Source organism: Mobula birostris, chromosome 2 (genome assembly GCF_030028105.1).
Source record: "Mobula birostris isolate sMobBir1 chromosome 2, sMobBir1.hap1, whole genome shotgun sequence".
Taxonomy (NCBI): Eukaryota; Metazoa; Chordata; class Chondrichthyes; order Myliobatiformes; family Myliobatidae; genus Mobula; species Mobula birostris.
Genome location: NC_092371.1, coordinates 2,793,473 through 2,863,224, shown reverse-complemented (window position 1 = coordinate 2,863,224; position 69,752 = coordinate 2,793,473). Strand labels below are relative to the sequence as shown.

The 69,752-nt window shown below is 45.8% G+C and overlaps 1 protein-coding gene and 3 non-coding genes across 4 annotated transcripts; 2 read left to right on the top strand and 2 right to left on the bottom strand.

Moving 5' to 3' along the window:
• Positions 1-11,027: 11,027 nt before the first annotated feature.
• trnav-cac (transfer RNA valine (anticodon CAC)) lies at positions 11,028-11,100 on the bottom strand. The gene has a single exon. It is a non-coding gene; the product is annotated as a tRNA-Val (tRNA).
• Positions 11,101-27,747: 16,647 nt separating this feature from the next.
• On the top strand, positions 27,748-34,099 carry LOC140207452 (tigger transposable element-derived protein 1-like). The gene is made up of 2 exons (XM_072275976.1): positions 27,748-27,857; positions 30,589-34,099. Exon 2 carries the CDS (start codon positions 30,727-30,729, stop codon positions 32,419-32,421), a length of 1,695 nt encoding a protein of 564 aa, XP_072132077.1. The 5' UTR covers positions 27,748-27,857; positions 30,589-30,726; the 3' UTR covers positions 32,422-34,099.
• Positions 34,100-56,912: 22,813 nt separating this feature from the next.
• Positions 56,913-56,985, top strand: trnav-cac (transfer RNA valine (anticodon CAC)). The gene has a single exon. It is a non-coding gene; the product is annotated as a tRNA-Val (tRNA).
• An 8,261-nt stretch (positions 56,986-65,246) lies between these two features.
• On the bottom strand, positions 65,247-65,318 carry trnah-gug (transfer RNA histidin (anticodon GUG)). The gene has a single exon. It is a non-coding gene; the product is annotated as a tRNA-His (tRNA).
• Between the last annotated feature and the right edge of the window lie 4,434 nt (positions 65,319-69,752).

Genomic DNA, 69,752 nt, shown 5'->3' with positions numbered 1-69,752 from the left:
AATCCCGACGGGATTCAAATACCGTGTCTCCACGATGACTGGCAGCAGGTTACATGCCAAATAAGGACTGGAGAAATTCATCATCCATAGAAAAGCTTTTCCTCTTCTTCTCCTCCCAGGCGCTGCCGGCGCAGAACTGGGTCTCATCCCTACCGACGACTCCACATTCATCTTCAAAGTTGCTGCCTGACCATCTGAGTTCGTCCAACATTCTGTATGTGTTTTCCAGAGCCCCGTTTGGAGATCGCTTTCACTTTACTGACACAGAGACGGGTCTCACATGATTTCTGGTCATATTTTCATATTCGCTAGATTCACCGAGTGGAATTTAAAGTAGCCTTCCTCCCACTCCTTGCTGCCTGGTCAGTGCTTTATTCGGCAACACATATAAAACGCTGGAGGAATCAGCAAGTCAGTCAGCATCTCTGCAGGAGAATAAACGGTCAACCTTTCGGGACGAGACGCCTCATTAGTACTTACACTGATACTCTGGGCTCTACAGAGCAGGGTGGATGCTATTAGTATTTCGCTAAGTCGGCTTGCTGATCTTCAGCTGCCGGCCTATTGAGCTTAAACTGACTCTCAACCAGCGCTGAGAACATACGGTAAGCTTGCCGCTGCTCTGATCCGCTCTCTTATTGCCCCGTCTGTCATGGTCCCGTCTGGCAATTCCCCATCTTGCTATTACCTCCTTAATTCGGCCTTAATCCCCTCGTCTGATTTCCAATCATTCCCAGTTCCACTAATTACAGCACACCTGGTTCCTATTAGCGAACATGGGATAAATCTCGGGCAGCACAACCATGCTTTGCCAGTTTGTTGGTCGACTCTAGTATCAGTAAACCTCGTTTCCTGATTCCTTAGGACTGTCAGTTCTCAGCTCCGCATCATTTCCTGGATACTCTACGTAAACTTTGTCCCCGTGTAAAGATTCTCCTGGATACCGGTTCCCCGTTCGCGGCGGTGCTAACGCCTCACGACTCTGCCTCCGCGCCTGTGTCCTGCACTTGGGTTCGTCCTCAGCCTCGTCCTTGCAACACCGTCAGCACCAACGCAATGTAAGTTTTGAAAACGTTCAACAGGATGTGGTTCGGATAAGGGATTTTCGTCCGAAAGGATGACTGCTTTTTCCTCAGATGCAGCCTGATCTGCGTCTTGCTCACCTGACCAAACGCCTGTTGTGAAAACTGGAGAACAACGTTCTCTCTAATTTGTTTTTACAGACCAACCACCTCTCTGAACTGGATTTTTAAAAATATGGATTATATTCATTAACATGTAAATATTTCACAATTATATGAACGTAATTTCAATACTATATTATCATATAAAAGAAAATTCTAGCTGCACTACCACAAAGTCTATCTGCGCGAGAGAATCTCAGTTACTGCGCAGACGCGCACCCACGCAGTTTTGAGTAATGGTTTTCAACTTTTTTATATGCCTTGTATTTCTTTGGCACCCTGGTGAAGCCCATGGACCCCTCCTCAGTATAACCATAAGACCATGCGAACATGAGACATAGGAACAGAATTGGGCCATTTGGCCCATTGAGTGTGCTTAGCCATTTCATCATGGCTGATCCATTTTCCGCACAGCCCCAATCTCCGCCTCCCCTCGTATCCCTTCATGCCCTGACCAATCAGGAATATGAACCTTTGTATTAAATGTACATAAAGACTTGACATCCACAACTACTTGTAGCAACGAATTCCGCATATTCACCACTCACTCGCTAAAGAAATACCTCCTCACCTCCGTTCTAAAAGGACACGCCTCTATAATTTGAGGCTGTTTCCTCTAGGGACACTCCCACCAGAGGAAACTTCCTCTCCACATTCACACTATCAGGGCCTTGCACCATTCGAAAGGTTTCAATTAGGTCACCCCTCATTCTTCTGAATTCTAGTGAATACAGGCCCAGAGACATCAAACACTTTTCATATGACAAGCCGTTTAATCGTGAAATAATTCTCCTGAACCTCATTGAGCCCTCTCCAATTTCAGCACATCTTTTCTAAGATAAGGAGCCCAAAATGCTCAGAATAATCCAAGTGAGTCCTCGCCGGTTCTTTATAAACTCTCAACATTACAATGCTTTTTTATATTTCAGTCCTCTTGAAATGAATGCTAACATCGCATTTGCCTTGCTCACCACAGGCTCAACCTGCAAATTAACTTTAGGGAATCATGCACAAGGGCTCCCAAATCCCTTTGCGCCTCGGATTTTAGTTTTTTCTCCCACTTAGAAAAAAATCAACTCGTTCATTTCTTCTACCAACGTGTATGATGATGCACTTCCTGATACTGTATTCCATCTGCCATTTATTTGCCATTCTCCTAATCTATCCAAGTCTTTCTGTAGTCTTCCTACTTCCTCAAAGCTACCTACCCCTCCACCTATATTAATATCGTCTGAAAACGTTGCAGCAAACCATCAATTTCATCATCCAAATCATTCACATATAACGTAAAATAATTCGGCCCCAACATAGACACCTGTGGAACACCACTAGTTACCGGCAACAACCAGAAAAGGCTCTCTTTATTCTATTCTTTGTCTCCCACCCAGGGCTGAATTTAGTGTGGCCGGGGCCCCTGGGCTGGAGGCCGTGATGGGCCCCTGCCAACACCGTAAAATGCTGCTGTACCAAGCAAAAAAAAAAGGCAAGAACAAGAGCAAAGGTTGTACTGGTCTAAATATCAAAGCTGTGGACCAAGACATTGGTTTAGGCTATAAACTTACAGGCCTTCAGAGGGAGGACAGAAAATAATGCAGATTCTTAGTTTGAAGGACAGCATCTAAAGCACTCAAAAATTGACCTCGGCTTAGTTGGCTTAGTAATGTTATGAGGGAGATGAAGTATGATCTACCCAATCTTAAATCTTTGTTTAGCTATTGCTGCACATACCATAGGCCTCATTTCTCAACCAATACCAAAGCATTTTTATCTAGGTATTTTTCTCAACCGTGTGTTCTGAGAAAATAAAATAGAAATGAGAGACAAAAAGGCCAAGAGAGATGGCACTATGGCAAACTAGGAAACTTGACAATACTCCAACAATCTTTTTGAAAAATGAGATCTAGCACATACTAACCTATTACCGTGCTGTGTGACTTGCAGAGTAAAGACCACTTATTACTTACTAGGTTTGTAAACAGTCAACTATTAGCCTATTGCCAGAAAAACAGGAACAGCACTGACACACAAGCCTAGATATTTACAAAGTCAGAAGCTTGTTTTTCAAAATTAAAGCCTAGTTCTTCTGGATTTCTTTGCATCAATGTCCTTGATCAGATCACTAAAATCCAGTTTCCGAACAAGATCACTTTCAAGTGACATCAGAGTAAGATGACTCAGCCTGTCCTGTCCCATTGTGGATCTGAGCCTATTCTTCACTAGCTTGAGCTTGGAGAAAGATCATTCACCACTTGCATTTGTGACAGGGAGATCCGGTAAAGCCTCAAAGCAATGTTTACATTTGGGAAGATGACCTGCAAGTTTTTTTTCTCTGAGGAAGCATAGAAGCTCTGTTGCTGGTGAAATATCTTTGCCACTTACAAATTCCCTGAATTGGACAATCTCCTCCACAAAAAAAAAAACAAACAGCCGGTGGAAGAAGAATATAAGAGCCGGTACCTTGATATGTACTCACCGTTTACGAGCTTGCGTTTGAAGTGAAATTTGAGAAAAAGCGTCTCCTTATTCTGGCAGGACTCCGGCCCTTTCTTAGCCCAGTACGCTCGGAGTGAATCATCTAACGTTTCCTTTCCCCAGCGAGCAGGATCAGTGCTGTAAGGAACCTCAGTAGCAGAAACGTTAACATCAATGGCGGCCCGACTTGGTTGTTCGGAGGCCTCTGTGGTCGGGAATCCCAAAGTCATGCCCTCTGCCTCTTCAACTTTAGGTGCTGACTGCGACAAGGTGGTCCTGTGCGAACGTTCGTGCTAGCGCTAAGTGTGGAACAAGTCTCCATTTGTCCACCTGTCTCAGACTGTGACAAGAGCGACGATACTTCTGCATCATCGAGAACAAGTTTAAAAAATTCTGTCAATTTTAATGTCCTTTTTTAATGCTTCTTTCTCACGGTTCCCTTCTTCTTGTTTCTTTTTTTTCTTTTCTGTGCTCCACTCCCGTATTTTTTTTTTTGTCCGCAATGATGATAGCTACCTATTTAGGGCCCCTGGGCTGCAGCCAGCCTAGCCCTGCCTGAAGTCCAGCCTTGCTCCTGCCAACCAGACACTGCCGTATCCGTTCCAGAATTATTCCTCTAATACCGTGAGCCCGTGGCCTGTTAAGCAGCCTGGTGTGTGGCACCTTCGTGAAAATCCAAGTACACATCACTTGATTCTCCCTTTTATATCTTGCTTGTTATTTCTTCAAAGAAGCCCAACAGATTTGCCAGGCAAGACTTTGGCACCCTGCATGGTCAGTACTTAGTAACACCCCCTTTGGGAAGTATCACAGCTTGTAAACGCTCTCTGTAGCCAGCTAAGAGTCTTTCAATTCTTGTTTGGGGGATTTTCGCACATTCTTCCTTGCAAAAGGCTTCTAGTTCTGTAATATTCTTGGGTCGTCTTGCATGCACTTCTCTTTTGAGGTCTATCCACAGATCTTCGATGATCTTTAGGTCGGGGAACTGTGAGAGCCATGACAAAACCTTCAGCTTGCGCCTCTTGAGGTAGTCCATTGTGGATTTTGAGGTGTGTTTAGGGTCATTATCCTGTTGTAGAAGCCATCCTCTTTTCACTTTCAGCTTTTTTACAGACGGTGTGATGTTTACTTCCAGTATTTGCTGGTATTTAATTGAATTCATTCTTCCCTCTACCAGTGAAATGTTCCCCGTGCCACTGGCTGCAACACGAGCCCAAAGCATGATCGATCCACCCCCGTGCTTAACAGCTGGAGAAGTGTTCTTTTCATGAAATTCTGCACCCTTTTTTCTCCAAACATAGTTTTGCTCATTACGGCCAAAAAGTTCTATTTTAACTTCATCAGTCCACGGGACTTGTTTCCAAAATGCATCAGGCTTGTTTACATGTTCCTTTGCAAACTTCTGATGCTGAATTTTGTGGTGAAGATTTTCTTCTGATGACTCTTTCATGAAGGTCATATTTGTGCAGGTGTCGCTGCACAATAGAACAGTGCACCACCATTCTAGAGTCTGCTAAATCTTCCTGAAAGTCTTTTGAAGTCAAACGGGGGTTTTGATTTGCCTTTCTAGCAATCCTATGAGCAGCTCTCTCGGAAAGTTTTCTTGGTCTTCCAGACCTCAGCTTGACTTCCACCGTTACTGTTAACTGCCATCTCTTAATTATATTATGAACTGAGGAAACGGCTACCTGAAAACGCTTTGCTATCTTCTTATAGCCTTCTGCTTTGTGAGCATAATTTAATTTAATTTTCAGAGTGCTAGGCAGCTGCTTAGAGGAGCCCCTGATTGTTGGGACAAGGTTTAAGGAGTCAGGGTATTTATAAAGCTTTGAAATTTTCATCACCTGGCCTTTCCCAACGATGACTGTGAACAAGCCATAGCCCTAACAAGCTAATTAAGGTCTGAGACCTTGGTAAAAGTTATCGCTGTGTGTGCGCCTCAGGCTTCTGTTTCTCCTTGACGGTTACAATGAGAAGAGGGCATGCCCTGTGTCATGGGATTCCTTAATAATGGACAAAGCCTTGTCTTGGATACTACTGAGGCTAATAGCCAAGATGGAGCTGAATAATTTTGCAACTTTCTGTAGCTTTCGGTCCTGTACTGTAGCAGCTCCACTATCCCTCACCCCCAACAGACACATACTAGACATATGCAACCTGTCAGGATGCTCTCCAGTTTACAGCCGAATATTTTCATACTCCTAATGAAATATAGCCGCGATCTTCGCAGGCCAGGAAGCATCTATGGAAAACAAAAGCACCGTCGATGTTTCGGTCCGAAAGCCTTCGGCAGGATTGGAGAAAAGAAAACGCTGAGGAGTAGATTTGAAAGGTGCGGGGAGGGTAAATAGAAACACCAGGCGATAGGGGGAGGGATGAAGCCAAGAGATAGGAAGATGATTGGTGGAAGAGATATCAGGCCATGGAAGAAAGAAAGGGGGAGGAGGAAGACCAGGAACTCCAGAGGGAGGGGATGGGCGGGCAAGAAGATTACATGAGAGACGAAACGGGTGGTGGGAAATGATGAAAGGGGGGGGGGAGGGTGGGGAGGCATTACTTGAAGTTTGAGAAATTGATATTCACGTCATCAGGTTGGAGGCTACCCAAACGGATTGTAAGGTGTTGTTCCTGCAACCTAAGTGTGGCCTTCTCACGTCAATAGAAGAGGAGGCCTTGGATAGACACATCGGAATGGGATTAGGAGTTAAAATTAAAATGGGTGGCCACTGGGAGACGACACTTTACCTGCGAGTCTATTAAGGTTATGTACTGAGTTCGGTGCTCCCGGTGTGGCCTCCTCTATATCGGTGAGACCCGATGTAGATTGGGAGACCGATTCCCGTGCAATTACGCTCCGTCTGCCAGAATAAGCGGGATCTCCCAGTGTCCTGCTGAAGGGTTTCGACCCGAAACGTCGACTGTGCTTTTTGCATAGATGCTGCCTGGGCTGTCGAGCTCCTCCAGCACTTTGTGTGTATTGCTCAGATTTCCAGCATCTGCAGATTTTCTCCTCTTCCGACAGTTAAGAATCCTCATTTGATCTGCCCAGTTTTGCAAAATTTTAAGGAAAAAAATAAAATGACGCACTTCCTTCTACACATTGATCGACAAGAAATTGCAGTACGGGAATATGGACAGTAACACGGATATATGGGTCACAAATGTCAGAACACGCTATTTCACCGTTTGGTGTCTTAACGTATACTGGGCGCAGAGCTGCCTGATAGTTGACCAGCTACGTTGTACGAGCGTCTGCTGACAGGGGGACGTCGATCATGTCTGATATAGCGGCGGATCTAATAACTACTGTAATTTTGAAGCGGTGATAAAGTAGTAAACTACATGGTGAGATATTTGCACGACTGTATTATGATATGAAAACATTTGTGATTTTACTTGGTGACAAAGTAATATGTACTGCTAATATCACTGTGGTTTGTTTTTTGTTTACATTCATAATTGGAGGAGATGTTGTATTTCAGTTAGAGGTTACTGAAAATGGAGAAGTAATATTTTTCCTATCCAAGTTCACTGACACGTGGAATCTGTCCGAAGTGTCCCTGGAACCAAGAAGGAACAATGGTGGTGCAATTCAAACGCCTGTGTCAGCGGGAGCATCTTTCAATTGCGACAAGTTTGCTGTCAAAATTATCGTCAGCGGACACGGCCCACGGATTCAATGTTTTATTGATACCGAGAATGATACGTATTTAAAGATATTTTACCAACAGACTCGCTGGCCAGACCCGAATAATCATTTGGCGTTTACAATGTACATCGGGCCCCTTTGTGTTCGCTCTGTCGCTGCCATTCTTCCCGGTGTACATACCTGACCCGCAACAGCTCGAATTGGCGGTTCGACCCTGTATTCGGAACCGCTTCACTTCCGATCGCAAGTCGGAGTGAAATAGTTTTCACGTGTTCTATGTATATCGCACGTCTGGATTGATTTTAGTGGGATTTCATCATCATATGAAGGATCTCTTTCGAGATGCTGGTGTCGTGCTGAGTTTGCAAAAAATTCCCGATTAGGAAGCGTTCTCCTGTTGCCACAGCGGGTGCCTGATATAGGGTGGCCTGTTCTCCACCCTCACTCTCTCTCTGACTCGCTCTGTGCTCTCATACATTCGCACTTTGAAGAGTAAGATGCTTCTTCTGTTTGAGGCCGTTCCTACATCTGCTGAGAATGATGTGACCTAGCATTCCATCTGCAATGTTTTCCGTAGTCCATTGACTTCGTGGTCTTAATGAAAACAATTGAGAAGAGCGTGATCAGCAGTCGATATGGTGACGTGATGCGTGGGCACAGACTGATGTGCTTTTCTTTCATTTTCCTGCTTTATTTCCACATTCCCCTTCTGAAAGAGGGCTAGTTAACGGCCAGATATTTTGCTTACTGCTTGGTCTGCGGACGTGGTAGGTCATTGATATGCAGAAGCCCCCTAACGCTGCGGAATCATGGCCGATATCATCCAGTTCCATTTCCCGCGGTATCTGCGAGGTCGGGCTTTCAGATATAAATGAGTCGTGCTTCGGTCTTGCGCAGGAATAATATTTCAACTTTGGCTTCGGGCTATGAACGGAGTTCGATTCCGGTCGCTCCCGTGAAACTCTACAATATTCCTGCTGCAAGCATCAGCAATAACACTGCAGCGTGTAAACTGCTGATGCTATGCTATTCCATGCGGTGGTCGCAAGGGTGGGGCAGAACGGCTCCGTTCCAGCTGGCATTTCACCCGATAGTCCCGCCATTCTCTTGCTGTACCGGTGGATTTTCGCCATTTCTCTGTCTAACTCTTTCACACTTTGACTTCCCGTTCACATATCCCTGTCCGTTCCTGTCTTTGTAACTCACTGCTGTTTTACCGTAAGCCGACTCATAAAGAAACTCTGTACCGAAGTCTCTCTTTCTCAGTCCCTGATTGGATTTGTACCTGACGACGAAATTTGGAAAGGATTGGGGTGGACAGGGAAAGAACGTTGAGACGAAATGTCAGCCAACGTCTAATCCAATTTACCACCTCTCCATGTATACCTAACGACTGAATTTTCCTAACTAACCTCCCATGCGGGACCTTGTCAAAGGCCTTACTGAAGTCGATGTAGACAACATCTACTGTCTTCCCGTCATCCACTTTCCTGGTAACCTCCTCGAAAAACTCCAATAGATTGGTCAAACATGACCTACCACTCAAAAAGCCATGTTGATTCTCCCTAATAAGTCCTTGTCTATCCAAATGCATGTTGATTCTGTCTCTTAGTACTCCCTCAAATAACTTACCCACTACCGACGTCAAATTTACCGGCCTATAATTTCCCAGATTACTTTTCGATCCGTTTTTGAACAACGGAACAACATGAGCCACTCTCCAATGCTCCGGCACCTCACCCGTAGACACCGACATTTTAAATATTTCTGCCAGGGCCCCTGCAATTTCAACATTAGTGTCCTTCAAGGTCCGAGGGAATACCCTGTCAGGTCCTGGGGATATTCTTTCAAACATGCGCCGAACGAAGAATTTTCTTAATGTCCCTAATATATCCGCCTCTACCATAATCGCTGGTATTGCGTTCCACGAACTTGAAACCTACTTCTGACCCACCCTTTTGACTTCTATACTGTCCTCTATTCATCTTAAAATTATGCGTTGCGGTTCCGTTGTATTAGCTACTGCCGCCCTGAGACCTAGTCGCTTGATGTCCACTTTGGCTATGCTTCTTAGCATCTTATATTTCTCAATCTTCCTTCGCTCCAAAGAGAGAAACCCGAGCAGCTTACTCATCATCTTTTTTAAAAAAGACGATTTTGAGAAGATGCAGAGAAGATTTACCAAGATGCATTAGAAAGCAAGTCTTATAAGGATAGCTTGAGTCTTTAGGGTGATTCTCCACACCTCTCGGACAGCGTGGCCGTGACCGTGAGAACACTGTCCCACAAATCACCTTGTGGACTAATTGCAACACCTCACTTCGTTTAGGCCGCGACATCAGAGGTCGGACAATCGTGAACAAGTGAAGATAGAGTTATAAATCATGCGATTCCCAGTGGGTGATGCAACGGCCGCAGCGCAGGAGGCATTCTCTCTTCAAAGTGTATCCGTGTAAGAGCGAATCAGAAAGTGAGTGGGCCATGGGATGCTGTGCTTTAAAAACTGTCCTGCGACCGTTGCATCAGGAAACCGCCGTGACGAAAGGAGATCGTCCTGATCAGGAACTTGTTGCAATCTCAAAACGAAAGCAGCAGCTGCGCAGACATCCTTGCTCTGACAATACTGTATCCCACTAGAAGCAAATCAGTCTGGCGAAAGACGTGGATCACCTGAAAGGTAATTCACTCTTACTCGCAATTGCAAGTGGAACGGTTCCTAGTACAGGGTCTAACCCGCAATGTGAGCCGTTGTGGATCAGGGACGTACACCGTGAAGATTAGAAGCGGTTGAGCGAACAGAAATGCATTATCATATTCAGGATAATGTGGGATACGGTGATATGTTACAATTTGTGCTGTAAAAGGGCGAGAATGAGATGAGTGAATGTTGTCGATTACGGAAGGAGAATAAATAAATGGTTGAGAGCCTTTCGAGTGTGACGAAGAACCAAGTTATCAGAAGATTGATGCTGATGAGAGAGATAAGAGAGACAAAGAGAGAAGCGTTCAAAATGTTAATGAGAGAGAAGGGAGATTAAGGAAAAGAGGCACAGTTCCGAGTATTGACAGACCGGTTACTTTGAACCTGAACTGTTTGAAGTTTGATGAACAGGCGCTACCCCAGCAGGGTGATAGAAGGAACAGGTTCGCTAAGGCACGACCGACACCACGAGATCACGAGACCCTGGAAGTGCGGTGTGCCCCCACAAGCTGGTGGGAGTGTGGAGGTCTGGTCGCGGGACCGACCATAAACGCACAGGGTGAGAAGGTATGATCGGCGGGAACCTGGTGTGTGTGTCCGCCCTTGCCTGGGTGCCGGGTTCACCGCGGAAGAACGATCGTATGCGGAATGGAAGGGTCACAGTCGGTTACCTCAGAAGACAGTAAAAGGGCTCTCCAACGGCACAACAGCGATTACTGCAAACTGTACTAAGCTGAACTGAACTCTGCGTCACTTGAGACTGATCACTTTACCCCTAGACTGCGATAGAGCTTGATTGATTCCTATTATCCTAGTTCTTTGTACATGTGTGTTTTATCATTGCTAACCTGTTGCATTTATATCCTTACGATTAGAGTACTGTGTTACTTATTTCTTTAATAAAACTTTCTTTGTTCTGGTGATCCAGACTCCAACGAAGTGGTCCATTTCGGCTGGTTTGGTAACCCAGTTACGGAGTACGTAACACCAGTAAATTGATTTCAACAAAAGTGCTTCGGGTTGTTTCTGCCTGGTTTCGAACCAGGGACCTTTCGCGTGTGAGGCGAACGTGATAACCACTACACTACAGAAACACAGCCTTACTTTTGCATGTACCGCAGCAACAGATCAGTATAGATATCTGTACAATGCACACTTGCAGATAATTGTTCAGTCCCCGTTCAAGAGACTGACGGCTAAAGTATCTGAAAATAATCAAGCTCAGTATTCATAAGAGTTTGAATCAAGTGTATCAGTTACGCGGACAACAACATTCAGGGCAACCCCGCCGTAACTCAATGTGATTCCCGCTGAATCAAGGCCCGGTGTTTGAATTTAACTAAATATTTCACAATCCGCTGCATCTGCGAGACAGTGACGCTGTTTTGAATCGTCTGGGCATAGATTTTAAAAATTAACGAAAACAGACATGAGCGATAACAACACCTACTGAGGAAAGTGGGGAAAAGGTAAACCTACGAGGAAGAGAAGGGTTGGGAATGGACAGAACAAGAGATTCAGACACTTTGCCCAACTGCCAATGTCATCCGTTGCGGATCAGAAAGATTGGAACATTGGATGTGGAAGATTGTAAGCAGCTGAGCGAACCTCGCACGCCAGCGGCTATATTTCATTCGAGGTTTGGGGAGATTCCGTATGTCACCAACAACTCTAGCAATTTTCTACAGAGAACATTCTAACTGGTTGCATCGTCGGCTGGAAGGGCCGGTGCACAGAATCCGAAACGGCCTCAGATTGTTAGCATCTCAGCCAGGTGCATCATAGCGGCAGGTTACCCAGCATCGAGGATACCAACCCCCAGGACGTGCTTTCGTCTTACTGTATCATCAGTGAGGAGGAACAGGAGCTGAGGACACACGCTCAGCTGTTTCGGGAACGGTACCTACCGCTCCGTCATCGGACAAGGAATCAACACATGAACACCACTTCACTACACTCGTGTACGTATTTAGTTTATATTATCTATCTATCTATCTAATCATGCTGTCGCGAAGGAAAACATTTCCCGACATATGCCAGAGATATTAAAAATCACTCGGATTCTGATTCTGAGAAAGAGTACAGTCGGGTCAATTGTGTTCATGCCAGGCGCGCAGCATTGAATTGGTCCTGTCCTTCGTCTAGCCGGAGGTGAGCATTGAATATTGCTCGGATGCTTTCAAACTGCAAGAGTAAACCTCGGGTTTCTGCAGCAAGACCTTCGACCGTTCTCAAGGTAAACGGAAACGGCAAATATTAGCAATTCCATGAAAAACTGGAGTACGAGTAGAACCGGGGCTATCTTCGTGTGAGGCGAGCGCGATAAACGCTACGCGGCAAAACAGCACTAATATTAAAAAGAGACTACTGTATGTTTAACCTGGAAACTAGCTGAACGTTGAAGAGGAGATAGAAAGATGAAATTTCAGTCAGCCGGTCGGTTACGGCAGAAATCAGAAGGTGGTGCAATGTTACAACGCGTTTCTCGAGGTTTTCGGCAGTGAATTTCTGTCGTAACGCACACAAAATGCCGGAGGATCTCAGTAAGAGGTTGGTTTGGATTTCCCAGGTCAACTATATTCTCGTCCACGTACCAGAGAGAAGGAAATAGCTTGCGGTATTGCCTCATTCGGACGATTTGCCGCAAGCCTTCGCATCAACTTCCCGTCCTCTCTCAGTACATCGTGAAGGACGCTCACTTCCTTAGAGCCAAGCTGACGTGTTGGAGTTGAACAAAACACGAAGCCTGGCAGCCGAAGGCAAATTCCCTGCCCAGAATCTCTCACCAAACCTAACTGCAAATGCTGTAGAGACCATCGTGTTTTGATGTATTTGGGCCATGGAGCTCTGGGTGATGGTAACCCCTTGCATTAACTGACTGCGACATTTCCCTTGCCGAATATTTACTTTCTGTTGATCTTCAAGTGCTGCGTTGTTCTAGTGAAAATGTCAGAATTGAAAACGCTGGCAATAATGATTTTGGTTTTCAGGCAACCGTAGTTGACATCATCATCAGCATTATGGTTAAGTCGAATGGTGTAGGCGATTATGGTCCCATGACCACGATTGTTCATGGCAAATTTTTGTACAGAAGTGTTTTGCCATTTCCTTCTGGGCAGTGTCATTACAAGAAGGGTGACCCCAAGCATTATTAACACTCTTCAGAGATTGTCTGCCTGGGATCAGTGGTCCCATAACCCGGTCTTGTAATTTTGTAATATGCACAAACTGCACCCATGATTTCACGTGACCCTGGTGGTGGGGTGGGGGTGACTAAGTGGGTGCCACACATTGCCTAAGGGTAACCTGCAGGCTAACCGAGGGAAGAAGCGCCTTACGCCTCATTTTGGTGGAGACTTATCTCCACCCCTCCACCCAAGCGAAATCAAAGAGTATAAACGGAAAAGAGTCAGCATGTAACAGCAAGTTAGTGGGAAATTAGAGGAGTGGGAAATTTAAAACCAACAGATTACAACTGAAAATAGCTATAACGCGAGAAAGGATGAAACATGAAGATAAACTAGCCAATAATATAAAAGAGGATACTAAAAGTTTTATTTTTAAAAGTTTAGATATGTAAAGAGTAAAAGAGAGGCGACAGTGTACATCAGACAGCCGGGATATGGCAACCGAGTGCTAATAATGGGGGACAAAGAAATAGCGGCAGAGCTTAATAAATATATTGCGTCAGTCTTCATAGTGGAAGACACGAGCAGTACGCCAGAAATTCGTGAGTGTGGAAGGTGAACCAGAAGGTGCCTGGGTAGCTAAAAGGTCTGAAGGTGGTAACTCACCTGGATCAGATCACCTAGACCCCGGGGTTGTGAAGAATGTAGCTGAAGAGATTGTGGCGGTGTTGGTAAAGATCTTTCAAGAATCACTAGATTCTGGAATGCTTCTGGAGGACTGTAAAATTGTACATGATACTTCACTCTAAGAAATATTGGAGGCAAAAGAAAGAAAGCTAGGGAGTCCACGTGCACGATTCCCTGAAGGTTAACCTGCGGGTTGAATCGGTGGTAAGGATGGCAAATGCAATGTTCGGACAAGGGTGTAATATTGAGGCTTTCTAATACATTAGTTAGACGGCATTTGTGAGCAGTTATGAGACCCTTATGTTAAAGGATGTGGTGACACTGGAGAAAGTCTGCGGAGGTTCACGAGGTTATTCGAGGGAGTGATAGGGTTAAGGGAAGAGGAACTATTGATGGTTTGAGCCTTTAGTCGCTGGAGTTTAGCAGAATGGCGGAGGGCGGGGGATCTCATTTAAACCTATCGAATATTGAAATATTCATTTTGATGTAGGTGTGGAAAGCGGCCAGTGAGTGAGTGGGCCAGTGAAGGAATGGAGCTTTGAGGCTTTGACTCGACATATTCTGGCGGTTGGACTGTGCAATCAAGTCGATCAGGATTTGAATAGCTCAGCAGAAAGCAGTTGATTAGACAATCAAGATTTGAATAGCTCAGACTCAGCAGAAAGCAGCTGATTGGGCAATCAAGGTCAGGTGACCAAACAGTTTGAAAAGCTCGAACAAATAAATAGAGGGATAGCTCAAGTGGAGCGGCCAGTGAGTGAGCGGGCCAGTGAAGGAGTGGAGCTTTGAGGCTTTGGCTCAAGAGGCTTCGATGAGAAGAGGCAGAGGACAAGCTTGCTCCCAGTTCGGCTTTACAATGCCTCCTGAGACGGTAATTTGCCTCTCATGTGAGATGTGGCAGCTGTGGGGGAACTCCCCTCTCCCGCAGAGTCACATCTGCCAGAAGTGCATACGGCTGGGCGATCTGGAAGCCCGTGTAAGGAATCTGGAGCAGCAGCTGGATGACCTTCGACTCATAAGGGAGACTGAGGCAGTCATAGATGACAGCCACACGGAGGTAGTCACACCTGGACTGCCGGAAGAAGATCTTTGGGTGACAGTTAGAGGGGGGAAAGCGAAGGTGAGTAGACAGGTAGTGCAGAGCACCCCTGTAGTCATTCCCCTGAATAATAAGTTTACCGTCCTGGATACTGTTGGCGGGGACGACCGACCAGGTGTGAGCCACGGTGGCAGGGCCTCTGGCACTGAGTCTGACCCTGTGGTGCAGAAGGATGCGACGGAGAAGAGGAGAGCTGTCTTCATTGGAGAGTCTATAGTCAGAGGAGCAGACAGGAGATCTTGTGAACGTGAGAAGGACACCGGCATGGTTTGTTGCCTCCCGGGTGCCAGGGTCCGGGATGTCTCTGACCGGGTGCACGACAGCCTGGTACGAGAGGGAAAGCAACCAGAAGTCGTGATACATGTTGATACCAACGATATAGGCAGGAAGAAGGATGAGGTCCTGAAGAGTGAGTTTCGGGAACTAGGCAGAAGGTTGAAGAACAGGACCTCAAGGGTAGCGTTCTCAGGACTGAAGCCAGTGCTACGTGATAGTGATGGTAAGAATTGGAGGAGATGGAAGTTGAATGCGTGGCTGAGGAGTTGGTGCAGAGAGCAGGGTTTTAAATTTTTGGATCATTGGGATCTTTCCTGGGGAAGGTGGGACCTGTACAGATTGGATGAGTTGCACCTGAACTCGAGGGGGAGCAATATCCTTGCAGGGAGGTTTGCTAGCATGGTTCGGGAGGGTTTAAACTAATTTGCAAGAGGGATGGGACCCGGAGCGACAGAGCAGTGAAAGAAGTGCATGGAGTAAAGCCAGATCTAACATATAGAGGGGCTTTGAGGAAAGAAGCAGAATAAACGGTGTAAAGACAGTAAGGTAGAAGGGCTGAAATGTGTGTACCTCAATGCAAGAAGCATCAGGAACAAAGGTGATGAACTGAGAGCTTGAATACATACATAGAATTATGACGTAGTGGCCATTACAGACACTTGGCTGGCACCAGGGCAGGAATGGATTCTCAATATTCCTGGATTTCATTGCTTTAAAAGGGATAGATGGGGGGTGGGGGGGGGGGGAGGAGGGGTGACATTACTGGTCAGGGATACTATTATAGCTACAGGAAGGGTGGGTAATGTAGCAGGATCCTCTTTTGAGTTAGTATGTGTGGAAGTCAGGAACAGGAAGGGAGCAGTTACTCTATTGGGAGTATTCCATAGGCCCCCTGGTAGCAGCAGAGATACCAAGGAGCAGACTGGCAGCTTTTGGAAAGATGCAAAAATAGCAGGGTTGTTATCATGGGTGACTTGAACTTCCCTAATATTGATTGGCACTTGATTAGTTCCAAGGATTTAGATGGGGCAGCGTTTAAGTGTGTCCAGGACGGATTCCTGTCACAGTATGTGGACCGGCCGACTAGGGGGAACGCCATACTAGATCTAGTATTAGGTAACGAACCGGGTCAGGTCACAGATATCTCAGTGGGTGAGCATCTGGGGGCCAGTGACCACCTCTCCCTGGCCTTTAGCATTATCATGGAAAAGGATAGAATCAGAAAGGACAGCAAAATTTTTAATTGGGGAAGAGCAAATTATGAGGCTACAAGGCTAGAACTTGCGGGTGTGAATTGGGATGATGTTTTTGCAGGGAAATGTACTATGGACATGTGGTCGATGTTTAGGGATCCCTTACAGGATGTTAGGGATAAATTTGTCCCGGTGAGGAAGATGAGGAATGGTAGGGTGAAGGAAACATGGGTGACAAGTGGGGTGGAAAATCTAGTCAGGTGGAAGAAGGCAGCATACATGAGGTTTAGGAAGCCAGGATTAGATGGGTTTATTTAGGAATATAGGGAAGCAAGAAAGGAGTTTAAGGGGCTGAGAAGAGGAAGAAGGGGGCATGAGAAGGCCTTGGCGAGTAGGGTAAAGGAAAACCCCAAGGCATTCTTCAATTATGTGAAGAACTAAAGGATGACAGGAGTGAAGGTAGAACCGATTAGAGATAAAGGTGGGAAGATGTGCCTGGAGGCTGTGGAAGTGAGCGAGGTCCTCAATAAATACTTCTCTTCGGTATTCACCAATGAAAGGGAACTTGATGACGGTGAGGACAATGAGTGAGGCTGATGTTCTGGATCATGTTAAGGGAGAGGAGGTGTTGGAGTTGTTAAAACACCTTTGGACGGATAAGTCCCCGGGGCCTGACGGAATATTCCCCAGGCTGCTCCACGACGCGAGGGAGGAGATTGCTGAGCCTCTGGCTAGGATCTTTATGTCCTCGTTGTCCACAGGAATGCTACCGGAGGATTGGAGGGAGGCGAATGTTGTCCCCTTGTTCAAAAAGGTTAGTAGGGATAGTCCGGGTAATTATAGACCAGTGAGCCTTACGTCTGTGGTGGGAAAGCTATTGGAAAAGATTCTTAGAGATAGGATCTATGGGCATTTGGAGAATCATGGTCTGATAAAGGACAGTCAGCATGGCTTTGTGAAGGACAGATCGTGTCTAACAAGCCTGATAGAGTTCTTTGAGGAGGTGACCAGGCATATAAATGAGGGTAGTGCAGTGGATGTGATCTACATGGATTTTAGTAAGGCATTTGACAAGGTTCCACACGGTAGGCTTATTCAGAAAGTCAAAAGGCATGGGATCCAGGGAAATTTGGCCAGGTGGATTCAGAATTGGCTGGCCTGCAGAAGGCAGAGGGTGGTGGCGGGGGTTGTACATTCAGATTGGAGGATTGAGACTAGTGGTGTCCTACAAGAATCTGTTCTGGGACCTCTACTTTTCGTGATTTTTATTAACGACCTGGATGTGGGGGTAGAAGGGTGGGTTGGCAGGTTTGCAGACGACACAAAGGTTGATGGTGTTGTAGATAGTGTAGCGGATTGTCGAAGATTGCAGAGAGACATTGATAGGATGCAGAAGTTGGCTGAGAAGTGGCAGACGGAGTTCAACCCAGAGAAGTGTGAGGTGGTACACTTTGGAAAGACAAGCTCCAAGGCAGAGTACAAAGGAAATGGCAGGATACTTGGTAGTGTGGAGGAGCAGAGGGATCTGGGGGTACATATCCACAGATCCCTGAAAGTTGCTTCACAGGTAGATAGGGTAGTTAAGAAAGCATATGTGATGTTAACTTGCATAAGTCGAGGGATAGAGTTTAAGAGTCGCGAGGTAATGATGCAGCTCCAGAAAACTCTGGTTCGGCCACACTTGGAGTAGTGTGTCCAGTTCTGGTCGCCTCACTATAGGAAGGATGTGGAAACATTGAAAAGGGTACAGAGGAGATTTACCAGGGTGCTGCCTGGTTTAGAGAATATGGATTATGATCAGAGATTAAGGGAGCTAGGGCTTTACTCTTTGGAGAGGAGGATGAGAGGAGACATGATAGAGTTGTGCAAGATATTAAGAGGAATAGATAGAGTGGATAGCCAGCGCCTCTTCCCCAGGCACCACTGCTCAATACAAGAGGACATGGCTTTAAGGTAAGGGGTGGGAAGTTCAAGGGAGATATTAGAGGAAAGTGCTTTTTCACTCAAAGAGTGGTTGGTGCGTGGAATGCACTGCCTGAGTCAGTGGTGGAGGCAAATACACTAGTGAAATATAAAGAGACTACTAGACAGGTTATATGGAGGAATTTAGGGTGGGGGCTTATATGGGAGGCAGGGTTTGAGGGTCGGCACAACATTGTGGGCCGAAGGGCCTGTATTGTGCTGTACTATTCTATGTTCTATTTTTCCTTTAGTGGCTGAGTCTCGGGCCAGAGGGCACAGCAACATTAGAGAGTCGTCTATTTATTGTAGAGATTGTGATAAATTTCTTTAGGCAAAGGCTTGTGATTCTGTGCAATTCGTTGCCACAAACGGCTGTGGATTCCAGGTCATTGAGTATATTTAAAGCAGAATTTCATAGGTTTTTGCTTTGTCGGGCCGTCAAAATTTACGGGGTGAAGGCAGGTGAATGGAGTTGAGAGGGATAATAAATCAGCCATAATGGAATAGCGGAGCAGGCTTGGTAGCCGAATGGCCTAATTCGCTCCTCGTTCTTCTGGTCTTAAATATGCAGGGGATTAAACAGTTAATGTTCCGTTTCAGAGGGATAGAGGGAGAAAAAGGGGTATAGTCTCTCCAACTATACCCCTTGCCCATCCTCTGGGCTCCCTCCCCACACCTTTTCTTTCTCCCTCGGCCTCCTATGCCATTATCCTCTCATATCCCTTTTGCCAATCACCTGTTCAGCTCTTGGCTCCATCCCTCCCCCTCCTGTCTTCTCCTATAATTTTGGATCTCCCCCTCCCCCTCCCACGTTCAAATCTCTTACTAGCTCTTCCTTCAGTTAGTCCTGACGAAGGGTCTCGGCCCGAAACATCGACTGTACCTCTTCCTACGGATGCTGCCTGGTCTGCTGCGTTCACCAGTAACTTTGTGTGTTGCTTGAATTTCCAGCATCTGCAGAATTCCTCGTGTTTGCCCTCCTCGGAGCAATGGTTGGTCCGCGCAGATGTAAAACCAAGTAGAGGGAGCATTAGCTCAGTCTTACGGAAAGTCGACCGCTGTTCTACGCCTCTTGAAGTTTTCTGTACTTACTGTCTTTTCACTGACGATTGTTATATTGGGATGTCATTTGATATGAACAATTCCCTGACCAATGCAGAGACCTTGACTGAAGTTTCTCCAGAAAATGAAATTCTGTTTGTTGTAAGGACGTGGCAGTGGTACGAACCCAAGTACTGAACACAGGCGCGGAGGCTGAGTCAGTAGGTGTTATGGTTGTAGCGGGCGTGGAATTGGTGTCCGGAGAGAGTCTTTAGCTGAAGTCTTGGTTTCAGTAGAGAATTCAGGAACGATGCTAGAATTAGAACTGATAGTCCTAAGAACCATAGAACGAGGCTACTCATGCAAGAGTCGACTAACGAACTGGCAACTCCTTGTTGTGATCACAGGGTCTTTATCCTGCAGTATCTGATGGGAAGCAGGTGTGTGTAGTTAGTGGCACCTAGGAATGATTGGAATTTAAATGAGGTGATTGAGGCCCAATTCCTGAGGTAAATGGCATGATGGGGGATTGCCAGAAGGGACCATGATACTGTTCTGGATTTTATCCCGCGGAATCCGAAATAATTCCCGAATTCTGCCGTCAAAGTGCAGGAGGCGGCAGGGGTTTTTTCATTTACGGGATGCAGCATCGCCAACGAAGCCAACATTTATAGCCCATTGTCAGTTACCCTTGAGAAGGTGGTGATGAACTGCCTTCTTGAACCGCTGCAATACCTGAGGTGCAGGTACTGTACACCCACAGTATTGCTAGGGAAGGAATTCCATGATTTGACTCAGCAACAATGAAGGAACGGCGATATGTTTCCAGATCAGGATGGTGAATGACGAGGAGGGGGATTTCCAAGTAGTGGCTTTCTCGGGCATCTGCTGTTGTCGTCCTTATAGGTGGTAGAGGTCGTGGGTCTGGATAGTGCTACCTTAAGAACTTTAGTGTGATGCTGCAGTGCATCTTGTAAATAGTACACGCCGCTGCAGCTGTCCGTTGATGGTAGAGGGATTGGATGCTTGTGGAAGGGGTAAGTAATCAAAGGACAGTGTGCTCACGTCATTGTCAATCGGATAGCCGCAGCGCTTCTTCCTCGGATCCTCGCTACTTCTGGAGAAGATTTTCAGCCCGCTATCTTTTTCAGGATGCGAAACATAGAACATAGAACACAGCACAGTACAGGCCCTTCGGCCCACAATGTTGTGCCGACCCTCAAACCCTGCCTCCCACATAACCTCCCACCTTAAATTCCTGCGTATACCTGTCTAGCAGTCTCTTAAACTTCACTAGTGTATCTGCCTCCACCACTGACTCAGGCAGTGCATTACACGCACCAACCACTCTCTGAGTAAAAAACCTTCCTCTAATATCCCCCTTGAACTTCCCACCCCTTACCTTAAAGCCATGTCCTCTTGTACTGAGCAGTGCTGCCCTGAGGAAGAGGCGCTGGCTATCCACTCTATCTATTCTTCTTATTATCTTGCACATCTCTATCATGTCTCCTCTCATCCTCCTTCCCTCCAAAGAGTAAAGCCCTAGCTCCCTTAATCTCTGATCATAATGCATACTCTCTAAACCAGGCAGCATCCTGGTAAATCTCCCCTGTACCCTTTCCAATGCTTCCACATCCTTCCTATAGTGAGGCGACCAGAACTGGACACACTACTCCAAGTGTGGCCTAACCAGAGTTTTCTAGAGCTGCATCATTACATCGCGTCTCTTAAACTCTATCCCTCGACTTATGAAAGCTATCACCCCATAAGCTTTCTTAACTACCCTATTTACCTGTGAGGCAACTTTCAGGGATCTGGGGTTTCAGGGATCTGTGGACATGTACCCCCAGATCCCTCTGCTCCGCATGCGAGTTTCTCTAAGCAGAATCAAATGTGTTCTGTAGACGTATAGCCCGGTATCAGATAACTTTGGCCAACGATCCCGCACCCCCCCCCCCAACACCACTGGGCCGTGCAGCTGTAAAAACAAGTAGAGGTAACATTGCCTCACCAATGCACCTACAATTCCCCACCCCCTGTGCGTCTTTGGAATGCGGGAAGAAATCGGAGGACCCATTGGAACCCCACACATTCACAGGGAGAACGTACAGTCTCCAGACAGAGCGTGACGGATTTGAATCTGGGTTCGTTGGCGCTTTAAGTAGCCTTCAAATTCAGTTTCATTTACTTATCACACATATATCGCAACATGCTGTGAAATTTCGTCATTTGCACTAGCAAAGAAAACAACCAGGGTGTGATGAGGATTGCCCTCAAGTGCCGTCTCGTATTCAGGCGCCTGCAATCTCCAGTGGATTTACGGACTCAAAGACACCAGACGTCCGACATCCCCAGTGGGCTTGCAGAATAGCAGATACAGGCCTTTGGCCATCTGGTTTTGCTTTCGGGTTTCCGATCCACTTTGAGCTTCGGTCTACGTATCGGACCCCAGGACGTTGCCATGTCGGGACTCTGGACCCGCCGATGACAGGTCCTCATACTCTAAGCCTCGAAATACGAATATGCTGACTCATTTAATTCGGGGGGGGGGTCTCTTAGTTTGGATTTGTCGGTTCTTCAGTTAAAGAAAATTGAGAGTGGACGATGTTTTGAATTTGATCAATATCAATTTCCTGTACAGAGACGTTTATCTGCATGCACCAAAGGCAGATGGTCGTAGCCTCTGTAGTGCATTGGAGAGTGTGTTGCACTTCTAATGTTGTGTCATGAAATAATTCAATTGTTCTGTGTTCGAGTCCCACTAGGGTCAGAGTTTTTGTCCAGATGCGTTTATTCAATGGTAAACAAGGTCAGAAAAACGGCCGATGACGCCGCTTGATGGTGGAGAATCGGGAATGTCACACCATGGTTTGAAATAATCAACTAATTCACCTAACACAGAAAAAAAGAAGATTCTCTAAAAGCCGGAGAAGTCTTCCAGGAAAAAAAAATGATGGTGGCAACGAGTCTTTGTTTCAAAGATGGAGAGAGGAATTCTTGACAAAAGGGGCGCTGATATCGTATGGGTTTCAGGGAGGCAGTCTGATTATCCGTAACCTCCTCAAATGACAGACTCTCTCGTCGGTCTTATCAAATACACAGATGCTGTTATTATGCTGTTGTTTGCCTCCACTTTACCTAACTTCCATTCCTTTAATGACGTAATAGTGACAAGATATTTGCATCCTATTTATTGCAACTCAACCACGTTCTGAACAAAAACCTACAAGTTCGTATTCAGAAATAATATGTATCACTTTACCCGGAATCTGCCGCCTCAGCATATGCAAGTGCCAAATATTTCAACACCATTGAAGTAGTTGTTCACCTTCTGTGTGTAGCCCTCCTGGCCAGCCTCAGGGTTGCTCGGCTCGCTGTCGTCTAGGAAAACAGCCCTCAGCCCCAGCAAACTGGGTAATTAGTTTGCGTGGATGCTGGGTGATGTACCCCACCCCGCCCAAATAACAGACAATACACCAGATACGATTAAATGAATTACAGTTTATAGATATTACTGGAACTATACAATTAATAGAGAATAAAATATAAAAGGAAAATAAAAGGCGCCACACTTATCAAAGTTCAATCTCTTCGTTCACAAACAGTTGGAGCTCAGGACCCTCCTTCGTCACCCCGCGGCCCCTCGGACCACCTCGACCGGCCGCCTGTGACCAACAACGGTGGTCGACCGGACGCTCCACACGAGTCCTTCTCCGACTCCTCTCCTCGCCGAAATCCCTGCTCGGGGTCCGACCCCGTTAGCAGACATCACAGTACCTGGTCCATCCTCTGTCTCTCTCTCCCGCCTTCTGCCTCCAAAACCCCGCTCATACAAATCTTCCAGATACACCAGAAGCATAACAACTATCCCAATTGGTTCATAACGTTTTCTTATCACAGCCTAACCCAAAACAAGCTGCTAGCGCAAGAACTTTCTCGGCGTTTAAAATGACAAAGAAGCATTCCCAAGTATAACATAACAAAGAAGCCATTTTTATTAGCCTACGCAGTAAGATAAAAGACGAAACCCCCTTACATGTGTGAGAAGAGAGAGGGAGCGTGAAGATCTTTAATACCGCTGCAGTTTACATTTCTCGATTATCTTGGGATAGAGAACAAAGCGATAATAATATTTATTTTGTGTTATTGTTTGATTCGCTCTTCCCTCATTTTGCTTCCCTTACTCCTGCATAAAAAAATAATCGGTAGTTCTTGACTGCTCCTGGTGTCAACAGTTTTGAATAATCCTTCACCTTTTGTTCACCTTTTCGTTGTTCAGCATTACCACAGCTGGGTGTATTTAAGGCAGAGCTTGATTGGTTCTTGATTTGACATGGCATCAAAGGTTCCAGGGAGAAGGCTGGGGAGTGGGGCTGAGGAAGGGAAAAAGGATCAGCCATGCTTGATCGGCGGAGCAGGCTGGATGGGCCAAATGGCCCAGTTCTGCTCCTATCTCTTAGAGATTTATGGAATAACATGGAAGACTAGAAAAGGAATTCTCTCTAATTTGTGATCAGAATTGGAACGGTTCCTTATACAGAGTCCAACTGCCAATGTGAACCGCTGTGAATAAGGTACGTGGACCAGAAAGAATGGGGGCTGTGGAGACAACGCGAAGACGTTTCCGTACTCCGGATAACGCGGGAGCCAGAGAAAAGAGGGCAGTACGATCACCAACCCCAGATTCCCCCAGCAGAACCCCACCAATACGATCACCAACCCCAGATTCCCCCATTTGGGGGACACCAACCCCCAAATCATTCCTCCCGAGAAAGGAATAACAAAACGGACGAGGCTTATCGACCCCCTAAATCGCACTTCCAGCCAAAAAAAAACCCCGAACAAAACGGAACAGCACATCGACCCCAAATCCCTCTTCCCGCACCAAAAAAAATATATTCGAACAAACCGATTCGGCAAATCGACATCCGACTCCTGAATCCCTCTCACCGTACAAAAAAAATCCGAGAAAATCTGCGAAAAAACTCTGAATATAAAAACTATATGCAGGAAAAAGGAGTCTACAGGCCAAAGTTCAAAACGCAGAAACAAAACCTGAACAACACTCTCCTCAGCGGCGGGCTCTCTCCTCTCCGGAGCAGCCGCCGCTCACCCCCTGCCATCGCTTCCATGCCTCAGCCTCCCTCATCGCTTTAATCGGCGAACAATGCGAGCTTTATTCGCTGAAATAGAGTCAAACATCTGCTTGTTCCCCATCCTGCAGCCTGTCCGCTACGAGGTTCGAGCACGGTGCCTCTGCGGAAACTCGAAATGTTGCTCCCTGATTCCGAACCAGAGCCCTTACGCGTTTGAAGTAAAGGTGATTACAGAGACCTTAACGTTGGTTAGCATGTACCTCGGCCGTAGATGTAAAAAGCGCTATTCACCCTTCCAGATGATAGTTTGTTTCTGGTATAAGTGACTGACTTGTATCTAGAAACAAATTCTCCCTGCAACCACCTTAATTCATTTGGCGGTATACATGTATAGGGTTAACTGACAATAATCTTGAACGTGGTTACTGAATAAGTGTGTGGTCCTCTGTTCCTTTCTGCGTGTATGATACGAAGTTTTCAATCCGAAAGGCAAATAAAACAACATACAAAAACAGAATTTAACAATAACGACACCTGTTGAGGAAATTGGGAAAAGGAAACGGAGAGAGACAGATGCGCCAGGAGTGGATGGGTTGGAAGCAGACGAACGAGAAATTCAGGTAACAGCGGAAATACTTTCGGAATAATTGTGTTCATGACGGTGCGTGTCTAGCCGAAGGTGGGCATAGAAGATGGATCGGATGCTTTCAAACTGCAAGAGTAATGAGTCCACGTATCAGTTTCACCAATCAATTTCCCAACTCTTGACTTCACCCCTCACCACCCCTCCGGTTTCATCTACCACCTTGTGTTTCTTCCTCACCTCCCCCACCCCCGACTTCTCATCTTTATGTTTGGTGGTCCTGTGAAGGGCCTAGACCCGGAAAATCGACTGTACACTTTTCCTTAGATATTCCCAGGACTGCTAATTTCCCCCAGCGTTGTAGTTGTGTGGGTGTGTGTGTGTGTGTTTCTTGCAAGAGGACTCACGTTTTTGCAGCATGACCTTCAGCAGCTGTTGCGACGGTAAATGGAAACGCTGTGAACGCGCACTCTCCGGAGTAACTGCAGCACGAGGCAAAAGTATTTTCCCGCCCAATATTGAATTGAGGATTTTTCGCGTGTGTGGAGAACGTGATGACAAATACACTACAAAAACGGGAGATTTGGGAGATGGGAGATCCTGCTTTCTCTGGCGGACAGAGCCTGTCCGCCTGTGGCCACACATTTTAATTCCACATCTCATTCCCATTCTGACATGTCTAACCACGGCCTCCTCTACTGTAAAGATGAAGCCACACTCAGGTTGGAGGAACAACACCTTATATCTCGTCTGGGTAGCCTCCAACCTGATGGCATAAACATTGACTTCTCTAACTTCCGCTAATGCCCCACCTCCCCCGCGTATCCCCATCCGTTATTTATTTATATACACACATTCTTTCTCTCACTCTCTCCTTTTTCTCTCTCTGACTATGCCCCTTGCCCATCCTCTGGGCTTCCCCCTCCCCCTTTTCCTTCTCCCTGGGCCTCCTGTCCCATGATCCTCACATATCCCTTTTGCCAATCACCTGTCCAGCTCTTGGCTCCATCCCTCCCCCTCCTGTCTTCTCCTATCATTTTGGATCTCCCCCTCCCACTCCCACTTTCAAATCCCTTACTCACTCTTCCTTCAGTTAGTCCTGACGAAGGGTCTCGGCCTGAAACGTCGACTGTACCTCTTCCAAGAGATGCTGCCTGGCCTGCTGCGTTCACCAGCAACTTTGATGTGTGCTGCTTGAATTTCCAACATCTGCAGAATTCCTCGTGTGACCCACCTACTTATGTTCCCACATTCGGGCTGCATTGTTCGTTTAGTGGGATTAATCACTTTCGAAGTAATGCGCACGCGCGCGCACTCTATTTCTGCATCTCTCTCTCTCTCTCTCTCTCTCTGTCTTTTACTCACTCGTCATATTTCGGTTACAGGCAACGATTCTTTCATTGGGTGTGTGTCGCTTAAAGATATGTGAGCTGGTGAAAACTGAGCCGTTTCTGTTTTTTGGCCTCGGGTTGTCCTCCCCAAGTCCTCCATGAGTGCCATCACCATCTTTGTTAATGCATTTACCTGTCTTTGTGTGCAACCGGAAATCACTTCCATCTCCCTCCTCTCTCTCTAACGATATCGTTTGCTCTTTACGTTTTCCTCTTCCGTCCATCATTGCATTCCTCCCCAATTCCTCTCACTCTCTCCTTCCTCCTTCCGTTTTTGTTAATCTCCCTGATTTACTGAAAACTTCTTGTCGCTCGGATATCTCCTACTCTTTTGCTCCATTTCTCACAAGCAGCAAGCCAGAATAAATGTAGTAGCCCGCTGTCCCCCCCCCCCACCACACACACAAAAATCCGGATGGATTCAAATTAGAATCAGTAACTGTATCTGAGTTTCCTTTTGAAGTGGCAGTGTGAGAATGAAGGTGGAGTATGACGGTGGTGGCGGGTGCAGGGGGATTTCCTACATTTACTGCCCGGTAAACGGCACAAGCCGTTCTGAGGACATATTGACCAGCGCTGAGTCCAGCTCTATCAGGAGATATGTGGAGGTTTGGGATGTGCAAATACCCTAATGTGCAGAAGAAGACAAATAGTGCAAATACAAAACAGTAATTATAGTAATAAGTAAATAACTAGGTAAATGAATAATACTGAGAACTTGAGTTATACAGTCCTTGAAGGTGAATCCATAGGCTGTAGAATTAGTCCAGAGATGAGGCAAGTGAAATTATCCAAACACGAGGAAATCTGCACGCTGGTTCTGGGGTCCGTGGTTTGTAAGGTAACCGAATGGCGGCGATGGAAAAGGGCCGGCCGGAAATTGAGCAAAAACAGGGCGTTGAATTTGAAAACGGTGCCAAAAGCCATTCGTGAGTCAGGGTCGAGGCATCATTACTGCGGCCATAACGCAGAGTACTAACCACTATACGATTACGGCCTCACACTTCAGCTGTGTGCTTCTTATACTGTCAAAATCTGTGATACTGGTGTGACCAATCCGCTGATGTTCCTGCATCGCTGATTGAGTGTTTCATACTGTCCACACAGCGCTCTCTCTCTCTGTATATCAAATCACTCCGTCCCCCTCTCTCTCTCTCTATTGTTTCTCTCTCGGATACTGGCAAAAATCCTACCTTGCTTAAGTCTGAGATGTGTGAGCCCGTGTAAACTGACCCATTCCAGTTTCTGTCTTTCAGCCTCTGTCTGCCCGCTCCAGCCCTTCCTGGACTACATTTCCCAGTGTGCATCGCACCAGTGCGTATTCAGAACTGCATGCGAAGATGGCGATTGTGAAATGAGTGGACCTTCAACATATATTTCCTATGCTGCTCTACAGTGAGTATCAGTTTAACTGCCTCTGCTGGTCTGTCTGTGTATGAATGTGCGTGAGACAGTCTGTTTGTGAGTGCGACCGTCTCTATCTGTGTGCTAGACGGCCCTGTCTCTCCCTGGGCCTACCTCAGTCCGTCAGAGTTCCTTTCTCTGGCTGGGAATGAACAGACTGCTGACTGTTGTTGCAACCTTTGTTTGTTTGAATCAGCTGAGGCGCGTTTCATTGTACATCTATTTATCTACATTTTCGCACGTAATGTTTACGTAATCTTCAATGTGAATCTTTGCCGTCGGTTTCCAGCCCTGCGGCGCCCGGAAGGCCACGGTCTCCGTGTGTTTCTGAATTCCATTTCTGACATTTCTGTCTCTGAGTGTGCCTGGACTTTTTTGTTTATCTGCCTCTGTATCCGAATATGAGAGTATCTACTTTTCTTTCTTACTCGCTCTCTCTCTTCTCTCCCTCTCTCCCTCCCCTCCCTCCCCTCCCCCCTCTCCCCCTCCTCTCTCTCCCCTCCCTCCCTCCTCTCTCTCCCCTCCCTCCCTCCTCCCTCTCCCCTCCCTCCCTCCTCCCTCTCCCCTCCCTCCCTCCTCCCTCTCCCCTCCCTCCCTCCTCCCTCTCCCCTCCCTCCCTCCTCCCTCTCCCCTCCCTCCCTCCTCCCTCTCCCCTCCCTCCCTCCTCCCTCTCCCCTCCCTCCCTCCTCCCTCTCCCCTCCCTCTCCCCTCCCTCCCTCCTCCCTCTCCCTCCTCCCTCTCCCTCCTCCCTCTCCCTCCTCCCTCTCCCTCCTCCCTCTCCCTCCTCCCTCTCCCTCTCCCTCTCCCTCTCCCTCTCCCTCTCCCTCCTCCCTCTCCCTCCTCCCTCCTCCCTCTCCCTCTCCCTCTCCCTCTCCCTCTCCCTCCCCCCCTCTCCCCCTCTCCCCCTCTCCCCTGCCGTGTATGAATTTGTCCCTGTCTCTGTGTATGAACCTGCTTTTCTGTTTGAGTGCATGTCCATCCACTGTTCCTACCAAAGTCTTTCAGCATATCTTGCCCTGTGTGTGTTGGTGTGATTTGTATGTGGTCCTGCGGCTGTCGGTGAGCATACTCGCACTGTCTCTTGAACGTCCCGGCCTCTGTCTCAATATGCTGCAGGCATTTCTGTTCCCAGACCGTGACTTTCAGCAAGCCAGTGTCTGACAGTGTACAGCTCTCTTTGAACTTGTGTTTGATTTACACTCACTATGACTGTGCACGATTATGTTTTCATTTCTTTTCATCTGCCTCTGTGTGAATGTTGATGCCTGCCTCTGTTCGTGAGAATGCATGCGTCTCTCTGTTAGTGTACGTGTCCCATTCTTGGTCTATGTATGTACCAGGTTATGAGTAACCTTGCCCAAACTCTTGATTGTGTTGGGGCAGGAATGCTCATGATCTGTGTCTACTCATCTCTGTGTAACTGCTTTTATCATTGAATAATTCAGTGTACCTGTTACAATGGCTGATTTTATCTATTGTCCCTTTCTCTTTCTGTGAGTGCCACAACTTTGCTTTCAGCTCTGTATCAATCTCTCTCCTTCTCTCAGAAGATCTATCTCAAAGGGAGTTGAGCATTCCTGGCCTCTGTCTGCATGGCCAGTGTTCATGGGCCCCATATGTCAGTGTACTTCCCTCTGACTCTTGGTATTTGTTTCCTGTTCCTCCCTGTGAATGCCAGTGTTAGTGTTCCTGGCCTCTGCCTGTGAGCTTTCATGCCTTGGTCAATGTCTGTTAGTGCTCTTGATCTCTGTCTGTCAGCGTTCCTGTATCTATCCATCAGTGTTCTTGGCCTCTGTCAGTGTTCTTGGCCTCCATCTGCAGTCGTTCTGCATCTGTCTGTCAGTGTTCCTGCCTCTGTATGTCAGTGTTCTTGGCTTCTGCCAGTGGTCCTGCATGCTTCTGTTAGTGCTCTAGTGCTCTTGGCCCCCGTCTGTCAGCGTTCGTGCCCCCGTCTGTCAGCGTTCGTGCCTCTGTCTCTCGGCATCCCTACCTCTGCCTATATCTAGAACGTAGAACAATGCAGCACAGTACAGGCCCGTCAGCCAACAATGTTGTGCGAACCTTTTAACCTGCTCTATATCAATCTATCTCATCCCTCGTACATAGGCCTCCTTTCTTTAATCATCTCTGTGTTTAACTGAGATTCTTGAATGTCCCCAATGTATCTGTCTTTATCCACACCCACCACTCTCTGTGTACAAAACTTACTTTGGATTTCCTCATCTCACTTCAGTCTAATCACCTTAAAATTAAGCCCCACCATAATCAGCAATGGGAAAAGGCTTCGAGCTATCCACTCAACCTTTACCTCTTCATTTCTTATACACCTCTATCAAATCCCTCTCAACCTCATTTGCTCCAAAAGGGGAAAAGCTCCAGCTCACTCTAACTATCCTCATAAGACATGCTCCCTAATCCAGGCAGGTATCCTCTGCAGTTTTCACACCCTTCCTGTAACGAGGTGACCAAAATTAATTACAATATTCCAAGTGTGGTATAACCAGGGTTTTATAGAGCCGAAACATCATTTCATGACTCTTGAACTAAACCCGCCAATTAATGAAGGCCAACCTTCATTAGCCTTCTTATCCACCCTTCTGAACACCTGCGTAAAAACATGTATTGCAACGTTGTAACATTTGCCTGTGAGAATGTCTGCCTCAGTATGTACTGCCTCGGACATAACTGTACACCAATGCATATCTTGTTCTTTTCTTCTCAGAAATGCCGCTCGGATTTCCTGAAGCACACACAGACAGTAAGGTGACCTATATTTGAATTCAGGTACAGTGATAGGTTCGATTTGATTCTCCCATACAGGAGTTTCTTCCCAGTAACTCTCCACTTGCTTACCAACATCATGTCCAAAAAGAGGACGGCAAATTCAAGTCTAAGGGGCAAACCTAAACGACCTCGCAAGGGAATTTCACTGGACATGAAACTCGATATTTTACGAAGGTTTGACGCTGGAGAGAAGCTTAGTGCAATTGCAAAAACGCTGGTACTTGCTAAGTCAACAGTGGGAACAATAAAAGAGAACAGAGATAAGATTAAGGCAATTGCCCAAGTTGCAGCACCGTTAAGTGCTCGAACGCTTTATCTTCATCGTAGTGAAGTGATGCTGACAATGGAAAGACTACTGAGTGTTTGGATAGAAGAGCAGACACAATGTAACGTGCCATTAAATCCAATGATTATTCGAGCTAAGGCCAGGAGCTTATATGATGATTTACTGAAAGAAAAAGGTAGTGGTGCAGGAGAAAAACGTTTCGTGGCAAGTAAAGGTTGGTTTGACAGGTTTTGCAAGCGATTTAACCTGCATTACATCAAAGTAATCAGCGACTCTGCTGGGGCTGATGAGGAAGCTGTGATAAATTCTCCTAGTGCTTTGAGCAAGATCATATATGAAGAAGGATACCTACCAGAACAAGTATTTAATGTGGCTGAAACTGGTCTTTTTTGGAAACGCATGCCTGACAGGACATTTATTTCAAAAGAAGAGAATTCTGCACCGGGTTTTAAAGCTTCTAAAGACCGTCTGACACTACTGCTGGGAGGCAATGCTGCCGGTGATTTTAAGTTAAAGCCTCTTTTAGTCTATAGCTCTGAGAACCCCAGAGCTCTCGATGGTTACGCAAAACCTCATTTGCCTGTGATATGGCATTCAAACAGGAAAGCTTGGATGACCACAACTATTGTTCATGACTGGTTCACCAACTACTTCTGTCCAGATGTGGAGAGGTACTGTGCCAAACATAACATTTCAAACAAAGCGCTGCTCATTCTCGATAATTCACCAAGCCACCCTCTTAACTTAAATGACCTTTCCAATAATGTGAGGGTTGAGTACTTGCCGAAGGAAACATCAACCTTAATTCAGCCAATGCATCAAGGTGTAATTACAAATTTCAAGCGGTATTATTTGCGAAGAACGTTGAAGCAAGTGGTTGATGCAACTGATGGCGAAGGGAAGACAACAGTCCGAGAGTTTTGGAGATGCTTCAACATTATGAATGCCATTGACAACATTGCTGAATCGTGGGATGAAGTAAAAGTATCTACAATGAATGGTGTTTGGCAAAACATTTGGCCGGGGTGTATCAATAACTTCACTGGCGACCCAGCGGCAGAACCTGCAGAGAAAGTTACTGGAGACATTGTAACACTGGCAAACCAGGCCGGGTTTGAGGATATCGTCAAGGAGGATGTAATTCAGCTGCTAGATTCACAGGAAGAAGATTTGTCAGATGAAGACCTTATGTTATTAGAGCAAGAGCGAGCGTCAGAAGATATCAACGTTGCAGAACCTCCAGCCAGTCCACGTCAACTAACGACAAGCCACCTGTCTGTTACCTTATCATACATCGACCAGGTCGTGGACATCCTCAGTGCCAACGATCCAAGCCGAGAGCGTAGTCTAAGGGTTGTGCGTTTGCTAAACGACGCTATGAGCTGTTACAGGGAAATGTACAAGGAGAAAATGCGCCGTGAACAACAAACAGATTTTGATGCTTTTCTCATCTGCAAATCAGAGCCTCCCTCTCCCCACATGTAAATCCACTCCGCCACCACTACATCACGCATCGCTCCACCACGTCTCTGGTCAACATTTCGGTACTTTTGTGCATCAGTTCTCCTTTGTTCAGTGATATTATTAGCTATCTTATCAAGGATTAACATGCATTTTAAAGTGTTTGTATCTATTGATATATTTGTTATTATTGTTGAGATCATTTGGAACCCATCTTCCTTATAATATGCAAAAGTTTTGTGCTTGGGGAAAATGTGATTTACATGCTTGAAACCACTCCAAACAGCATGGTTGTATTATACCGTCATGTCTCAGTCAATCGACAGAGCAGCCAGCTCTAGATCTAGTGCTCACACGAGTGGTGTGGAGAATAGGCATGTGTAAGCAACCCAGGACACAGTGATAGCCAGTGTCTCAGCTTCAGGGTTCAAACTCAGAATTGTAGTGATTTTGGTAATTAACCAGGCCTCAGGAGTCCCCCTGTCGTTGCTCAGTGATTGTGTGTCTGGATGCCTACACTCACCAACAGAGAGTGAGAGATTGAGACAGAAGCTCATTCGGAAGGATAAAGCAGAGCATGCTTCCATTGAATGTAAATTTGAGCTGTCACCCATCAAAGAAAAAGGCATTCTGCTTTTCCTCTTAGTCTGGTTTCCACTAACAAATAAAAAAACCAGTGCTGCCTTTGATCCCTGTTCTTTGATCTCAGGCAACCTCACTCATAATTGTTTCCGTCTATTCCGAGTGGTTCACAGTCCACGGGACTGAAGGTTTCATATCAATCAACAGTGAGGTATACAACTAGTGCAATAACATGGGAAGTAATTGACCAGTGAGTCTGTGAAGAGACGGGTCCTGAATTAGTGTGTTTCACCAGTATTGTCCCATTCGATAAAGAGAGTATGAGGCAGGCAACTCCAGACAAGTATGTTCCGGGGAATGGTAAATCTCCGCCAGCAATGGCTGGTTCAGAGCAGAGACTAAGTTGTTGCTGAGGCAATCTTTCTACCTCTCTCTCTTGAACTCTGCAGGTTGAGGCCATGATCCATGTTAATTTACTGATGTTAAGTACCTAGAGATCCCATTTACATTCTTGTACCCACTAATCAAGAAGATTCAGCTCAAAATGGTCCAAGTTCTATGTATATTAGTGCAAGTGTAAGTGTTATCCAGGGGAGAGCTGGTGATGGTGGATAAACAGTGGCGGGAAATTGAGTAAAAAGGCGTGTTGAATTTCAGGGGGTTGCTGAAAGCCAAATACTGAACACCCCGGTAGATGTATTGGCTGGAAATTCAGAAAAAAGTAGCACAGAATTTGCAGATGTGTCATGACTTGGATTTGACTGAGATTGCTGCAGCCACAATGCAGAATATTAACCTAAATCCAATAATAGCCTCATACATCAGCTGTGCACGTCCTGCACTGTTAAAATTTCTTACCAATGTGACTGAACCACTGATGCTCCAGCAATTAGCAGTAAACCTGAACTTGTACTGCTCAGCTGAGATTCCACCGTGAGACCCTTTCAGTTTTAAATCTGTGAACTGACTGGATGTCTCCCACCAGCGGAGTTTGGAGAGCAAAGTGGCTTTCATTTCAGTTATCAAAAGTGAGTGGCAGTTGGAGATAAATACACAAATAGCAGGCATTCTGTAAAACGGCGTTGAAGATTAAAAGGCGATTAAACATTGGTTTTGTCATTTGTATATTGAAACATAGACTGAGTTGTGTCATTTGTGTCGACGGCCACCACAGTCTGAGAAATGTGCTGGTTGTACTCACCACTATGCCGCTGTGGCCCAGGTAGCAGTTTACATAACCTCTTTGTTCCTTTACCTTGAAAGTGCTTGTTCCTACCTTCTCAAGGTCCATAAATCTGACTATCAGGGAAGGCCCATTTTTTTCTGGCTGCTCCTGCCCTATTGAACTCATGTCCACTCCATTCTGTCCTATTCCCCCCACCCCCAGTTCAGTTCCTTCACTCCGACATCCATGACAATTCCCAAACGCTTGATCTCTTCAATCACTTTAATTTCTCTGAATCTGATTGCCTCATTTTCACTATGGATGTCTGAGCCCTACACATTTCTATCTCCATCAGGAAGGCCACTTTCCAGAGAAAAGGCATAACCAGTTCCACTCCTCCACCACTCTACTCCATCTGCCAGAACTGGTGCTCATCCTCAACAATTTCTCTCTTAGCTCCTTCCTCTTTCTCCAAAACAAAGTTGTAGCCGTGAGTACCCATATAGCCCCCAGTTACGTCTGCCTTTTCATTGGCTCGATGAAACAGTCAATGATCAAAGCCTATACTGGTAATAATCCCCAAGTCTTTCAATGGTATGTCAACAACTGCATTGGTGCTGTTTCCTGCACCTATGCTGAACTTGTCAATTTCATCAACTTAGCCTCCAACTCCCACCCTGTCCTCAAATTTACGTGGTCCACTTGCACACCTCTCTCCCCTTTTTGTCTCTCCCCTTGCCCATCTCTCTCCCCTTAAAGTCCATTCATAAACTTTATAATTGTACTGACTCTCACATAGTGTCTCCTCCCACCCTGTCACTTTTTAAAAAGCTAGTCTTTTTTCAGTTACCCGATCAACACTGCATCTGTTCTTAGGATGAGACTTTTCATTCCAGAGCATCTGAGATGTCCTCTGTTTTCAAAGAACAGGATTTCCTTTCCTCTACCACTGATGATGCCCTCTTCCACATCTCATCCATTTCCAGACATCCACCATCACCCTACCTTCCTGCCGCTGTAACAAGGAAAGAGTTCCTTTGTCCTTACCTACCATGCCATGAGTAGCTTCATCCAGCACATCATTCTCCATAACTTCCCTAATCTGCAATTGGATACTCCAATAAGTACATTTTCCTTCCCCCCTCATTCTGTGCATTCAATATTGATCACTGTCCACATCACCAACTTGTCCAATCATCCCTCCCCACTGAATACCTCCTGGCACTTATCCCTGCTGGTGGGACTAGTGCTGCACCTTCCTCACCAGCATTCAGGGTCCCGAATAGTCCTTGGACGTGAGGTGCACTACAATTGTGAGTCGTTGGGGCCATCTACTGTATCTGGTGCTCCTACTGCACTTCATCTACATTGGTGAGACCCAACCTAGATTACAGGACCATTTCGTGGAGGAGCTATGCTCCATCTGCTGCAAGGGATGGGATTCCCATTCAGACATGTTGGTCTGTGGACTCCTCTGCACTGTGGTCATGATGATGACACCCTCAAGTTGGAGGAGCAACACCTCATATTCCATCTATTCAGCCTCCAATCTCAGGGCATGAACATCAATTTCTCTAACATCTAATAATTTCTCCCCACTTCCCTTCTCTGTTTTGCCATTCCCCTTTCTGGCTCCCCTCTTATCCACTTTTTCTCCTCACCTGCCGACCACCTCCCTGTGTTGCCCATTCTTCTCTTTCGCCATGGGTCTCCTTTATTCCGCTATCAGATTTAACCTTTTTCAGCCCCTTACCTCTTCTACTGATCATGTCCAAGCTTCTCCTTTGATACTTTCCCCCACCGTCCAGTAACTTTTCCTTCACATATCACTTGACACCTTTCACTACTTCTCCTCCCCCCCCTTCTTATTCTGGCTTCTTCCCCCTTCCTTTCAAGTCCTGTTGAAGGGTCTCAACTCGAAAGGTCAAATGTTTCTTTTTCTCCACAGATGCTACCTCATCTGGCAAGTTCCTGCAGCATTTTGTATGTGTTGCTTCAGATTTCCAGCACCTGCCGAATCTCTTGTGATTACTGGTTCTATAGATTACTGGACAACAGAATAGAATGGCAATGGAGATGGATCAAGAGGTTTAAAGCAGTGAGTCTGTCAGCACTGGGTGTCCTGATTCTTGAACCCACGTTTGAACTGTGCAGGGGCTGGGGAGGGTAGGGTCTTTAATGCAGAGTGGAAACATAGAAAACCTACAGCACAATACAGGCCGTTCGGCCCACAAGGCTGTGCCAAACATGTCCTTACCTTAGAAACCTGGTTTTTACCCATAGCCCTCTATTTTTCTGAGCTCCATGTACCTGTCTAGGAGTCTTTTAAAAGACCCTATCGCATCCGCCTCCACCACCGTTGCTGGCAGCCTATTCCAAGCACTCACCACTCCCAGCGTTTAAAAAAAACTTACCCCTGACATCTCTGTACCTACTTCCAAGCACCTTAAAACTGTGCCCTCTCGTGCTAGCCATTCCAGCCCTGGGAAAAAGCCTCCGACTATCCACATGATCAATGCCATTCATCATTTTATACACCTCTATTAGGTCACCTCTCATCCTCCATCGCTCCAAGGAGAAAAGGCTGAGTTCACTCAACCTGTTTTCATAAGGCATGCTCCCTAATCCAAGCACCATCCTTGTAAATCTCCTCTGCACCCTTTCTATGGTTTCCACATCCTTCCTATAGTGAGGTGACCAGAACTGAGCACAATACTCCAAGTGTGGTCTGACCAGGGTCCTATATAGCTGCAACATTACCTCTCGGCTCCTAAACTCAATCCTACGATTGATGAAGGCCAATGCACCGTATGCTTTCTTAATCACAGAGTCAACCTGCGCAGCAGCTTTGAGTGTCCTATGGACTCAACCCCAAGATAACTTTGATCCTCCACACTGCCAAGAGTCTTACCATTAATGCTATATTCTGCCATTTCAGCTACCAAAATGAACCACCTCACATTTATCTGGTTTTGACTTCATCTGCCACTTCTCAGTCCAGTTTTGCATCCTATCAATGTCCCACTGTAACCTCGGAATGCCCTCCACACTATCCACAACACCCCCAACCATTATGTCATCAGCAAATTTACTAACCCATACCTCCACTTCTTCATCCAGGTCATTTATAAAAATCACGAAGACTAGGGGTCCCAGAGCAGATCCCTGAGGCACACCACTGGTCACTGATCTCCATGCAGAATATGACCCGCCTGTAACCACTCTTTGCCTTCTGTGGGCAAGCCAGTTCTGGATCCACAAAGCGATGTCCCCTTGGATCCCATGCCTCCTTACTTTCTCAATAAGCCTTGCATGGAGTACCTTGTCAAATGCCTTGCTGAAATCCATATACACTACATCTACTGCACTACCTTCAATGTGTGTAGTCACATCCTCAAAAAATTCAATCAGGCACGTAAGGCATAGCCTGTCTTTCACAAAGCCATGCTGACTATTCTTAATCGTATTATGCCTGTCCAAATGTTCATAAATCCTGCCTCTCAGGATCTTTTCCATCAACTTACCAACCACTGAAGTAAGACTCACAGGTCTATAATTTCCTGGGCAATCCCTACTCCCTTTGTTGAATAATGGAACAACATCCTCAACCCTCCAATCTTTCAGAATGTCTCCTGTCTCCATTGATGATGCAAAGATCATTGCCAGAAGCTCAGCAATCTCCTCCCTTGCCTCCCACAGTAGCCTGGGGTCCATCTCGTCCGGTCCCGGTGACTTATCCAACTTGATGCTCCAAAAGCTCCAGCACATCCTCTTTCTTAGTATCTACATGCTCAAGCTTTTCAGTCTGCTGTAAGTCATCACTACAATCACCAAGATCCTTTTCCATAGCGAATGTTGAAGCAAATATTCATTAAGTACCTCTGCTATCTCCTCTGGTTCCATACACACTTTTCCACTGTCACACTCGATTGGTCCTATTCTCTCGTGTCTTATCCTTTTGCTCTTCACATACTTGTAAAATGCCTTGGGGTTTTCCTTAATCCTGCCTGCCAAGGCCTTCTCATGGTCCCTTCTGGGTCTCCTAATTTCTTTCTTAAGCTCCTTCTGCTTAGCCTTAAAATCTTCTGGATCTCTATCATTACCTAGTTTCTTGAACCTTTCATAAGCTCTTATTTTCTTCTTGACTCGAGTTACAACAGCCTTTGTACACCACCGCTCCTGTACCCCACCATCCTTTCCCTGTCTCATTGGAACGTACCTATGCAGAATTCCAGGCAAATATCCCCTGAACATTTGCCACATTTCTTCTGTACATTTCCCTGAGAACATCTGTTCCCAATTTATGCTTCCCAGTTCCTGCCTGATAGCCTCATATTTTCCCTTACTCGAATTAAAAACTTTCCCAACTTGTCCGTTCCTATCCCTCGCCAATGCTATGGTAAAGCAGATAGAATTGTGATCATTATCTCCAAAATGCTCGATCTCTGAGAGATCTGACACCTGACCAGGTTCATTTCCCAATACCAGATCAAGTACAGCCTCGCCACTTGTAAGCTTATCTGCATATTCTGTCAAGAAACCTTCCTGAACACACCTGACAAACTCCACCTCATCTAAACCCCTCGCTCTAGGGACATGCCCCAATCAATATTTGGAAAATTAAAATCTCCCACCATGACAACCCTGTTATTATTACACCTTTCCAGAATCTGTCTCCCTATCTGCTCTTCGATGTCCCTATTACTGTTGGGTGGTCTGTAAAAAACACCCAGTAGAGTTATTAACCCCTTCCTGTTCCCAGCTTCCACCCACAGAGACTCTGTAGACAATCCCTCCATGTCTTCCTCCTTTTCTGCAGCCATGACACTATCTCTGATGAACAGTGCCACGTCCCTACCCCTTTTGCCTCCCTCGCTGTCCTTTTTGAAACATCTAAAGCCTAGCACTCAGTCACCATTCCTGCCCCTGAGCCATCCAAGTCTCTGTAATGGCCACAACATCATAGCTTCAGGTACTGATCCATGCTGTAAGCTCAACCGCTTTGTTCATAATACTCCTTGTATTAAAATAGACACATCTCAAACCATTGGTCTGAGCCTGTCCCTTCTCTATCACCTGCCTATCCTCCCTCTTGCACTGCCTCGAAGCTTTCTCTATTTGTGAGCCAACCATTTCTTCCTCCGTCTCTTCAGTTTGGTTCCCACACCCCAGCAGTCAGAGTTTAAACCCTCCGCAACAGCCTTAGCAAACCTCCTCTCCAGGATATTGGACCCCCTGGGATTCAAGTGCAACCTGTCCTTTTTGTATAGGTTACTCCTGTCCCAAAAAAGGTCCCAATGATCCAGGAATGGTTGGGGGGTGGGAATCAAATTAAAGAGGCGAGGCGTGAGGAGGTTAGTTCACTACAGGGGGATGGGAACCAGTGCAGAGAGGCAGAGGGGTGTAAAGTGAGGGTAGAAACAAAAAGTACTATGGAGAAAAGTAAAGGTGGCAGGCCGACAAATCCAGGGCAAGCATTAAAAAGGGCCACTTTTCAGCATAATTGTATAAGGGCTAAGAGAGTTGTAAAAGAGCGCCTGAAGGCTTTGTGTGTCAATGCAAGGATCATTCGTAATAAGGTGGATGAATTGAAAGTGCAGATTGTTATTAATGATTATGATATAGTTGGGATCACAGAGACATGGCTCCAGGGTGACCAGGGATGGGAGCTCAACGTTCAGGGATATTCAATATTCAGGAGGGATAGACATGAAGGAAGGGGAGGTGGGGTGGCGTTGCTGGTCAAAGAAGAGATTAACACAATAGAAAGGAAGGACATAAGCCGGGAAGATGTGGAATCGATATGGGTAGAGCTGCGTAACACTAAGGGGCAGAAGACGCTGGTGGGAGTTGTGTACAGGCCACCTAACAGTAGTAGTGAGGTCGGAGATGGTATTAAACAGGAAATTAGAAATGTGTGCAATAAAGGAACAGCAGTTATAATGGGTGACTTCAATCTACATGTAGATTGGGTGAACCAAATTGGTAAAGGTGCTGAGGAAGAGGATTTCTTGGAATGTAAGCGGGATAGTTTTTTGAACCAACATGTCGAGGAACCAACTAGAGAGCAGGCTATTCTGGACTGGGTTTTGAGCAATGAGGAAGGGTTAATTAGCAATCTTGTCGTGAGAGGCCCCTTGGGTAAGAGTGACCATAATATGGTGGAATTCTTCATTAGGATGGAGAGTGACATAGTTAATTCAGAAACAAAGGTTCTGAACTTAAAGAGGGGTAACTTTGAAGGTATGAGACGTGAATTAGCTAAGATAGACTGGCAAATGACACTTAAAGGATTGACGGTGGATATGCAATGGCAAGCATTTAAAGGTTGCATGGATGAACTGCAACAAATGTTTATCCCAGTTTGGCAAAAGAATAAATCAAGGAAGGTAGTGCACCCGTGGCTGACAAGAGAAATTAGGGATAGTATCAATTCCAAAGAAGAAGCATACAAATTAGCCAGAGAAAGTGGCTCACCTGAGGACTGGGAGAAATTCAGAGTTCAGCAGAGGAGGACAAAGGGCTTAATTAGGAAGGGGAAAAAAGATTATGAGAGAAAACTGGCAGGCAACATAAAAACGGACTGAAAAAGCTTTTATAGATATGTAAAAAGGAAAAGACTGGTAAAAACAAATGTAGGTCCCCTGCAGACAGAAACAGGTGAATTGATTATGGGGAGCAAGGACATGGCAGACCAATTGAATAATTACTTTGGTTCTGTCTTCACTAAGGAGGACATAAATAATCTTCCAGTAATAGTAGGGGACAGAGGGTCCAGTGAGATGGAGGAACTGAGCGAAATACATGTTAGTAGGGAAGTGGTGTTAGGTAAATTGAAGGGATTGAAGGCAGATAAATCCCCAGGGCCAGATGGTCTGCATCCCAGGGTGCTTAAGGAAGTAGCCCAAGAAATAGTGGATGCATTAGTGATAATTTTTCAAAACTCGTTAGATTCTGGACTAGTTCCTGAGGATTGGAGGGTGGCTAATGTAACTCCACTTTTTAAAAAAGGAGGGAGAGAGAAACCAGGAAATTATAGACCGGTTAGCCTAACGTCGGTGGTGGGGAAACTGCTGGAGTCAGTTATCAAGGATGTGATAACAGCACATTTGGAAAGCGGTGAAATGATCGGACAAAGTCAGCATGGATTTGTGAAAGGAAAATCATGTCTGACGAATCTCATAGAATTTTTTGAGGATGTAACTAGTAGAGTGGATAGGGGAGAACCAGTGGATGTGGTATATTTGGATTTTCAGAAGGCTTTTGACAAGGTCCCACACAGGAGATTAGTGTGCAAACTTAAAGCACACGGTATTGGGGGTAAGGTATTGGTGTGGGTGGAGAGTTGGTTAGCAGACAGGAAGCAAAGAGTGGGAATAAACGGGACCTTTTCAGAATGGCAGGCAGTGACTAGTGGGGTACCGCAAGGCTCAGTGCTGGGACCCCAGTTGTTTACAATATATATTAATGACTTGGATGAGGGAATTAAATGCAGCATCTCCAAGTTTGCGGATGACACGAAGCTGGGTAGCAGTGTTAGCTGTGAGGAGGATGCTAAGAGGATGCAGGGTGACTTGGATAGGTTGGGTGAGTGGGCAAATTCATGGCAGATGCAATTTAATGTGGATAAATGTGAAGTTATCCACTTTGGTGGCAAAAATAGGAAAACAGATTATTATCTGAATGGTGGCCAATTAGGAAAAGGGGAGGTGCAATGAGACCTGGGTGTCATTATACACCAGTCATTGAAAGTGGGCATGCAGGTACAGCAGGCGGTGAAAAAGGCGAATGGTGTGCTGGCATTTATAGCGAGAGGATTTGAGTACAGGAGCAGGGAGGTACTACTGCAGTTGTACAAAGCCTTGGTGAGACCACACCTGGAGTATTGTGTGCAGTTATGGTCCCCTAATCTGAGGAAAGACATCCTTGCCATAGAGGGAGTACAGAGAAGGTTCACCAGATTGATTCCTGGGATGGCAGGACTTTCATATGAAGAAAGACTGGATGAACTGGGCTTGTACTCGTTGGAATTTAGAAGATTGAGGGGGGATCTGATTGAAACATATAAGATCCTAAAGGGATTGGACAGGCTAGATGCAGGAAGATTGTTCCCGATGTTGGGGAAGTCCAGAACGAGGGGTCACAGTTTGAGGATAGAGGGGAAGCCTTTTAGGACCGAGATTAGGAAAAACTTCTTCACACAGAGAGTGGTGAATCTGTGGAATTCTCTGCCACAGGAAACAGTTGAGGCCAGTTCATTGGCTATATTTAAGAGGGAGTTAGATATGGCCCTTGTGGCTATGGGGGTCAGGGGGTATGGAGGGAAGGCTGGGGCGGTGTTCTGAGTTGGATGATCAGCCATGATCATAATAAATGGCGGTGCAGGCTCGAAGGGCCGAATGGCCTACTCCTGCACCTATTTTCTATGTTTCTATGTTTCTATGAATCTGAATCCCTGCCTCCTGCTCCAATCCCTCAGCCATGCATGTATTCTCCACCTCACTCTATTCCTATACTCACTGTCACTTGGCACAGGCAGTAATCCCAATATGACTACCTTTGTGGCCCTGCTTCTGAACTTCCTACCTAACTCCCTGTAGTCTGCTTTCAGGACCTCCTCCCTTTTCCTACCTATGTCATTGGTACCAATATGTACCACAACCTCTGGCTGTTCTTCTTCCCACTTCAGGATATCTTGGACACGATCAGAAACATCCCAGACCCTGGCACCTGGGAAGCAAACTACCATCCGTGCTTCTTTCCTGTGTCCACAGAATTGCTTGTCTGACCCCCTAACTATAGAGTCCCCTATCACTGCTGCCATCTTCTTCCTTTCCCTACCCTTCTGAGCCACAGGGCCAGATTCTGTGCCAGAGGCGTGGCCACTGTTGCTCCCCCAGGTAGGCTGTTCCCCCAACAGTACTCAAGCATGAATACTTATTGTCAAGGGGTACAGTCACAGGGGTACTCTCTAGTATCTGACTCCTGCCCTTCCCTCTCCTGTTACCCATTTATCTGCCTCCCCAGGCCCTGGTGTGACTACCTGCCTGTAGCTCCTCTCTATCACCTCCTCACTCTCCCTGACCAGACGAAGGTTATTGAACTGCATTTCCAGTTCCCTAACAAGGTCCCTAAGAAGCTGCAGCTCGACGCACTTGGCACAGATGTGGCCGTCCGGGAGGCTGGGAGTCTCCCAGACTTCCCACATCTGACACTGAGCACAGAAAACTGGCCTCACGTGCATACTTCCTGTCTGTAATCTATACAGATAACCGGCCTGGCCTTTACCTGTTATCGCCGAAGCCCTGTTGAGCCAAATCCTTCCTACTCTATCTCCCTCTACTCTGAGCCTGCTCTATAAGGTGTCTCCTTCTAAACTCTTCTCGCTGTTCTCCCTGGCTGACATCCATGTGTTTACGCAGTCGTTCCCCGATCAAACTGCTGAAGAAGGTCACTCCCAGTCATCAGTGAGTGTCCTTATTCCTGAACCTGTTTTTCAAATGTGCCACAAGAAGGGGATTCAATGCAGAGGGAAGGCCAGTTCCGTTCAGCCTGAATCAAACGCTTACCCGGTAGCAGCTGCACCCAAGAGAGGATTGTTTCCACAATTCCTCAAGAATTCCATTGCAAAGGACTGATATTCCAGAAACCAGGCTGCAATCCTCTTCATGTGTCAACTGTAAGTTCATTTGCTTTGACCCAATGACTAATTTCCTATCAGAATCAGATTTAATATGACTGACATACAGTATTTCATGAAATTTGTTTTGCGGCAGTAGTACAGTGCAATATATAATAAAAAGAAAACATAAATTTATAAATTACCAGAAGAATTATATATATATTTCCAATATTGGAAAAAAATAAGAAGTTGGGAGAAGAGGTGGAGGACCTCCTGGTGGTTAATGGATGGATCTATACTAGGAGGTGATTGGCAGATAAGGGAAGATGATTGCTGACGCAAGGTAGTGAAAGATGAAAGTGACAAAGGACAGATGGAATCTGATGGGGAGGATGGTAGGGCATGGGAGAGAGATACAGAAGTTGGAAATTGAACTGATGGGAGTGTATGGGAAATGGACAATGAAGATAGAGGGTGTGGAGGGTAAAAGGCATGGGTTGTCAGTGGCCAGTTGGTTAAAGATGAAAGAGAAAATGTAGTAGTAATGGGACATTGGTGGATTGTGAGTGCAGCACATACCAGAGGAGGGAGGACAATCTGGAATATATTTTTGCATTTTACCCCAAACAGTGGCTGAATGTACAGGGAGCCATAGGGTGGGAAGAGAGTTTAAACATCGGATGTGTGGGGTGTGGGCTGCAGTAATAGCTGGTTAGTGCACGGGTCACCTGACCCAGAACAGGACCTTAGTCATTGGAGTGTTTATTCACCAATATCTTCCAATAGATAGAAAAATATCCTGTGTTCATTCACAGTAGGAGGATGTTGCTTGATATTTTGTACAAGAAGAAGCAGTAAACCCAAGACCAGCTGTCCTCAAGACCAAGGCAGGACAGAAACCAGGCCTCCACCTGTGCTGGGAAAACGCTTTGCACAGTGAGCATCATTGGTGGCTGTCCCTGTTCATCCCCAACATCTCAGTGTCCAAAGGCAGCAGTAAACAACTATTCCCAGGCAGCCCTTCCTGTTGCAGTCATCCCAACTTCTGTTGCTCCAGGAGATGAGGCTCCAGCAAACTAACTCACTGTCCCTGGTGGCCACATCAACATGAATCTCCTCCACTAGCTCATGCCTTCCAACAGAGCAAAGTTGTATGGTGCACAGCAGGCTCAGATAATGCAAGCTACCTTCGTGGGTGAGTAATGTAGGGTGCCTTCAGATCTGTCCAGGCACTAGCAAATGGTTGTAGCTGGCTTAAAGTAGGGGCTCATCTGCCAGTATGTCAGAGTCTATCTGCAACTCCATAAATGCAACCAGTTCCCGGTAGGCAGGTCAGAATGCCACAGGACAAGAGTGTCAGATGTGCTTTCCAGATGGTCAACAGTCACACACAGGATCCATAGCTGAATGTCACGGAGGCTTATCACATTCAGTGAGAGGAAGCCCTTCGCATTCTGATATGAATGAGATTCATTGTCCAAGGTCTTCAGTGCAAAGCGGGCCTTGCTAATGGCACCCAGCACAGGAGGATAGGCAATGATTCAGTGGGAAGTGGTGGTCCTCCCTTCCTGCTGAACTGTTGTCACCCATCAGAGGATGGCTTCCATTGCCTGGAGAATGTGGTTCCTCTCCACGCTCCAGACAAAATTGCAGAAATCCCTGGTCCCTGCCTGAAGTGTATCAGTGGCATAAAACTGCAAGGGCTGTGTTCATCTTCGTGGTCATGGACAAGGCATTGTGACGGAGGTCTCCGCTCAAAATGGTGCAGATTCAGCCCATTACATGTTTGGTGAAGAGGAGGTTTTGAACACAAACCTCCTTTGTCAACACATATGACACTCTGTATGGAGAGGGTAGGACAGCACCCTTACAATCTGCTGGCTGTGGTTTCTTACCATTCCGCGCTGTTCCAGGCACCGGCAACTCACCAGCAGAATCCCACACAGCAGTTGAATTGTATTTGCAAGTCATCTTCCACCTCACTGGTGGAAACTTTCTTCAGTAAACTGAATGCACATGGAAAGGAGGATATATATTCAGAATGATCACCTGTATGAGATTAAAAACAGCAGTGCACACTTATTGGCAATTTGCTCATTAATACAAATCATGTGGCAGAAACTCAATACATAAAAGCATGCAGACATGGTCAAGAAGTTCATTTGCTATTTTGACCCGTCATCAGAATTGCGAAACTTCTAATCTCTTGGGATTTTCATGCACAACAGCCTCGAGAGTTTACAACGAATGGTGTAGGAAACAAAAGAGATCCAGTGGGCGGCAGTTCCGTGGATAAAAAATGCCTTGTTAATGAAAGAGATCAAAGGAGAATGCCCAGACTGGTGCAAGCTGATAAAAAGGTGACATTAACTCAGATAACCACATATTACAACAGTGGTGTGCCAAAGAGCAGCTCTGAATGCACAACACATCAAACCGTGAAGTGAATGGCCTATAGCGCAGAAGATCATGGACATACCAAATTGAGGAAGGACATTCTTGCTATTGAGGGAGTGCAGCGTAGGTTCACAAGGTTAATTCCCGGGATGGCAAGACTGTCATATGTTGAAAGATTGGAGCGACTGGGCTTGTATACTCTGGAATTTAGAAGGCTGAGAGGGGATCTTATTGAAACATATAAGATTATTAAGGGATTGGACATGCTGGAGGCAGGAAGCATGTTCCCGCTGATGGGTGAGTCCAGAACCAGAGGCCACAGTTTAAGAATAAGGGGCAGGACACTTAGAACGGAGTTGAGGAAAAACTTTTTCACCCAGAGAGTGGTGGATATATGGAATGCTCTGCCCCAGAAGTCTGTGGAGGCCAAGTCTCTGGATGCTGTCAAGAAAGAGATGGATAGAGCTCTTGAAGATAGCAGAATCAAGGGTTATGGGGATAAGGTAGGAACTGGATACTGATTGTGGATGATCAGCCATGATCACTGTGAATGGCGGTGCTGGCTTGAAGGGCCAAATGGCCTACTCCTGCACCTATTGCCTATTGAAATACACTCAGTGGCAACTTCATAAATTACCTAATAAAGTGGTCACTGGAAGTACAATATAATGTGTTGACAGGAAGGGGTGGAGAAAGGGATGGTGTGTGATAGGTGGATGCAGGTGAGTCATGATATCAGGCCGATGCAGGAGAGAAGTACAGTAATACTGCAGAGCATGGTAGGCAAGATATGGCTGCAGATGATGCATTCCAGTTGGAGAAAAAGCACAATATATACTTAAATAAGGGAAGCAGATGGGTAAATGTGAATAGTGGTGTGTGGGAACCAAGTGTGAGGCATTTGTGGGTGATGAACAGATAAGTAGAGAGGCAAAATAAATAGGTTGATAGGGGATGAGAGGTGAGATGTGTGGTGGAGTAGTAGGAGGAAGAGGAGGAGTGGATGGGGGAAACAAACAAATTGCTCTGGCTTTTGGATTCTATGGGTGTCAGAGGACTGGTAGATTAGAAGAGAGAAAATGGATAAGGGACAGATGAAAACATAGAAATCAGAGAATTCACTGGTCATATTACCAGGTTAAAGTAGACTGCCTGGGCAGAATATGAGGTGCTTTACCCCTTGTTTGCCTTGACTTTCATCTGGCAATGGAGGCAGCCAAGGACGGGTATTTAGCGTGAGAATGGGGAGGAGGCCACATCAACAGCAACACATACAATAAACAGAGTGAGAGGAGGTGCCTGGAAGGGCTGTTCAGGTCTCTGGATGATGGTGAAGGACGAGGTGTACAGACAGGTAGCTAAAGGCAATGGAGGGAAGAGTGGACCAGAAAGTTGTGGAGAGAGTGAACCTTGGGGAAAGTAGAAAGGGAAAGGAGGGGAAGATGTGACCAATAATGGCATTTCATGTTAACATTGTAAATGTTGGAACATAATGCGATAGATATGAAGACTGGTGGGTTGAAAAGTACCGGCAATGGGACACAATCCTTGTTCTGTCTGGAGAAGCTGTGGTAAGAGCAGAAATGTGGAAATCATAGGAGATACAGGTGATGGCCCCATCAATAGGGGGAGGGGAATCACCATGTTCTGGAAATAGAAGACATCTCACTGTTCCGTCTCTGTGGTTTGTACCTGCAATATAATCCAACCAAGGAAATTGGACAAAACAGAATTGTGGTGCTGCCCATGTGAACATCTGACACTTCTTGACCATCCCTGCCTCTCTGTCAGCCTTTTTTCTACCTCTGAGGCTTCCTTCTTCATTCTGTGCAATACCTTCACAAAGTGCTGAATGAACTCAGCAGGTGAGGCAACATTCATGAAAACAAATGAAGACTCAGCATTTCAGGCTGAAACCCTTCATTAGGTCCATAGGCACTGCCAGCCTGACCTGCTGAGTTCCTCCAGCATTTGTAAGGGTTGCTCCGGATTTGTAGAATCTCCTTGCTTGTCTCGGTGAAATACCTCTATTTGTTCTCCAGCCTCAATATCCAAGTGTGCTTCTGCTCCACTGTGTGTGCAACCTTCCTCTTCAACTTTTTACCTACTTCTTTTCTCTTCCTCTTTGTGTGTTTGTGTGTGAGTCTGTTTCTGTCTCCCTCTCTAATTCTGCATGACATCCATATGGTGTACTGCACTTGTCTTTCAGTCTCTCCCTCTGCCTCCATCTCTCTGTCTGTCTCTCCCTCTTTCCCTGTAATTGTTTATATTTGTACCTGCCTCCATCTCGATGGGGCCTTCCTCTGTCTGCACCAGTTTATTGAGCAATGAACGTGCATTTTCCACATCTGTTTTAACCATACACTGGAATGTACCTGCCTTGCTGGACTACAAATGCACCTTCTTATGCTTGCCATCTCTTAACTTAGTGTTCTTGAAAGGAATGTGCCTTTTTTTCTTAACGTATTTGCTTTGTCTCTCTGTGTCAGTGCATGGCCCGTGCTGTGGTCCTGTTGGCGTCTTTGTGGATGGAAGTTACTGACTCTGGCTCTGTGTGCCCCTGCCTCCGTTACTAGGTGTTCCTGAATCCTATCAGTGTTCCATGAGTACAGTAATTTGCTTCTAATTGTGTGTGTTTCTGCCTCTGCCGTGAGTGTCTGGCCCTGTTTTATGTGACTGCCTTCCTCTTCCTGAGAAATATCTGTCTCTGTGATCTAGCTGCAACATGCGAGTGTGCCTTGCTCTCCCCATGTGTGCAACTATCCCCTTCAGATTGTTTGCCTTTCTCTGCTTTTCTCTTCTTTTGGTCAGGGATTTCTGCTCTGTCTTTGATTGTGTGTGTTTCTAAGTCTCTTTGACACTACATGAGTTTCTCTCACCATCTCTATATCTGATACCTCCTTCTGATTGTCTCCTTTTCTCACTGTCAATGACATCCACGTTGGTTTGCCTGTATCTGCCTTTCAATGCTGCTTGTGAATGTACTTGCCTCTCTCTGTACCTGTCTCCATATTCCTCGGCGACTGCAACAGGAGGAGTACTTCCCTTATCCGTACATATTGATTTCTTGAGTAATGAATGTGCATGTTCTGGATTGACTGCCTCATCCTCTGGCTTTAGGTTGCTGGCCTTTGGCTGTGAAAGTGCTGCCTCTCTGTGTGTGCCTGTGCCTCTGCATGTGAGTGTTCCACTTCTCTCTGTGGCTGTTCTTGCCTCTGAAACAGTGTTTACCTGTCTTGACTGTGACGCTTTCCACACAACGAGTCCTCCTCCCCTATGTTGCATAACTGGCTGTGCATTTGTGCTTTCCTGTCTCAGTGTCAAAGTACTTGCCTCTCCTTGACACTGCACCTACCTTTTCCTGTGAATCTACCTGGCTCTGTAGCTATTTGCATGATTGTGTCTTCACAGGCTCTAGCTTATGCTTTTGAGAAACGTTGTCTCTCTGAGTACCATCCCCCCTTTTTGAATGTGCATCTATTTTTGTGTATGTGTGTGTGTGTGTGTGTGTGTGTATTTGTTGTCTGTGTCCCAAGCTTCAATCTGCTGTTTCTCAACACGCCAGTCTCTTTTTCTGTTGTCCTTGCTGTGTGTCAATACAAACCTGCTTCTGTGAGTTTTTCTGTCTCAGCCTCTCACTGTAACAATGGACAATGTCTCTCTACAGAGTATATTCTCGGCATATTCAGCCATCTCTACCTGTACTTTCGATTCCCAGAATGTGTATTTTTCTTCCTTTTTTTCCCTTACTGTTTGCTGCCCTCCCTTTCCGTTATTAGGCCTCACACCACTTTCAGGGAGCCCCTGCAGATGTGCCATAGAATGCATTCTATCTGGCTTCGTTACTGTGTGATTAGGAGGGGGCGGACACTGCACAGGATCAAAATAAACTGCAGAAAGTTGTGAACTCAGTCAGCTCCATCACGGGCACTAGTCTCTCCAGAATCCAGGCATCTTCAAAGCGTGACGGCTCTAAAAGACGACATGCATCAGTAACGACCCCCATCATACAGGACATGTCCAGGGAGGAAGTACAGGAGCCTGGAGGCACACACTCAACGGTTCAGGAATAGCTTCTTCCCTTCTGCCGTCAGATTTCTGAATGGACATTGAACCCATCAACACTACCTCACTGCTTTTAGTTTTCTCCTTTCACATTATTTATTTAATATAACTATTTACTATATAACTATTTGTTTTAATTATTATGTACTGCTAACGCGTAACAATACATTTCACGACATATGCCTGTGATATTAAACCTCATTCTGATCTCTCTCTCTGCGCGGGTGCCTGCTTCTGTCTTTAACTGCCAACTACCACGTCTCTCTTTCTCTCACCCCAACCCCATCTCCTCTGTACATCCCTACCATTGTGCGTTATTTTCCAGACTCTGTGAGTCTGACTTAGTCTCTCTGTAACTAGTTCTGAGTTTGTATCTGCCTGCACGATGAACTCACCTGGGGACGTTCCTTTGTCCATGTTAAGTTGTTTCCCTCCCGATGCCTCACTTGATGAGCTCCCTCCTACAGACAACTAGGAACACACTGAAAAAGGTGTTCCTACTCCCGGTCGGAGAACGGCACCTTGCCCGGTGACGTGCCAGGTCATTGTCAGCCCTCCTTCCGGAAATACTGCTTGATAATGGCAGGCGGGGAGAGGAAGAGGAGGCACTCCTGTCAATTCTCCAGCTCCAGGGAAAGGCAGCTACGCACGGAATTGCGCGTGCGTAGTGTCCCTTTGCTGGCGCACACAGTAATTTCCATCTGTGGTACTCTGGGTATTGTAGTCAAGATTTTGCAGCTTTGGTGGGAGGATTCAGAGACCTTGTAGAAAAGAACGTTTGGCATGGAGGCAGCAGTTTTAAGTGCTCACTTATTCAAAGCAGAAGTGGTATATACGTAGCAACACACATTAAAGTGGTATATACGTACTTTGATAATAAATTTATTTCAAATCTTTGCAACTTTGAAGTAATACACAACAGTTACCACTGACAATCTTGTGCAAATAACTCAATAATCGGGATTGTAGATTGTAGGTTTTCAGTGCACGAATGCAAAGGAGAACGAAAATGATTGTTACTTCTGATCCGATGCAACAGCAAAAAGCACAATAAAGAACACCATCAAAACAAAACAAAACAGAAGATATAAGTATCAAAACAATCCTATAACACACGATATGCAATTAAGTGTTAAATACATACAATCATTGTACGTATATAAGTGACGGTAGGTGATGTGGGTTAACCTCTGGAGATGTTGATGGCTGACGATTTGGAATTCCCACAGCGAGAGGTGCCTTAACCAATTTCCCCCGGGATCAATAAAGTATGACTTTGACTAATACAGACCCACAGGAATTCATTCCTATACCAGTCTAATAAGAATGGTGTTAATTTGAACATGCTCATATTCAGGAAAAAACAGGAAATATCCGTGTAATCCTTAACTCGAATATTTGAAAAGATTAGAATTTATATACACACACACACGTTTGTATAACCGGTTTTAAGGTCCTCCGAAAGAGATCATTTAGAAAGTTCCATCAAATCCGCTATTATGCCCACCTTACCCACTCACGTTCATACAGCATCACTCCCTTGGACTGGAAGTCTTGAACGAAGATGTCCCGTCCGGGGTCCAGAGAGAAAGAACCATTCTGCGGTGTCGCCCTCTTCTGAATAAACCTCAGCGTCAACTTCTCATCTTCCCTCCGAGGAGCTGCTGTCCTAGAGCTACTAGTTTCGACTGAACAGGGCCCGGGAGGCGCTTTCTTTTTATTGAGCCAAACCCCTTAAAACATTCGTCACACAGTTTCCTGACATATTACTCGGAGCACTGGTTTACAGGGGTGTCCTAGATCATCATCTTCGAAGACCTATCCCGTGCCCAACAGAGTGGTTCAATTACATGGAAGGGCAAGCCACCAGCAATATTTCATTCTGAGTCTGAGAAAACTTGATATGTCACCAAAGACTCCAGCAAATATTTACAGATATACCGCAGAGAGCATTTTACCTGGTTGCATCACCGTCTGGTGTGGAGCGACCATTGCACAGGGCTGGAAAAATCTGCAGAGAGTTGCATGCAAAACCAGCTCTATCGTGGACACTAGCTTCCCACCATCGAGGACTTTCTCAAAAGGCGGCATCCATCATTTTAATATCCCCATCGCCCCGTGCGTACACTCTTCTTACTAACATCAGGAAAGAGGCACAGAAGACCGAGGCACACACTCCGGAACCCCTCTGCCATCAGATTCCTGAACGGACAATGAATCCCAGCCCACGAAAACCGCCTCACAATGTTTGCTCGCTTTTTACACTACCTATTTAATTTATATTTTATATACTAATTGTTGCAATTTGTTATATATTACACTCTAATATTGCCGCAAAAGAACACATTTCACACCATATGTCAGTGATATGAAACCTGTTTCCGATTCCGGGTCTATCAGCCAGTCAATGAATGTGTGTTCTCTCCCTTCCTTGTGTTTAAGAGCTTGCCCCTCCTTCGATCAGTGTCTGTGTCTTTCTGAGACTGCCTAGTTCTGGGGCTATTTGATTAGTGTGTCATCAAGTATTCCAGTTTAAGAACGTGTCTCTGTATGAGTATCTCTGGCTCCACAATGCTAACATTTATTTTCACATGCCTGCTCCTGAGCATCTTCTCGAAACTGATTGAAAGTTCTGGAATCTGTGGCAATGTCCTGCTCTCCACAGGCAGCACATCACATTATTTCCAGCATTTTATGCTTGTGCTTTCGGATTTCCAGAACGTGGACCGTATTTTTGGCGACCTCCGTTCCTCGCAGTGTGCTGCCTGCATACTCTGTTTGCGCCTTTCACTATTCTCAGGGAGCTCCTGCCTCGTTCTGTATGTGTGCCTGCATCTGTATCTCATTATTCCTCTTTCCCGGTTTATTTTCTCTCTCTTCTCTGTCTTTGACTCTCTCACCACTCTCACGGAGTTCCTGCCTCTCCCTCTGTGAGTGTTTCTGCCTCTGGCTCTCACTGTCCTTCTCTTCTTCTCCATGTCTTTCAATTTCTCTTTATGTGTTGGCCTTCAGGGACTCGAACCGAGGTACAGCCCACAGAGCGAGAAACACTGTCAGACACAGAGGCCGGGACACCCACATGAGGCAGAGTCAGAAAAAGACACAGAAGTAGGTACTGACTTCTGTGAGGCTCAGTACGTCTCTGATTTCGTGTGCATTTGTCTCCCTATGTGTCTGGCGCTGTATTTGTATCTGCGTGCCTCATAATGCCCGGTGCCATTACCTGCTAAAAAGCTCCCTGCTCCTGTTAAGTTGTATCCTTCCTTTTGCCTAGGTGATATGGCCCTTTCCACAGACAATTTAGAGCTCAGCCACACCATTGTCCAACACACCGCCGCTCTCAGGGAACGCAGCCACGGGGCACAGTGACGAGCAGATTGGGGATTAAGAAGGAGCGTGTGAGTTCAGAGGCAAATGGGATATACTTCATCATTCTCCAGTTTCAGGAGGCGAGGTTGCGCAAGGAGCTCGGCAAGGCCCCACGCCTTTGACCACTATTTGCGCAGACGCATTATGGGAATTGTAGTCAAGTTGATGTTGGCTTGCAACAGGGAGATCCTTGGAGTTGGAGACAGGAATGTCACATACTGAGGCCGCAGTAGCTTACAGATCCCAAACCTCATCACAGTCTATGACAAATAGACGATAGCCACTATAAACAATGTGGAAGTCAAATAAAACGCAAAAGAAAAACTTGCGACAATGGCTCAGATTATTATTCTGTCGGCGCTGGCGAGGCGAACGTAGATGAGATTCCGGCTTCAACATTCCCACAGACCAGTCTCACTCTGCAGAAGGAATACTCAGTGATGTCCCAGTGCTGTCTCTCCGACGTACATTACACTCTCAGTCCCTCCCTTCTGCCAGTGCAGTATCATCCCCAACACCATCTCCCCGACAATGCAATACTCCCTTATCACAAATTTCCACACCCCACACCGGATGCTGAGACATTTCCACAGGGCTGACATTCTGACAGTAAATGCTGCCTTACTACAGAACGTCTGATATTGCCTCCTTATTGATCTCATAAAATGATGGGATTGATATAAAATTCTCATTTCAAGGTAAAAGGAAATACACTCAATGATCACTTTATTCGGTAACTCCTGTACCTAATAAAGTGGCCACTGAATGTATATTCTTAGTGTTCTGCTGCTGTAGCCCATCCATTTCAAGGCTCGAACTGTTGTGCATTCAGAGATGTTCTTCTGCACGCTACTGCTGTAACGCGTGGTTATTTAAGCTACTGTACCGAGGGTTCAGGCAAGCTACTGTCTGCAACTTATGCTCCAGAAAGGTTGATGGGCTTAACTAACGAAATGGAAAATCTCTCGAAGTTCTCTACTGGGGTTCCCTCATCCGTTGTTTGGATGCATGCAATCCTGGCCAGTCCCTTTACTCTGTTCTGCATTTTGGGAGAAGATGCAGGACGAGGAGAGGTAGGAACAACTGCTTCTACACTGTTGTCAGGCTTCTGAACTAATCACCTATTTCACACATCTTTCCCGGTGGTGCTGCCCGGCTTTTGGACTCCACCTCTCTCGATTGGTCAATTATCGGCACTTTAGCATTTGTTTTGTTTTGCACTATTTCAGAATGCACCACAATATTTGGACAATTTTGCTCTTTTGCCTTCATTACATTTGTTGTTGTATTTATTATTACAATGCACATTGTTCAATCTGTGAGTTTCATTGTACCCTAGTGCACACGACAATAAACCAATCTCATGTGAAATCTTGAATCGTTTGATTCCCTATAACCCTCTGCATCAACTTTCCGTCTCCTCTCGCTATATATTAAAAGGCGTTCACTTCCTTGAAGCCAGTGTGACCTGTTGGTTTATGAACGAAACCCATGATCTGATGGCGTGGACATCTCTTCCTGCACTGAAGAGAAATATTGTACAAACGTACATTTAGTCCAAGGAGCTGAAATGTCTCCCTTTTCATTCGCTCACAACAATCTTCTCATCTTCTCTTCCCCTAAACCCTTCGTCCTTCTGGTGAAAATGTGACCATTGGAGGGCTATATGGGAGGTACGACTTTGACTGACCTTAGCGTAGGGAAAAAGACGAACACAACTATTTAGTCTGAAGGGCCTTTACTACGCTGTTCTTTTATATAGGAAAATCTACCAATAGCCAGGCGGCGGCTTCATCCGCCTTTCGAAGGAAGATTTTAAAAACCTAGAGATGGAGGGAATGCAGAATGTGGTGGAAATGTAGTCCCTGAATTCATTCAAGTGCTGAATGAGCCTCTGAATTTTATTTTTTTTATTTCAAATTTCCAGCATTGGCGGGCTTTTCACTAAACGAAAGATGACTTTGTTTTCGACACAGCACTAGATATCCACATTTAATTGCTGACCTTGGCCAAAGAAGAAAGAGCTGCATATCTGCCGAAGGGGAAAGTGCGCTGAATTGAGAAAGGAATCACTGAGCCGACACGCCGCAAGGACGACGATAAGAAAATCCGATACGGTGTTTGCGAGCACAACATGATTCAACACGCAGATGGCGCTACGATTGCGCCACGAAGTCAGGCTGCAGGCTTTACATCGTACAACGAACTTTGAAGTTCCTCCGGATCGGGTGAAATAGGAGGAGGCTGTTTATATTTCTCCGACTCGGCTTGCAAAATTCGGTTGCCGATCTACTGTGTTTAAAACGACTCACAGTCTGCACTGAGAATTGCGCCTTGAGTGTATTATTTCTCAAACCGTTGGTGTCGTCAGCACCACGTGGTGCAGAGATGTGGACACGTCAGACAGAAATCACTGAAATCGTGAGAAACGCGTTGAAACCTTTCAACAGCTTCCGCTTCCTCCATCTAACTGAAATGACGTCTTTCCATTCGCTCTTCAACATGTTCCACATAGACCGGTCTGTATTTTTCTCCTATCCTGTTTTGTAGAGTTGTCTTTGTAGCATTCCCAACACACCCGTAAGGACCCTAATTCGATTCTGGCCAAGAATAATATTGGACTGGCTCTCCAAATTTCCATGGAAGTGCCTGTACTGGCTGTTCCCATTCACCTTGACAACAACTCCCCGAAGATCTTGCTGCAGAAACATAGGAGTATGCCAGATTAATCTTCTATACCCACCTCAAAATGGACGAAGGACAGGACCAGTTCATTGCCGCTCATCTGGCATGAAGACAATTACCCCAAGCGTGTTCTCGCAGTGGCTGATCTCTAGTCCCACCTACTTTGAACAAGCCGCCTTCTTCCCCCCCACCAACTCTCTCTCCCTCTTTCTCTCTCTCCTCCCCCCAGACACTTCTTTCTCCCCGTTTACTAAGTACAAGCCTTTACTGTTGATTTCTGTTTTTGTTCTTTTTTTATTATTTGAGGCGGATTGAAAACTCCGTCTCGAACACACAGAAACGAAGTACCAGGACCGCACGCGGATTGTAAAACGTGGGGTGCAGTTCAAACGCCCGACCTTGATTCAGCAGAAGCCACTTTGAATTGCGGCGAGTTTGCCGTTAAAGTTGTTGTCAGCGGTAATAGCCAGCTGGATAGATTTTTTTTATTGATACTGTACCGAGAATGATTTTTAGAGATATTTGAACCATCAGTCTCGTGTGGAACAGCTGAATAATAATCCAACAATGTGCATTGTACATAGAACTATTCTGTTCTATCCCTGTGGTATATTCCATCTACTATGTGATGTTTCTGTAGTGTAGTGGTTATCACGTTCGCCTCACACGCGAAAGGTCCCTGGTTCGAAACCAGGCAGAAACAAATTTGTTTTTTTTTAAATCAGTTAACGGCAAAGAGGCACATCGAGATGTTTGTTCAATTTAATGCATCTGCTGATCCTTCCATAACGGATTGCATTTCCTTATCTCCCTCCCATCGTTTCATTAAACACTCTTTAAACATTACCGAATCTCATATTCTTGTGAATATGATAATACCCTTGCATAAACACGAGAGATTCCGCTAATGCTAGAAATTTTGAACAACACATAATAAAAATGCCGGAGGAACTATGGAAGTGAAGCAGTATCTATGGTAGGGAGCAAACAGTTTACGTTTCGGGTTGAGACTCTTAATCTACCACCCGAAATGCCAATAGTTTATAGATGCTGTCTGACTCGCCGAGCTCTTCAGCTTCTGAGTGGGACGCCTTTGCGTTCGTTCTGCTGCCCTTATTAATCCCGGTGAACGCAAATGATCCGCGATCATTCAGAATGGTTTGGACCCGTGTTAGAAACTACTCCAGTTCCGATCTCAGTGTCGGAGTGAGTAGCTTTCACGTGTTCGCCGTCCTTCGCCTGTCTGCCTTGCTTTTCGTAGGTCTTTATCGAAGAAAGGATCTCTGCAGAGATGCTGCTGTCGCTCTGAGACTGCAACAAGTTGCCGATCGGGACGTCCTCCTTTCGCCGTAGCGTCTTTTTTCATGTAACGGCCTCGGGGCCGTCTCTACAGAGCAGGGTTCTGTCCCCACTCACTTTCTGATTGCCCTCTGCGGACGTTTCTAAACTTCTGTATATCACGTAGTCAACATCTCTATATTCATTGTTCATTGTTCCTGACTGCTCTCCCACTGTTGTCATTACCGGAAGGAACAGAAAATAGGAGAATGTTGGAAACAGTCGACACGGTGATCTGTGGAAGTTGATCTCTGCATGAGCAGGGAGCTGTGGGGGGACATCCTCAAGAAACTCACACAATGGCGGAGGAAGCCAGGCGGCATCAATGGAAAAGAGTACAGTCGACGTTTCAAGACTGATGGAGGGTCTCAGCCTTGGATTTCCAGCATCTACAGTTTTTCGCTTGCTCGTCCGTAAGAAATTGAGGGGATCAAATGTGGCGGAGATATTTGTATTTTCCCGTTTTACTTCCATATCACTGTACGTTCCCTTGCTGACAGAGCATCGGATGATCGACCGCGTGTTTGGTTGTTGGACGTTCAATTTCGTGGTTACAGCATAAGAGTGGGTGTTGGGGGGTGCGGGGTGCGGTAGGTGGACGATACGCTTCAGCGATATACTCCTGATGAAATGTGAAGTTGATTACAAAAATGAAAGGGAATGCGATCAGCAGAGGGGCTGCCCCTGTGGAGGGGTAGATAATTAGCGTTACAGTATTACCAGAGGTCATGGTCATGTGAGAAATCTCTTTCTTTGACATCGTGGCATTCATTGATTTATCTCGTGTAAAGATACAGCAGCTTGTTACCCGATTTCCTTTCATTCTTTGGATTATGTAAAACCATCGAAATTGAACTTTAAAAAATTATGCAACATTTGTGTAGTTGACAAAGTCTGTACCTCGAAGGAAATAGTGATTTTCAATGTTTTTTAACGATCCGCAGATGTGGAAAATCGAATAGAAAACCTTAACTCGTGGCTCAGGTTGGGTTCGAACCTCCGATCTTTCGGTAAACAGACGAAAGCATTGGCTGACTTGCGGCAGAGATATAGATGATGCCGATGCTCGTCCACCTCCAAAGTTAAATTGCAGCAGCATAAATAACGTAACGATGCAGAGACACAAATTAATAAACTTATCACTGTTTTCAATTTTGCGCTTTTTCAGTTATTGGACGGCACCAGGTGTTGATGCCTTTACATCGATTTCTAATTTATAGAGAAGGGTGGGATCTTCCCAAGGAGTAACATCTGTGTGAACAAAGGCTCAGAATCAGAATCAGGTTTAATATCAGCGGCTTATGTCGCGAAAGTTGCTAACTTTACGGCAGCAGTGCAATGAAATTCATGATAAATTAAAGAGAAATGTACCTCTGTGCATGTCTATTCAATAGTTAAGTTAAAATAAATATTGAAAAGTAACAGACATTTTAAGAAAAGTAGTGAGGTAACGTTCATGGGTTCAATGGCTATTTAGGAATCGAATGTCAGAGGGGAAGAAGCTGTTTCTGAATCGCTGAGTGTGTGCCTTCAGGCTTCTGGACCTCCTCCCAGCGGTAACAGTGTGAAGAGGACGTGTTCTGGGTTGTGGCATCCTTAATGACGGATGCCGCCTTCCTGAGAGCAGGATTCTACACTCTTGCTGGCCGGTTCTGCCTCTTGTACTCTGCGGGACCGGGTAGCGATCCGTGTTATATTGCTGATGATAAATTCCCAGGGATCCCTTTACATTCTCGAGTTTTCTGATCTGTCGATAACTTTCAGCTGGAAATGCACCGCTCCCCACGGCGCTTCCATCAGTGAGATGGTCGTGCTTCCAGGGGAAAGCTATTGGTGACTGTGGAATCTCACCCTTCCGGGAGAAGCGGGAAATTCAGCAAAAAGTGAATTTCGTATTACAGAACCTGTTTAAGTTCAAATATATAAAAGTCTCCTGCCGTGACTCGGATTCAACCGAAGTTGCTGTCCCCACCAACGCAAGGTACTAACCACGATATTAGGAGTTCCCAACCTTGGGTCCACGGAGACCTTGGATGATGGTAGGGGTGAGATAGGAAAGCATAAAAAGGTTAGGAACCCCGGCACGATGTCATCACAGCCACACACTTCTGCACTGCGCTTCCTGCCTGTCAAAGCCTCTGATTGCACTGTGACTCACCCGCTGACTCTCCAGTGACATCAGCGTCGCCGCCCTGTCTGTTAGCACTTCTATACTGCTCCTGTTCCCTTTTATTACTCTTCATTGCTGCTTTCCACCGTATGTTCCCTAGGTCTTTTCTCCCAAATCCGCCCATCACCCTTCCTCTTCTGCTTCCTTCTACCCATCCCTGAATCCGTCTTGGTTCGCAATCACCTCTACGTCAGCACTTGCCTCTCCCCTGTCTAACAGCATCCATGTGTCTGCGTTCTCAACGCTCATGCAGGGTCTGGATCCGAAACTTCAGGTTCATTGCCATCCACAAATTCTGTCTGATCCACTGAGGGCTTTTGCTCCAGATTCCACAATCTCTAGTATCTTGTTACGTATATGTTTATCGAGCAAAAACTCAACGAACAAGAATTAAACTTTTTGTTTTACTGAGCCATGATAGTCACAGTACACGCTCGGCAAACAGACCCTGCTAAGACGAAAAAGCACATGCGCAGTCCAAGGCCCGCGCCCAGAAGAGAGTGCTCCAACGTGTGGGAATCACTATTGATTTACTGCGCGGTCGATCGGCCTCATGCACTTTTGCTATGTCCTCGCAATGGACCGGATTCAGTTCACATTGTGTGTCTTGCATCTAACTGGTTGCATTACCGTCGGGTATAGAGAGGTCTCTCCAAGGAATCGGGAAAGGCTGAAGAAAGTTGTAAAATTGGTATTAGGGGTAGGGTACTAACATGGATCGAAAATTGGTTGGCAGACAGGAAACAAAGAGTAGGGATTAACGGGTCCCTTTCAGAATGGCAGGCGGTGACTAGTGAGGGTGCCGCAAGGCTTGGCTCTGGGACCGCAGCTATTTACAATAAACTTTAATGATTTAGATGAAGGGATTAAAAGTAACAGTAGCAAATGTGCAGATGACACAAAGCTGGGTGGCAATGTGAAATGTGCGGAGGATGTTGAGATAATGCAGGATGACTTGGACAGGTTGGGTGAGTGGGCAGATGCATGGCAGATGCAGTTTATTGTGGATAAATGTGAGGTTATCCACTTTGGTGGCAAGAACAGGAAGGCAGATTACTATTTGAATGGTGTCAAGTTAGGAAAAGGGGAAGTACGACGAGATCTTGGTGTCTTTGTTCATCAGTCACTGAAAGTAAGCATGCAGGTACAGCAGGCAGTGAAGAAAGCTAATGGAAGCTTGGCCTTCATAACAAGGCGAGTTGAGTATAGGAGCAAAGAGGTCATTCTGCAGTTGTACAAGGCCCTGGTGAGACCACACCTGGAGTATTGTGTACAGTTTTGGTCTCCAAATTTGAGGAAGGACGTTCTTGCTATTGAGGGAGTGCAGCGTAGGTTCACGAGGTTAATTCCCGGGATGGCGGGACTGTCATATGTTGAAAGATTGGAGCGACTGGGCTTGTATACACTGGAATTTAGAAGGATGAGAGGGGATCTGATTGAAAAATATAAGATTATTAAAGGATTGGACACGCTAGAGGCAGGAAACATGTTCCAGTTTTTGGGGGAGTCCAGAACCAGAGGCCACAATTTGAGAATAAGGGGTAGGCCATTTAGAACGGAGTTGAGGAAAAACTTTTTCACACAGAGGGTTGTGGATCTGTGGAATGCTCTGCCTCAGAAGGCAGTGGAGGCAAACTCTCTGGATGCTTTCAAGAAAGAGTTAGATAGAGCTCTTAATGATAGCGGAGTCAAGGGATATGGGGAGAAGGCAGGAACGGGGTACTGATTGTGGATAAACAACAGGAATTCTGCAGATGCTGGAAATTCAAGCAACACATATAAAAGTTGCTGGTGAACGCAGCAGACCAGACAGCATCTCTAGGAAGAGGTGCTGACTGATTGTGGTTGATCAGCCATGATCACAGTGAATGGCGGTGCTGGCTCGAGGGGCCGAATGGCCTACTCCTGCACCTATTGTCTATTGTCTAAAGCTCTATTTTGGGCACTAGCCTTCACATTTTCGAAAAGTGATGCCTTAAAAAGGAGGCGGACATTATTAATGACCCCATCACCCAGGATTGCTACCATCAAGGAGGATGTACAAGACCTTGATAATACACGCCCGATGATACACACCCAAAGTATTGGGAACGGCGACTTCTTCTTTTCCGCCATAGATTTCTGATGGGCAATGAACCCATGAACAATACGTCATTATTGTTTAGCTTTTGCTTTCTTTTTGCACAACTTAATAAATTTATTTTTCATGCATATTTCTTACTGTAATCTATAGGTAGTTTATCATTATGTTTTGCGATGTACTCCAGCCCCAAATTTAATGCGGTTTTTGTGGTTCAATTCAGCTGATTGACTCCCGTTTAATGATTAAGAGAGACGAGCTTGCAATGACTCAATTAGCTGCGGATACTTGCGAGCGGAGCCCCATTCATTTTGCTTGTTCAAACCCCATTCCTTATTTAGATGTTGACCCTGCAAACACGGATATACGACAGTACAATGATGTGGGCGGAATTTCCTTGTCGTTGAAGTCTCATATGTTTGCACATATTTTGCTGCAATGTGCTCGTGCAATAAGTCTTTCGAAGAGCGCAGTTGCGCGCGAACTGCTCACGCTGTATTACATGTTTGACAAACGGTGCTTGTGAGAAGTTCGTGTTGATTCACCTGTGTAATGTAGAAAACAGTATCTAATCACGCAGGGATTCATGTGTCGACATTGAAGCGTGGAGGGGCATAGTGAGATTTTATGCGCTCCAGGCTTCAACGCGTGTCGGAGACGAGGGACAGAAAAGGTACTACATTCCCCCCCCCCACCCTACGCTCCCCCTGATCCTGCAGGTAATATCACCTCTCAGCAGTCTCAACATTCTGTTCAGGTTCACAAGATGGTACTGAAAGTATTGAATGTTCATTTATTCAACAGCATGAAGAAGCAACCATATAAGGATATTGTATGTTTACTGTGTGTATATTTATAAGGATATTTGTGGCTAAGGGAACAAATTTAGTTGAATTTGTTCAAATTTTAAAGTATTTCTTGTTGTATTTATAGCTATTATGTCGCAAAACAACAAATTTCACATTATTCAGAGATCATTAACCCGATCCTGAAGATTCTTCCGTCTGGAAGGATTGCGTTTCCAACGATTCTGTTTTGTCATCACAGATTGTGAGAATAAAGAGAGAGAGAAGGGGAAGAAGGGCAGTAATAGTGGGTATCGGAGAAATGTGTGAATTTGAAGTGAAGAGATGGAGAGAGAATGTCTTTGTTGGATAGAAACATTGAGGTTGAGAAACTGAGACAGTTAACTTGGAAGAAGGCCGTTCAGCCTTTTCGATCAGGATGCTGTTCTTCATCTTGATTTACCTGTCATTCGAATCCATTGCATTTGCCCAGTCTCTGCAGTGGCTTCAAATATACGACAACAATGTTTGCATTTCAGGAGTACAGCGGGTCGTGGGGGCGTAGCTCTTTGTTCTGTCTCCTTATCGGCCTGTAACCGTCATCACAACACTGCAAATGGCACCAGGATTGTTACAGCACAACTTGCAGCAGCTGTGGTAAAGTGAACTACAGTGCCACCACTCGGTGAGAATAAATTCGCCGATAGGGAGAAAAACCTCGATCCGCCCAGCGTGCACCTAGAGGGTATAAGATTGCGGATTTCGGTGTTTTATAATAGAAACGCCAGTTCAAGGGTGTTCCGGTATCATGTGATTCACTGAGACACCTCATAGTCACCGACAGAGATCTCCCCTCCCTCAAGCCGCATTAACAAGACGGCAAACTGCCGCGCCATTGTCTTCCTCATCCGTGATTGTTAACTAAATGTTCGAATCACTTGGAAAGCAGTGCAGAGGAGGAGCCGCTGAATATGCAGGCTTTGGCGGAAAAGGAATTAGAAATACCTCCATTTATCTGTTAGTGAACAACATAGAGATTCCGAGAATGCACTGACCAGCACTGCGTCCAAAAGATGGAGATTGGTGATGTGCACATAGCCCGAGGCATAGTGACGGCCCAGTACAGAGTATCATGGCGGTAACCCAGGAACTCGGAACGTCTGGTCCGTACTTAGACTTTATGAATAGATGATAGTCCGTCCAATCATGTGTCGTTATTGTGAACCAAACACGGAGTGTAGTTCGGACCATCGGGAGGCATTGATATATATCGCGAATCTTGTTGTATCATTAATCAAATGAGGTCTGTTTTCCTTTAATATTGACCGACTACTCACATCGAAATCAACTTCTGAGTCTTCCACGTGCTTTGATTGAGCACACCGTCAATGAAATCAAGCTGGGACATATTATTGTCAGGCCATTTAGAATTGGTTTATAGTTCCCAGGATTGTTTCATAGTTCATAGTTTCATAGTCATACTTTATTGATCCCGGGGGAAATTGGTTTTCGTTACAGTTGCACCATAAATAATAAATAGTAATAGAACCATAAACAGTTAAATAGTAATATGTAAATTATGAAATAAGTCCAGGACCAGCCTATTGGCTCAGGGTGTCTCACCCTCCAAGGGAGGAGTTGTAAAGTTTGATGGCCACAGGCAGGAATGATTTCCTATGACGCTCTGTGCTGCATCTTGGAGGAATGAGTCTCTGGCTGAATGTACTCCTGTGCCCAACCAGTACATTATGTAGTGGATGGGAGACATTGACCAAGATGGCATGCAACTTGGACAGCATCCTCTTTTCAGACACCACCGTCAGAGAGTCCAGTTCCATCCCCACAACATCACTGGCCTTACGAATGAGTTTGTTGATTCTGTTGGTGTCTGCTACGCTCAGCCTGCTGCCCCAGCACACAACAGCAAACATGATAGCACTGGTGACCACAGACTCGTATAACATCCTCAGCATCGTCCGGCAGATGTTAAAGGACGATTGAGCGTTTAATTTCAAAGTGACAACGGAACAAGAAAGAGGTATAATGGGAAGATAATCAGAGATAATTTGTCACCAGCCATTAACACAGCTAAGCAAAGTTTAACTGAAAAAAAAATGTAAGAGCCGCATCGGCACTGACCCACGGCAGAAGCTGCATCGGGGAGCAGGATTTTGCACTTCTTTTGTATAGAAGCCCGGCAACGCTTCTATACAACTCACGCCATCTCTGGTCTCTGCTGCGGTTCCCCTTTAAGACAGCAGAATGGAGAACACCGCACTAGTTTAAAAGGGCCACCGGGATAGCTCTGCCGTGGGACAGGTTGACGATGCGTGTTCTTTTATTGATGGTATTTATCCAGAGAGCCGCTTACCATGCTGGTATTTTCTGATCTGTCCATAACGATCAGCTGGAAATTACCCTTCCGGTTCCATGTACAGTAGTGCCTGTGGGACTCCAAGATAACACTGGCGGTGGTAGAGGAATCTCGCCCATACCACCCCACTCCCGGGAGAAGCGGAAAGTTCAGCAAAAGGAGAGCGTTGTATCCACAGCAGCTGCTGAAAGTCAAATACTGAATATAAAAATTCTCCTGCCGTGACTCGGATTCGAACCAAGGTTGCTGCGGCCACAACGCAGTGTACTAACCACTGTACGATCACGGCCAAACACTTCAGCTATGCGGGGCCCGCGTTGTATATGTGCCTTGTCCTCTGACTCTCAGGTAACCAATAGCACATCAGTGGTCTGCGTTGCCCAGCGACGCTTCTATACAACTCGCGCGGTCTCTGGTGCGGTTCCCCTTTAAGACAGAGGGTCCAGTGAGATGGAGGAACTGAGCGAAATACATGTTAGTAGGGAAGTAGTGTTAGGTAAATTGAAGGGATTGAAGGCAGATAAATCCCCAGGGCCAGATGGTCTGCATCCCAGGGTGCTTAAGGAAGTAGCCCAAGAAATAGTGGATGCATTAGTGATAATTTTTCAAAACTCGTTAGATTCTGGACTAGTTCCTGAGGATTGGAGGGTGGCTAATGTAACTCCACTTTTTAAAAAAGGAGAGAGAGAGAAACCGGGGAATTATAGACCGGTTAGCCTAACGTCGGTGGTGGAGAAACTGCTGGAGTCAGTTATCAAGGATGTGATAACAGCACATTTGGAAAGCGGTGAAATGATCGGACAAAGTCAGCATGGATTTGTGAAAGGAAAATCATGTCTGACGAATCTCATAGAATTTTTTGAGGATGTAACTAGTAGTGTGGATAGGGGAGAACCAGTGGATGTGGTATATTTGGATTTTCAGAAGGCTTTTGACAAGGTCCCACACGGGAGATTAGTGCGCAAACTTAAAGCGCACGGTATTGCGGGTAAGGTATTGGTGTGGGTGGAGAGTTGGTTAGCAGACAGGAAGCAAAGAGTGGGAATAAACGGGACCTTTTCAGAATGGCAGGCGGTGACTAGTGGGGTACCGCAAGGTTCAGTGCTGGGACCTCAGTTGTTTACAATATATATTAATGACTTGGATGAGGGAATTAAAAGCAGCATCTCCAAGTTTGCGGATGATACGAAGCTGGGTGGCAGTGTTAGCTGTGAGGAGGATGCTAAGAGGATGCAGGGTGACTTGGATAGGTTGGGTGAGTGGGCAAATTCATGGCAGATGCAATTTAATGTGGATAAATGTGAAGTTATCCACTTTGGTGGCAAAAATAGGAAAACAGATTATTATCTGAATGGTGGCCGATTAGGAAAAGGGTAGGTGCAACGAGACCTGGGTGTCATTATACACCAGTAATTGAAAGTGGGCATGCAGGTACAGCAGGCGGTGAAAAAGGCGAATGGCATGCTGGCATTTATAGCGAGAGGATTCGAGTACAGGAGCAGGGAGGTACTACTAGAGGGAGTACAGAGAAGGTTCACCAGATTGATTCCTGGGATGGCAGGACTTTCATATGAAGAAAGACTGGATGAACTGGGCTTGTACTCGTTGGAATTTAGAAGATTGAGGGGGGATCTGATTGAAACGTATAAGATCCTAAAGGGATTGGACAGGCTAGATGCAGGAAGATTGTTCCCGATGTTGGGGAAGTCCAGAACGAGGGGCCACAGTTTGAGGATAGAGGGGAAGCCTTTTAGGACCGAGATTAGGAAAAACTTCTTCACACAGAGAGTGGTGAATCTGTGGAATTCCCTGCCACAGGAAACAGTTGAGGCCAGTTCATTGGCTATATTTAAGAGGGAGTTAGATATGACCCTTGTGGCTACGGGGGTCAGGGGGTATGGAGGGAAGGCTGGGGCGGGGTTCCGAGTTGGATGATCAGCCATGATCATAATAAATGGCGGTACAGGCTCGAAGGGCCGAATGGCCTACTCCTGCACCTATTTTCTATGTATGTTTCTATGTATGTTTCTAATGGATACCGCACTGGTTTATAAAAGTTCGCTTAAAGAGACGGCGGACTCCGGTAGCACTACCGACTCTCTAGCTGGCAAATGTGCAGCCTCTGGTAAATGAAGTCAATGAACTAAGAGCAAGATTCCTGCATCAGATGAACATTACTGCCTGTTGTGTTTTTTTTTTTGTTTTACGGAGTCTTTGTTCTCCTACGACATTGCCGACGCAGCGGTACAGCTCCGTGGCTTCACAATTCACCGCCAAGATAGGGCTGCTAGGATTTTCAAGGCGGGTAGAATATGCTTTGGGATCAACTCTTTGTGGTGTACAAACATGCGGTGCTGTCCCATTTCTGCTCACCCGACCTGGAACATTTCACGATCAAGTGTCATCCATTTTATATGCCGCGGAACTTTTTCCGCCAACTTCTTTTTAGCGGTGTACTGTACATCGCACCTCAGGTCCGTGTCAAGCAGGCTCTAGACAAACTGGGCGACGTAATCAACATGCACTAAGCAGCCTTCCAAATCATTCTGGGGGGCTTTAGCAAGGCCATCTTGAAAAATATCTCTAAATGATTATTACGAGCACATTACTAGCAGAACCAACACATTGGACCACTGTTAGACTACCATCAGGAGAGCTTACCGTGCCTTCCCGTGACCACACTTTGGAAAGTCTGAGCACCTAGTTGCACTTCTACTCCTTGAGTATAGGCAGAGGCTGAAGACCGCAGCACCAGCAGCGAGAACCAAGAAGCTATGGACAAGGGCGGTGCAGGAGCGTTTACAGATCTGCTTTGAGCCGGTGGAATGGAATGTATTCAGAGCCTCATCTTCGATTCTGAATGACTTCATTAACCCTGTGTACGTGAGTGCGTGCCAATGACAAAAAATACTGTACATAGTCGCAACAAAAGCCATGGATGAACCAGGAGATTATAAGATCACAAGACCATAAGATATGGAAGCAGAATTAGGCCATTTGGCCCATCGAGTCTGCTCCGCCATTTCATCATGCCTGATCTATCTTAGCCCCAAACGCCCGCCTTCTCCCCGGCTCCCTTTATGACCTCACCAGCCTATAATCTATCAATTTATGCCTTAAACATACATAAAGACTTGGCCTCCGCAGTCGCCAGTGCCATCGAGCTCCCGAGATTCACCACTCCCTGGCTAAATAAATTCCTCCGCATCTCCGTTCTTAAAGGACTCTTCTTTATTCTGAGGATGTGTTATCTGGTCCTAGACTCTCCCACCATAGGAAACATCCAATCCACTCTATCAAGTCCTTTCACTATTTGATAGGATTCAATTAGACCACCCCGCGTTCTTCTGAATTCTGGCGAATACAGGCCCTGAGCCAGCGACCGCTCTTCTTATGACAAGTCGTTCAATCCTGGAATCATTTTGATCAACTTACTTTGAACACTCTCCAGTTTCAGTACATCCTTTCCAAGCTAAAGGGTCCAAAGCTGCACACGATTTTATGTGAGGGCTCACCAATGCTCTATAAGGCCTCAAGATTACTTTCATATTTTAGCCCTCCCGAACTGAATGCAAACATCGCATTTTTCTTCCTGGCTACAGACTCGGCCCGCAAGTGATCCTTCTGGGAGTCCTGTACAAAGACTCCCAAGTCGCCTTGTCCGTCAGATTTTGAATTTTCTCTCCATTTAGGAAACAGACTACCCTTCTATTTCTTCTACCAAAGCGCATGGTCACATACTTCCTGACATTGTATTCCATTTGCCACACATTTGCCCATTGTCCCAAACAGTCTAAGTCCTTCTGTAGCCTCTCTACTTCCTCAAGCGTGCCTGCCTCTCCACCTATATTCGTACACGTCTGCAAATTTTGCAAAACCATCACTTCCGTCATCCAAGTCACTGATATATATAGTTAGTAGCAGCTAAGAAGAAAAGGCTCCCTTTCTTCCCATTTTTTCCCTCCTGTCAATCAGCCACTGCTTCATCCATACTAGAATTTTTCCTGTAATACTTTGGACTCGTAATTGTTTTAGCAGCTTCATTTCTGACAACTGGTCAAAGGCATTCTGAAAATCCAAGTACACAACATCAACCGATTCTGCTTTGTCTATTCCGCTTGGCATTTCTTTAAAGAATTCCAACAGCTTTGTCTGGGAAGATTTTCCTTTGAGGAAACTATACTGAATGCAGCCTATTTTATCATGTATTTCCAAGTATCCGAAAGCCACATCCTCAACAATCATATTTTCCCAACAACTGAGGTCAGATTAATCAGCCTATAATTTTCTTCCTTCTGATTCTCTCCAATCTTGAAGAGCGGAGTGCCATTTGCAATTTTCCGGAAGCATTCCAGAAACTGAGTGATTCTTGAACGATTATCTCTAATGCCTCTATAATCCCGTAAATCACCTTTTTCAGAACTGTCGAGCGAATACCATCTTGTCTAGATGACGTATCTACTTTCAGACCTTCCAGTTGCCCAAGAAGCTTCCCACTAGTAATGCTAACGTCAAACATTTCATGATGTCTGACATCTGCAACTTCCACCATACTGCTAGTGTCTTCCACAGTGACGACTGTTGCTAAATACTTCTTCAGTTCGTCCACCATTTCCTTGTCCAGCATTGCTACTTCTTCAGAATCGTTTTCCAGCGATCCGATATCCACTCTCGACTCTTCTACGCTTTATGCATCTGGTGAACTGCTTCAATTCAATTCAAA

Coding starts and splice junctions, on each gene's coding strand:
- LOC140207452 (XM_072275976.1), top strand. CDS start 30,727: ATGTCCAAAAAGAGGACGGCAAATTCAAGTCTAAGGGGCAAACCTAAA.